General features: G+C 41.0%; 2 protein-coding genes across 3 annotated transcripts; both read left to right on the top strand.

Annotated features, from left to right (window-relative positions):
• The first annotated feature begins 316 nt into the window (after positions 1–316).
• ube2n (ubiquitin-conjugating enzyme E2N) lies at positions 317–9,459 on the top strand. Of its 2 annotated transcripts, none has more exon segments than NM_001141197.2 (4): positions 317–373; positions 5,045–5,291; positions 7,353–7,493; positions 8,085–8,500. In NM_001141197.2, coding segments are annotated over 4 exon segments (465 nt in total). In that variant the 5' UTR covers positions 317–343; the 3' UTR covers positions 8,132–8,500.
• Positions 9,460–10,109: 650 nt separating this feature from the next.
• Positions 10,110–47,746, top strand: LOC106561424 (diphosphoinositol polyphosphate phosphohydrolase 3-beta). The gene is made up of 5 exons (XM_014125387.2): positions 10,110–10,544; positions 25,366–25,476; positions 31,529–31,573; positions 32,113–32,200; positions 46,413–47,746. The coding sequence occupies exons 1-5, from the start codon at positions 10,446–10,448 to the stop codon at positions 46,625–46,627; spliced, it is 558 nt and encodes a 185-aa protein (XP_013980862.1). The 5' UTR covers positions 10,110–10,445; the 3' UTR covers positions 46,628–47,746.
• The last annotated feature ends 13,202 nt before the right edge of the window (positions 47,747–60,948 follow it).

The following is a 60,948-nucleotide window of genomic DNA, read 5'->3' as shown; positions in this document are numbered from 1 at the left end:
TAAACGTTAGCGTGTTTCTGTTAGGGAACGCCTACTATGTGAAGTGCGCGTGTGCAATACCTACATTTGCCTTTGCAGTCCTAAACAACTCGATTTAAAAAAAAACTTTGGCAAAGAGTGAAATCTACAAAATGTTGTTTTAAGAACAGAAAACTGTATTGAGATCAAATGTTTCATCGGCCAAAATCCATCGCGTTCATCTTCTCCCACTGGACTTCCTCTCACTACCAAATGTGGAAGTGAGAGGAAACGCCAAGCGGATGCTTCACATTTATACATCCGGTAATATATCTGTCTCATTGTTCTATCTGTGGTTACAGCTAAACCCCGCAATAAAGACAAGATGGCAGGACTGCCCCGCAGGATTATTAAGGTAATTATTCAGTGATTTTGACAGAATATTTTTTGTTGTGTGTGACAGATTCATAAAACGAGCTAATGCTGATAATGCTCTGTACTGTTAGCAAATTAGTTAGATTGCATTTGCACTAGCTGCAAAGTTAGCTACTTCCGTTTCGTTCCTGTTCCATAACCGAATAAGTATCTTAAGGTGGGTTAAATACGTCCATGCTTGTTAAAAATGGCGGATAAATGTGGTGTTTGTTTATTCGTTAATACATTATACACGGTGAATGTAGCATATAGACAAAACAACGTTAGCAATCACTATAACTAGCTAGCTAAACCGTTAGCCAGCCACCCATTCCAAATAGGCTAGCTAGCCGTAAATGTGTTGCAAGGAATAAACAATCAATTAAACAGCCTATTCTCTTAACTGTGCCACAATATAAATGGCTGAAATCTTTATTTTGGGCTAAATTGCCCATGAGTAAAAAAATATACTTTAACCTTTTATTAAAGGGTCAATTTAGCAGGCTATTTACTAATCAAAACATGACCATTGTGGCAGATATTTTCCGCAAGGCCTGTGTTAGCTAACTAGCATAAGAAGTTATAGGCAGTGGGCAGGAGACACGGATAACTGCGTACATACTTGGGGGCCAGGGCATAAGCAGGATTTCAGTTTAACTGAGCTTCATTGAAATGGATAGTTCGATTCCACTTACCAGTCAACAATTTCTCTGATTAGAAAGCTAGGTAGTCATGACACACCCATTTGATAGCTGTCAGGGCAATAGCCCAAGACACAAATGTTTTTGTTTAGCTAGCTACACAAGGATTATAATTATATTTCAGACATCGACTATGCTGACACAAGAAAAGTGGGAAATCAATATAACATTTATTTTGACATACACTAAAGAAAGTGATGAGCCTAGATATACTAGTACAGTGCCTAGAGAAAGTATTCATACCCCTTGACTTATTCCCCATTTTCTTGTTACAGCCTGAATTTAAAATGGATTAAATAGATTTTTGTTCCGTCACCCATCTACACTATTGTTGGGCGATATAGCCTAAAAATCATGTCGATAAAATATTTTAAATATATATACACACAGTGTTTCAAAATAAATAAAGGTGTATATATATATTTTTAACTAGGCAAGTCAGTTAAGAACAAGTTCTTATTTACAATGACGGCCTAGGAACAGTGGGTTAACTGCCTTATTCAGGGGCACACCGACAGATTTTTACCTTGTCAGCTCAGGGATTTGATATAGCAACCTTTCGGTTACTGACCCAACGCTCTAACCACTAGGCTACCTGCCGTACCAGTCAAAAGTTTGGACACACCTACTCATTCCAGGGTTTTTCTTTATTTTTACTATTTCCTACATTCTAGAATAATAGTGAAGACATCAAAACTATGAAGTAACACATATGTAATCATGTAGTAACCAAAAAAGTGTTAAACAAATCAAAATATATTTTATATTTGAGATTCTTCAAAGTAGCCATGAAACATAGACTTTCTTAGTCAAATTTGCAGGCTTCCAAGAAAAGTTTATACTAGTTGGCCTCTATCCTATGGTTCTTTTCAACATTTCAATCATGATCCCCTCCCACAAAAACAATGTCCCCCACACAGGGAATGTTGAGCTGTGGTTCCCATTCCCAAGTTCATGTCTGGTGTCATTGCGATTTGTCATTGAATCAGTGCTGTTATGCTAACAGAGAGAAGGACAATCGCGCGGGGGGTGTGTGAGTAAGGGAGGGAACACACATGATGGTTACATTGGTTGGATGTGGTGGGAAAATGCGAAGTTCTTGGAACTGTTCCCAGTGAGCTTGGCCCCTGAGCCCCAATGAGCGTGCGACCAGTCCTGGAGCCCCTCGCTTGTCTGTGTTTGGACTGTGTGTTTTTGTCTGTGGGTTATCTGAAACATTTCAGGAATCTTGCCCCGAGTTGCATTTGGGGAAATAAAAAACAGCAGCAGGAACAGTGGCTGCTGCTAGGCAACTATTTTTTCCCCCTCTATTAGTTGTCTGTCTGTCAAAGCTGCCTGTAGATAGATCTAGGCTAACACAGTTGATTTATTAAGCTACATTGCTCTGTTGACCTGGGATGTCCTTCAGCCTGACCTGTAGCATCATCATCGTAGAGAGAGGCTATTTATTGTCTGAAGAGTGCTCAAGATTTTGTTATAGGATTATGCACTTATATTAAGTATAAACTCATGAAATGAAAGTGTCTAAAGATGGTTATTGGTGTGTTAGGCTTCCATTTAGGCTGTTGGAAAAATAGAAATAGGCGAGTGAAGAGGAATAGGCCTAGACCTGTAAAAGTCCATTGTTATTTCTGCACCTGCAGTATTCCTTCAGTGGCCCCTTGTTGCACACCTCTCTGGCTCAGGTGTGTAACCCAGTCAGCCTCATGCATACCATAAGGATGTATCAGATTCCTTTTGCTCCATCACATTGAGATGGGTGTGAGTTTCTACAGGTCACAGCCCTGTGTCCGGGACACTTGGCTGCCACGATGAGCTAGTCAGCCTATAGTCTGATGACGTACTCTTGCTGCTCCAGTGGTTGATGGGAAAGTTAACCCTAGTTGTCACCTGGGTCGTATTCCTTAGGACACGCCACGGAACATTTTTTGGGGCCGGTTTTGTAATGGAAAACCCAAATAAGCATTTTTTGGGGGGGGGGGGGCAAATACAGGTAGTCTTTCCCTGTTTGTCTTCTGTATTGGTGCTTAATAATAATAAATATTACTCTGTCACCTCAAAGCACTTAGCACATTGCAGAGAATGAGAGAAATCTGACTCAGCTGCCTGATATTCTGCTTTAGGTGCTATTGCAGCCAGCTACGTGTGTGTGTGTGTGTGTGTGTGTGTGCAGGCAGGCTTGGGTGATATACTGTATTTCGTGGGTGTGTGCTATGCCACTGAATAAGTTAAGTAGAACTAAAAGAAATCTAAGATGTCAAATAAATGATCTCCAGCTACATGCACTTGGTTTGCTAAGTGGCTAGATTTCAAGATTTTGGTTACAGCAGAGACATACATTCAATCCCCTCCTGGATCAAGATCCCTGTTGCCTAAATTGTTTTGTGTGTAAAATAAATGTTTTTTTTTTTTAAATGATAGCGCCCCTTGTGTGCACTACCGGTAATACCGGTATGCTACAGAAACGGTATGACAATTTGGATACCGCCCAACCCATGTGTGTGTGAGAGAGAAAGGAGAAGACCACAATGCACCTCTTGGCAACAGGTCTCCTTTGTAAGCGACTAGGCTAAGCGTAGTGAGTCACTGGTTGCTGCCAAGTTGGAGGCGTGGCCCAGGACAGGGTGCTTGTGTGTTTCCCATCCATTTGATGGAGAATTGTTAGGCTAGATGTTTTTGGCTGTAGGCGATGTCTTTGAAAGATTGATCAGTACTAACGCTGATAAAGAGGGTAAATCTAAAATGTGCCATTTTTCTTCTATTGTTAGGTATGAGTTAGCAAGGGAACATAAACTGTCTACTGAACCATGGTTACCACCACTAGATTGATAGATTCCGAATGGGAAAGCACAGAATGAACATTGTGGCAGGTGGCCTACATGCTAAGACAACTACAGTACGCTTGCTGGAAAATGAAACCTTTGAAATATTGAAAGTAAGCCAAGGCTATGTGAAAGTGAGGTATTTGTCACAGTTAACAGCATGCTTTTCAAGAGCTACTAGAGGGGTCAGGGCAGGCTCTGGGCCATGTGTCAGGAATGACATGGGACAATCTGTCCTCTTGGAGGACATGTAAAGGACAGTGGATGTCCCGTTCGTCAACTGATCGCTTAGCGCACTGTTGACGTCTGGCTGCCGACATTCTCATACGGCCGGCACTCTGTTCAGTGGTGCTAATTACTCTCGGCAGGCAAACACTATTGGTGTGTCCGAGCCTTTAGGCTGCTTTTCACATAGGCTAGGCCTACCTTAAGTTCTCTGTTCTAGTCGAGACAAATACTCCAAAATCACACAATGGCAAAGGTGCATAAAGATGGAAGAATCAGATATGTCATTGTTTTTAGCACTGCCCACGGTGTTCTTAAACTACGGCGTGCGACATGGTTCAATGTGCCAGTAAATTAACTTTTTCATTTTTAAAATTGCTGCAGTCTTGGAGCTAGAATTTGGATCATGTATACTGTGCTAATGCCTATAAACAAAACAGTAATGGAGAGCAGTGTACAAAAGGTGAACTTAGCAAACAAGGCATTTGTTCTAAGTACACGGGGGCCGCCGTCTTTCTGCATCTTTACCATTGTCACTGGCTACGTCCCGATTCCCTACCCTTCTCCCTGTCATGGATTTCCAACCATTGGACTGGTATAAGTATTATATAAGAATAATAATATATGCCATTTCTCAGGTGCTTTTATCCTAAGCGATTAACAGTCGTGCATATATTTTACATACGTGTAGTCCTGGGTATCAAACTCACTATTCTGGCGTTGCAAGTGCCATGCTCTACCAACTGAGCTACAGAGGACATTGGCTGGAGAGAGTTTCCTCATTAGAAGGGAGTATGCAATTACAAACTTTGGGAGAAGGGTGGAGAATCAGAACGCAGCCACTGTACCTTTCCTCACTGTGATTGTGTGTCTGTATTTGCATAGAGGTATACCCTGTTTCTATGTCTGTCGTTTGTTTGTCAGGAAACTCAGCGCTTGATGGCTGAGCCTGTCCCAGGCATTAAGGCGGAGCCTGACGAAGGGAACGCCCGCTATTTCCATGTGGTCATCGCCGGGCCCCAGGACTCGCCCTTCGAAGGCGGCACGTTTAAACTTGAACTCTTTCTCCCCGAGGAATACCCCATGGCAGCTCCAAAAGTACGCTTTATGACCAAAATATACCACCCTAACGTAGACAAGCTGGGAAGAATATGTCTAGACATCTTGAAAGGTAAGAAACGCTTGACTCTTTGTTTTGCACCAACATGGTAGCCCGGCATCCAAAGTGATTTTTCTATGTTTCACCGTTGTTTCATGTTTAGTTAGTTAATGGGGAGCATTTCAACATGGTGAGTTTAAAAAAAAACTGGTTTATTTGTCAGTACAACATGGCTGCTTGAAAATGAAGATTTTGGCCTAGATTGTTAGCGATAATGGAGCAAATTATGTCAGTATTGAAAATATTGAGTAGGTAGATGTTGCAGGTGCAGCTGATACAGGGTCAGATATTCCTTTCATACCCCTAATAGTTTCGGTTAGGTTTGGGAAGGGATTAGGGATGCACATTTTTGTCAATTTTGCTGCAGACTAGTTGACACTCATTAACCAGTCAATAAACAGTAAAAAAATAAATAATCTAACAGTAAAATGAGGTGGCCAACAGGAAATACTATCAGAGATCTGTATATAATGACGAGATGCTTATGTTTCCACCCTAACAATGGGAGTCGTCCCAAGGCGGGAAAAGCAGACGACAAACTTAGGCCCAAAATAAGCCCATAGAATTGCATTGGACTTATTTTAGACAGATTTTGTGAGAGTGAAACCTCTCACTTTGACTCTTCCTCTCTGATACTAACGTTATTTATGCATACAAGGACCTGACATTTTTCATGAAGAGCTTAATGGAAACATGCAATGTTAGCAAGCCAATCGTCTTACAGTCAAAAGGCTATAGCCTATTATTGAACATGCAACTTCTGTAATGAAGCAGCTAATAAAATGTCATTCTCAAACATTTGGCTAAATGTAATTTGCAGAAAACACAGTTCTAAACAGCGCACCTAATGTGAGCAGTTCCATATGTGACAGAGATGAACAGCTCCGTTAGAAACTTAGAAAGAGGGGGACTCTAATAGCAACTACTATGATGGGTTGCAAATATGACTAGGATTGTGCCTTTGGCTTCTGGACAATGAAAGAAAGTTGATATGAAAACCAATAGAACTGGAGAGAAGGGCTGGTTAATGGCAGTCTTTATAAAATAATTAACTTCTATGGATGGATTTTGATAAGGCTACTTTGAAGCAAGATAAGACATTATTTGAATTGAAGTAAAACGTTCAGGTTTCAAACCATTTTAATGCCTCAAGCTCACATTGCAAAGTGGTGGGTGACCCGCTGATAGTCAATGGTAGGCAGGCTATAGCATATGCATCCGAATGGGAGGCGCGCTTTACGAGTTGAGATTGAGAAATAAAAATGGCTCCTTTTTTAAAATAGTGGCAACCAACATTATCTGATTCTAGGTCTGACATTTAGGTACGTCTACCTTTCTGGAAATATCACGATATATTTGCTATTGGGGGGAGGATCGATAGTTAAATATCAGGATATTATTTCCCTTCATAGCTTGTTCTCCTTCTTTTGAAATAGGGAGACAATTTGTTTTCAGCAGTTTTTTTATTTCTGTGACTGATAAAAATGTGTTCTCATGGCTCCCTCTGCAGCAGACATCTGAAACATGGAACGTCAGTTCCAAAGTATCATGATAATATCGTATCCTGAGGTCCCTGGCAATTCCCAGCCCTAATATTTGGCCTGTTTTATCATCAAAATGATTTATGTACAATCCAGGTGACTGAACAGATACTGGGGATATGAGACCGCATTAACTGTCTGTCACATTGCTGCACCTGCTCTGTTTCTCTGTCATACACATCAGTAAGTTCAGGCTTGTTAGTGGGACAGGCCTGGGCATTGTTTCCTGCCATATCCCCACTGCGTTAGAATCATGTTTGGCCTGCGAGCACTATGAGGGATTTGCCTTTTTAATCTCGCTCAAAATATCAAGGGCCTCTGATTACACTTTTGACCTCTCACTCAAGCCGCATCTCCCCATTGCTGCGACATGCCACTAACTGCCTATTCACTGCCACGTCACTCAAAATAGAAACATTGCTCAAACCTCTCTCCTTCTGCCTCCCTCGTTCCCCCTTTTTCCTCCTTCCTTCATCCCTCACTTTCTCCCCCTTGTTTTGTCCTTTTTTGTTTTCATCAAATCTCTTCACAGATAAATGGTCTCCAGCCTTGCAGATCCGTACAGTCCTGCTATCAATCCAGGCATTACTAAGTGCTCCCAACCCTGATGATCCTCTAGCGAATGATGTTGCGGAGCAGTGGAAGTCCAATGAAGCTCAAGCCATAGAGACGGGTAAGTCTAGATGAAACCCGGCTCAGAGGGGAGAGTCTATAAGGACACTCATGACCTGCAAAACAACTAACTAAATTCTAAAGCTGACCCTTACCATAACCTAATTTTAACCAGTTCTGAAATGAAATATAGTTTTACAGGCCAGTAGTATCCGTATAGCCTTTTCTGGCTCTGAGCAGTGCACTCCTTCCCGTTTCTGTCCCTTTTATTGTGTGGTGCCTAATGAACACAACCTTGTTACAATTGTACTTCAGTCTCTAAATGTAGGCTACCATTCAGCCAATCCAACACTGAATCATATTGTTGAAGATGCTTTATCTTGCTGGTAACTATAGATGCTACATCTAATAAAGTCATAACTTCCTTTGATAAACATTTAATTGTTATATTGTAGCTTTTTCACTCTGTAGCCTATCATGCAAAGCAAGTACAAATGTGACAAAGTTAACTTGAAGCCTCAAGGATTCTACCAGAAGACTAATAATGAACTAACTCTCACCAGTCACCAAAGCATGTCTTTTTTTAGAACAGACTATAATGGACCTAGTCTTGCTTTCTGACTTCATCTCTCTTCCTTATTTTGTGTTGCAGCCCGGACATGGACCAGGCTTTACGCTCAAAACAACATAGAAGTGTAGAAAACGTAAAACAAGCTGAAAGAAACCGAGCGGGAAGTCGGTGTGAGAACACACTCCTTATTTCTGCCAAGACCTCTTCTTCTTCCTACTTCATTTGCATTTAAAGGACACCGTCTTGGAGGGAAAAAAAGGTATTATTATAATAAAATAAACATTTAAGGAATATATTAAAAAAGAGGAAAAAGACAAGTAAATTGGTGATTTTAAATGCACATAAGAGAAAAACCGTAACTTGTCGTCTTTGTCCTAACTCACTACTGTTCAGATGCATGGGCAGCCAGGGTTGAGATCTAACTCACCACCTGGCTTTCTTTTTCCATTGATTTGGGAGGAAACCGCCAACTTCTGCTTTTAACTAGCTTCGTACAGAAAATTTAAAAAAAACGAAGTGTTTGTCCCATGTTTTTTTCGGAGGGGGTGGGTTGGAGGGAGACAGTGGGGGTTCTTGTCCAAGATGGCCAAACTTTAAAAAAACTTTTCTTTTAACTTTGTTTTCTCTTGTGATGCTGGTTGTTTATTGAAATCTGCTGATTAGCCCCATGTAGTAGACACACCCTTTGAGACAGGCTATTGTTGGACTCATTACCCTGTTGAAGGCCAAGCCACAAAACAAAATCAACATAGCGCCTGCTAAACCACTTTAACATGAAATACAAAGTAATGATATAACGACTAAACAATGAATCTGAGCCTGCCACCATCATCACGTTTAACTGTTGCAACCGCTGTCCGTGTAGAGACCCTAACGTAGGCTTGTGGCGGAGGGAGGGCAGTAGGGAGTGGGATAGGGGTGGCGGGACAGAAATTCCATAACTTTCTTCTGTTTTAGGAATACATTGTTTTTCTCGTCTCTCCTTTTATTTGATATGGATGTTTTCCTGACATCGCTTTACTACTCCAAATGACCCTCGGGCTACATGGCTCTTTTAGCTTCTTGTTCTTCCTGTTTGTCACAATCTAATGCTACAAGACACAACGGTTTACTTCCTTCCCATGGCATTAATTTCAGAAAAGTGTAATGAGTTGTAAGTTCTGCAGTGTGTGTTAGGGGGGATTTTGCTCGAGGAGGTTGGGGGGGAGGTAAGGGTAGGTAGTTAGGGGTAATGGGGGAATCGCAGGAACACACTCCAAGAGATCAATGAAGGCTTTTGTCTCAACTGTCAATATTGGTATTTGGTTTGAAAAGTCTGTATTCAATTCACTGTTTGTAAATTCATTATTTCTATTGAACTGGGGGGAGGCATGTTTTCCTGTTCTCCAAATGGTTTGAAAACAGTCCACCTGCATTTTTTTTTCTGTAAATAAAATCTGTTGATTTAATAAGAAAATGTGTGCCTTTGTTTTTTGAGGAAGTAAGGATGGCAGGCTAGGACTTACGGTATATCCTCAATTCTATTGTTGAATTGAATACATTGAACTCAACATAGGTCAGATTCAACAGTGAAGCATGACTGCTGAACATTGATGTTGAATGATGACTGCCCTCGGGTGAATTCAGAAAGAAGAGGAGCCCTTGCTTATTGCCAGTCTTAATCTTCACTCTGGTCCTAGATTTTTTGACAATTACTGAATGTATTAGTCTATTCTTCTATTGATAAGTCAGCCACCTCATGGTGATACAAATAACATTTTCTACAAAATATTTATATTTTTCTGTACATATTCCCTCATCCAAAACAGCAGGGACACTTAGAATTATTGTATAACAGGGAAGGTGGCTCGTTATTCGACTTACCACCAGAGGACAGCAATGTAACGTTAAGGTTGATACTAGTTATTGAAATGTACAATTCCATGGTAACAGTGATGCTGAGATGTGTCATTTTAAAATGTATTCAAGACAAAAACCAAAGATAAACAAACCATACAACTCTATGCACAATAACGGCTTTGCAACTTTTGGTTTTTCTTTGACATTTTAAAGGGACAAATATGAGTCATCACATTGTTATATGGAATTAACCACATCTAATCGTAGCATGACGCTGATAGGTGGACACGGCGCAGTACGGAGGTCAGCAGGTTGCGGTGCTCGCGGACCACAGTGGTTTGGCATAGGGAATATGTGTGTTGACAACGGCAACCAGCCAGCATGTTAGGCAGACAACACTCCGGGATATGCGATGCTTGTATGCGAATAGATGAATAACGTTTAAATTGGATTGCCTGAAGATTTCTTTGGAGATATTGTGTGCGTGGTTTCTTGTTGCTTTCTTGGCCTAGTAAAGGCACTTGACTTGATCTGGTTAGATCCCCATTCACACCACCTTTCGTATTTCCTTGGAGCACGAAGATTGCAGAATATTGGGAATATATGATGAAGTTTAAGCCCAACCAGACGAGGACTTATGATGGTGAAGGTTTTAAGAGACGAGCGGCATGTTTATGCTTCAAGAATGAAAAAGAGGACGAGGTATGGATGGGACTCACTAAAATCACGACACTTCCGAGACAGCTACGTCTTTTCGTATAACTTTAGAACCTACTCGGCAGGTTAGGATAATGAACGTAGCAGGTTAGGAACATTAAATTACGGTTAGCGAAAATGCTCTCCAAACCTGCTACGAAAAGTCACTTGTATCTAAGTGGCGTAGCTTTAGGGAGTCCCAGGCTGAGACTCGAGATGATTGGTTAGATATGGGATAGATATTCACATGACTTACTCATCACAAGAACACGGCCTATTTAACCAAGTTCCTTAAACACTCTCTTTATAATCAACCAGATATTGTATTGAAATCCCCAGAAAACCCTCAGTAGAAGACTTAACATTTAAATGGATTTTGTCTACCTCTGTGACAAATTCCTAAATCAAATCAAATATTTCTCACATGCGCCGAATACAACAGGTGTAGATTACGGTGAAATGCTTACTTACGAGCCCTTTCAAGGAGTACCTGTACCGAGTCAATCTGCAGTACGAGGTAGTTTAGTGTTGAGATAATTGGGGTAAAAGTGACTAGGCAATCAGGATAGATAATAAACAGAGTAGCAGCAGTATATATGGAGAGAGAGTGTGTGTGTGTGTGTGTAGTGTACCGTGAGTGTGCATAGTCAGTGCAACAAAACAAAAGGGGTTCATTGCAAATAGTCTGGGTAGCCATTTGATTAACTGTAATGCAGATTTATGGCTTGGGGGTAGAAGCTGTACAGGAGCCTTTTGTTCCCAGACTTGGCGCTCTGGTACCGTTTGCCATATGATAGCAGAGAGAACAGGCTATGACTTGGGTGGCTGGAGTCTTTGACAATTTTTATGGCCTTCTGACATCGCCTGGTATAGAGGTCCTGGATGGCAGGGAGCTCGGCCCCAGTGATGTACTAGGTTGAACGCTCTATGCTCTGTAGCACCTTACGGTCGGATGCTAAGCAGTTGCCTTACCAAGTGGTGATGCTGCCAGTCAAGATGCTCTCAATGGTGCAGCTGTATACCTTTTTGAGGATCTGTAGGCCCACGCCAAATTTTTTTCAGCCTCCTGAGGGGGAAGAGGTATTTTCGTGCCCTCTTTTCACGACTTTTGGAGTGTTTGGACCACGATAGGTCCTTAGTGATGTGGACACTGAGGAACTTGAAGCTCTCGACCTGCTCTGTCGATGTGAATGGGGGCGTGCTCGGCCCTGCGTTTCAAGTAGTCCATGTCCTGTCTTTCTGAGGTTGTCCTGGCACCACACTACCAAGTCTCTGACCACCTACCTATAGGCTGTCTCATCGTCGTAGGTATTACAGACTAGGTCAGGGAGAGGTTGAAAATGTCAGGTCAGCACATGCTCTGAGTAAGCATCCTGGAAATCCGTTTACAAACCTGTTTAAAAGCCTTACATCGGCTACAGAGAGAGTGATCACAGTCGTCAGGAACAGCTGGTGCTCTCATGCAGTGTTCAGTGTTGCTTGCCTCGAAGCAAGCATTGAAGGCATTTACAGTAGAGGTCGACCGATTATGCTTTTTCAGCGCCGATACCGATTTATTGGCGGGCCCAAAAAAACGATACCGATTAATCGGCCGATTTTTTTTATTTATTTATTTATTATTATTTTTTTTTTATAATGACAATTACAACAATACTGAATGAACACTTATTTTAACTTAATATAATACATAAATACTATCAATTTAGCCTCAAATAAATAATGAAACATGTTCAATTTGGTTTAAATAATGCAAAAACAAAGTGTTGGAGAAGAAAGTAAAAGTGCAATATGTGCCATGTAAAAAAGCTAACGTTTAAGTTCCTTGCTCAGAATATGAGAACATATGAAAGCTGGTGGTTCCTTTTAACATGAGTCTTCAATATTCCCAGGTAAGAAGTTTTAGGTTGTAGTTATTATAGGAATTATAGGACTATTTCTCCCTATACGATTTGTATTTCATATACCTTTGACTAATGCATGTTCTTATAGGCACTTTAGTATTGCTAGTGTAACAGTATAGCTTCCGTCCCTCTCCTCGCTCCTACCTGGGCTCGAACCAGGAACACATCGACAACAGCCACCCTCGAAGCAGCGTTACCCATGTAGAGCAAGGGGAACAACTACTCCCAAGTCACAGAGCGAGTGACATTTGAAACGCTATTAGCGCGCACCCGCTAACTAGCTAGCCATTTCACATCGGTTACACCAGCCTAATCTTGGGAGTTGATAGGCTTGAAGTCATAAACAGCGCAATGCTTGAAGAATTGCGAAGAGCTGCTGGCAAAACGCTCGAAAGTGCTGTTTGAATGAATGCTTACGAGCCTGCTGCTGCCTAGCATTGCTCAGTCAGACTGCTCTATCAAATATCAAATCATAGACTTAATTATAACATAATAACACACAGAAATACGAGCCTTTGGTCATTAATATGGTCGAATCCGGAAACTATCATTTCGAAAACAAAACGTTTATTTCAGTGAAATACGGAACCGTTCCGTATTTTATCTAATGGGTGGCATCCCTAAGTCTAAATATTCCTGTTACATTGCACAACCTTCAATGTTATATCATAATTATGTACAATTCTGGCAAATTAATTACGGCCTTTGTTAGGATTAATGGACTTCACACAGTCCGCAATGAGCCAGGCGGCCCAAACTGTTGTATATACCCTGACTGCTTGCACGGAATGCTAGAGAAGTGACACAAATTCATGTTAGCAGGCAATATTAACTAAATATGGAGGTTTAAAAATATATACTTGTGTATTGATTTTAAAGAAAGGCATTGATGTTTATGGTTAGGTACATTGGTGCAACGATAGTGCTTTTTTCGCAAATGCGCTTGTTAAATCATCACCCGTTTGTCGAAGTAGGCTGTGATTCGATGAGAAATGAACAGGCACCGCATCGATTATATGCAACGCAGGACACGTTAGATAAACTAGTAATATCATCAACCATGTGTAGTTAACTAGTGATTATGTTAAGATTGATCGTTTTTTATAACATAAGTTTAATGCTAGCTAGCAACTTACCTTGGCTTCTTGCTGCCCTCGCATAACAGGTAGTCAGCCTGCCATGCAGGCTCCTCATGGAGTGCAATGTAATGCAGGTGGTTAGAGCGTTGGACTAGTAACCGGAAGGTTGCAAAAACGAATCCCCGAATCCCCCCTGAACAAGGCAGTTAACCCCCGTTCCTAGGCCGTCATTGAAAATAAGAATGTGTTCTTAATCTGACTTGCCTAGTTAAATAAAGGTGTAAAAAAATAAATATATATATATTTTTTTATCTGCAAATCGGTGGCCAAAAATACCGATTGTTAGGAAAACTTGAAATCGGCCATTCCGATTAATCGGTCGACCTCTAATTTACAGTGCCTTCAGAAAGTATTCATACCCCTTGATTTATTCCACATTTTGTGTTACAGCCTGAATTCAAAATTGATTAGAAAATCTACACACAATACCACATAATGGCAAGGTGAAAACATGTTTTTAGAAATTCTTGCAAATTTATTGACAATGAAATTCAGAAATATCTCATTTATATAAGAATTCACACCCCTGGGAGTATTCAATGTCTGCTTTTTTTTATTTTACCCATCTACCAATAGGTGCCCTTCTTTATGAGGCATTGGAAAACCTCCTTGATCTTTGTGTTTGAATCTGTGTTTGAAATGCACTGCTTAACTGAGGGACCATACAGAGAATTGTGTTCGGTAGAGATGTGGTAGTCATTCAAAACTCATGCTAAACACTATTATTACACCCAGCGAGTCCATGCAACTTATTATGTGACTTGTAAAGCACATTTTTACTCCTGAACTTATCTAGGCTTGCCATAACAAAAGGGTTGAATACTTAATACTTTGTATTATTTCTTTGTACTCCCTGACGAAGGCCATGCAGCCGAAACGCGTCGGATTTTTAAAAACATTGTTTCTATTGAACATGCCATACTAATAAAGGCATTTTAATCTATTATAGGAAGAGTGCCTTGGTCCTCCTTTCTTTTTGAAGACCAACTCAACCCTTTTACCAAAGAGCACCTTCTGTCTACCAACATTTACTATTGTGTACCTTAGTAGCGCTTCCCTTCCTTCTCTTTCTACTAGGGTTGAATACTTATTGACTCAAGACATTTCAGCATTTAATTTTTTATTCATTTTTCAAACATTTCGAAAAACATAATTCCACTTTGACATTATTAGGTATTGTGTGTAGACAAGTGACAAAAAGTCTAAATGTAATCAATTTAAAATTTGGGCTGTAACACAACAAAAAGGGGTGTGAATACTTTCTGAAGGCACTGTAGCTCATCTGGTAGGCTCACGTCATTGGGCAGCTCGCAGCTGGGTTTCCCTTTGTAATCTGTGATAGTTTGCAAGTCCTGCCACATGCAACAAGCTTCAGAGCCAGTGTAGTAGTATTCCATCTCAGTCGTGTATTGACGCTTTGCCTGTTGGAGGGCGTAGCGGGATTTATAATAAGGGTCCGGATTAGTGTCCCGCTCCTTGAAAGCAGCAGCTCTAGCCTTTAGCTCAGTGCGGATGTTGCCTGTATGGCTTCTGGTTGGGACAAGTACGTATGGTCAATGTCGGGGTGACGTCATCGATGCACATATTAATGAAGCCAGTGACTGATGTGGTAAACTCCTCAATGCCATCGGATAAATCTCAGAGCAGATTCCAGTCTGTGCTAGCAAAACAGTCCTGTAGCTTAGCATCCCTTTCATCTGACCACTTCCGTATTGAGCGTGTCACTGGTACTTCCTGTTTTGAGTTTTTGCTTGTAAGCAGGAATCAGGAGGATAGAGTTATGGTCAGATTTGACTAATGGAAGGCGAGGGAGAGCTTTGTGTGCATCTCTGTATGTGGAGATAAACTCCAGATAAACTCTCCTGGTAAATAGTATGGTTTACAGCTTATCATGAGGTATTCTAACTTAGGCGATCAGAACCTCAAGACTTCCTTAATATTAGAGATTGTGCACCCGCTGTTGTTAACAAAGAGAAACACACCATCCCCCTTGAGTGTACCCACCACTACCGTTCTGTCCTGCTGATGGATAGAAAAAACAGCTAGATTTATATTTTCAAAGTCCTTGTTTAGCCATAACTCTGAGAAACATAGTATATTGCAGTTCTTCAAATCACTTTGATAGGTTAGTCTCGAACGGAGCTCGTCCAGTTTATTCCAGTGTTTCCTAAACTCGTTTCTGGGGACCCCAAGCGGTGCACGTTTTGTTTTTTGTCCTAGCACTACACAGCTTATTCAAATAATGAATTCATGATCATGCTTTGATTATTTGAATTAGCTGTTAGGCGCTAGGGCAAAAACCAAAACGTCTACCACTTGGGGTCCCCAGAACTGAGCTTGGGAAACGCTGGATTACACGTTTGCTATTAGAACGGAAGGTAGAGGCGGTTTATCCACTCTCCGATGTAGTCTTGTCAGGTATTTCCTCGAGTGTTGGGGATTTGGGCCTGGTCTGGGATGAGCAGTATGTCCTTTGCTGCCGACTCATTGAAGTAGAAATCACATCAAAATCCAGGTTAATGATTGCTGTTCTGATGTCCAGAAGGAAACATTATGTACAAAACAAGTTAAGATCAGCGCAAGAAAACACACAAAATAGCACAATTGGTCAGGACCCTGTAAAAATTGATTTCTTGGCTGAATGAAGGTTTTATTAAACCTTCAAAAGAAAAACATTTCTCCCTGAGCTTCAGACGCTGTATGGGCCGCTAATACCGGAGTAGTAAAGGCCCAATGCACTACTTTTGTGAATATTTTTTTTCTACTATTTTTTTAAAATATATATATATTTTTTATTCCGATTTGTCTGGGGTGCTGCACCCCTACTTCCCATGGCGTTGCGTGGGGAAAACATCCTGAATCTCCTCATTGCCCCCCAGCAAAATGTGCCTACATTTAGGCTATTGTATATATGTGTATTTCACTCTATGTTGTGGTAAAAAACTGAGTATAATGCTTGTATGGATGCCAACCCAAATACATGTTAATATCATCGTCACCAATCCACTGCATTGCAGTTAAAAACAACTTTGACTACCACCACCGATTTATGTTTTCTGGCTATGCTACCAGCTTATCCGAACGGGAGTTAGCATTTAGCAGTCGCTTCTTCTAAATCTGAAAAGGGATAACTTCTAAATGTTATGCAGTGAAAACAGCCAAATATATCCAAATCGGACTTTAGTAAGCACATTGTGGGCCTGTTACAATCATGACAGATTCGACAAATATCCACTTTGTTAAATCAGATTTGTTGACTGTGTTCCAATCCGGCGTCCTCCTTCTGTCGCCCATGGTCTGCGTTCCATTGGCCTCTTTACCACATCAGAGTCACGTTATTTCCATTGATACGGAGAGAGAGAGAGAGTAATGCATGCTTTGATGCCATCTAGACTTATACATTTCTTTGTCAACATAAGTTTCATTGACATGTGTAAGCCATGCTTACTCAGGGCAGGGTTTAATAAACAAAAACAGCTGTACCCATTTGGAAACAGGGTCAGACTTAGGCTATGTTATTTTGGCATATATTTGACCACCTTTTTAGACCGTTGAGGAACAAATAAGCCTACCTACTGTAATTGCATTCTGAAGCTGGTATGCGATTTGTCCTGTTTCATTGCATTGGTAACAAGCTATAATCACTTGCCTTCAAAATATGATATGATAGCCTACCTCTGTCTATAAACACTGGCCCATTATGAAATAATGTATTTGCAGTCAGTCAGGGTGGTGTTGGCTATTTAATACTGTTCCCTCTAGGCTTCAGCTGTTTTGGTTATATTGTGCAGGGTCGATACCATGTGAGTGACACCACACGTGTTAATGTGATGTCTATGCTGAGGCACCACAAAACACAAAGGCAGCCTGTACTGTACTGTATGTACGCAGTACACACACACACACACACACACACACACACACACACACACACACACACACTGTTTAGGACTTAACATGGGACTGAAGTGGTAAGAAAGGGAGCATCTTGGATCATGACTACTCTGCCTGGGGACAAGACTCTGTCTGTCAGGCCTACATTTGATTGGGAGAGCCAGGAGGGCCAAGGGATGAGTGTTACACTGTGCTAAATACCCAGTAACCTGTCAGCTGCAATTTATAGAAACGCTGTGGCAGAGGCACTAGCTGTCCCCTGTCAGATTCCCTTACCCACCTCCTCTCTTTCGCTCTTTCTCTCTGATACACACACACACACACACACACACACACACACACACACACACACACACACACACACACACACACACACACACACACACACACACACACACACACACACACACACACACACTTACTCACTCGCTCTCTCTCTCTGTTCCTCTCCTTACTTTTAAGGAGCAGATACCCATAGACTTCCAGCCATTGCGCTAACACTTGTATTGGCTCTTGAGACTACCTCTAACTACCTTCATACTGGATACAGAGACATACAAATGGTATCCACTAGTTCATCTGGGGAAGTAGATAAAGTGCCTCATTGCCAAAATCCCAAAGTATCACTTCAACTATAGCTGCGCTTCAAACCTTAGCTGCAACGTGTCTGTAAGTTGGCAGGGTGACAGTGTATACATGTATTACTCACATTAATACAATGAAGATGTGTGAACACAGGAAATTCCTCCTTAGTGGCATAGATCTCTATTCTCTGAGAGCATGCATCTGAGGAGCCATTTTCATTCAGATATGGGGGCATTAGATGTGTAGCCTTCCCCACAGAAAGGATTTTACACTTCTTTAAAAGACAGAGACAGTTTTGTTGTAATCAAAGATGCATACCATTTGACTATCAGGAGGAAAAGCAAATGAAATCACCGTGCTTAATTGAGCTCTTTTACCATAAGTAGGTAGCTTGGTTAAGCCAGGCTGAATGATGCACTTACCATTGTTTCAGTTCAAGTGAAACAACTGTGAAACGAAACCACTGAAACCTTGTGACAACAAGGCCTTCACACCGGTGTGGATTGGATCAGGACTGGTCATTCAGCTGCTCTGCTAAGCTGTTGTGGTTTTCATGCAGAAAGGCAACTGCTGATCCAGTACTTTTGCTGTGTGTGTGTGTGTGTGTGTGTGTGTGTGTGTGTGTGTGTGTGTGTGTGTGTGTGTGTGTGTGTGTGTGTGTGTGTGTGTGTGTGTGTGTGTGTGTGTGTGTGTGTGTGTGTGTGTGTGTGTGTGTGTGTGTGTGTGTGTGAGAGAGTGTGCTGCCGCCAATGTTCCAGCAAACACCTTGGGCTCTGGGTTTATACAGAGTTAGTGTGGGTGAAACCTCAGTTTCTGTGGCCAATTCTGAAAGGTAGTGTCCCACATCCTGTTGCACGATAAGTATTTATTTCAATAATCCCGGCCTATAAACAGCAACTCCTTATGATCCTTTAGGTTGTCATTTTATAGTTTGCTAATTCACAATTTCATCTGTCCAAGGTTCACTGGGTCTATTTTGGTCACATGATAGCTCCTTGTAATTCGAATGGAGGGTTATTCTATGGTTATCTAGGGATAGAAATGACGAGGTCATGTTAAACTGTGTAAAGTTATCAATAGCCAATCTACAGCATTTCAAACCATAATGGTGTTATTTTCCAAATGACTCATTCTCAATTTTGTGCAACTCTGGGGTGACTTTCAGCAACATTATCTTAGAGGTCAGGCATTATCATTAGCCAGTCCTCTTCAGAATCTCCCAAGCCCAGCCCCACTTTTTGCTAAATATTCGTGCAGGTAGTACAATACTTTTAGCAACTGCTCCTGTCCTGGGTCCTTGATTTTATTGTTTAGTTGGTAATTCATTAGTTCTGGACAATGGTCTACAACAGTCAGTAAAGTTGATGTTAAATCAGTTCTTGATGACAGAGGCTGACTAGGGGCTGGGGGGGATGCAGGAGCCAGAGGATCCATGTGCTCTGTGAGCTCACATATGGTGGAGTCATTCCATGTCATTTCAGCAAGCCATGACACCCACCATCTCAGATTGTTATAAAATAGTTAATGTAGCTAGAAACAGGTAAGAATGGCATTTCTGAAACATGAAGCTAATTTATTGCACCCAAATTGGACATTTTAATTTATAGGATTCAGATAATATTCAATAAATATAGTACCCAACGTCAGATTTGGACCAAACTTCTTCCTACTAATGAGTAAGACATGGTCAAAAGCCATCCACGGACCCCCCACACCCCATGCCGTCCCACATCCAACAACCAGTATACAGACTGAATTTTACAGTTTAGCAGACGCTCTGCTAAGGGCACAAAGACAGATTTTTCACCTGGTCAGCTTGGGGATTCAAACCAGCGATCTTTCGTTTACTGGCCCAATGCTCTTAACCGCTAGTATCAGTTTTTTATGTTTGACAAGTAGTATGAAGCTGCGACTTGGAGTTTTAATTCTCCATACTATGTAATGTATTCCCTGTGAATCTGGTTGACCACTAGATGCTGCTGGTCCTGCTATACCTGAAGCTAAGCAGGATTGGTCCTGGTCAGTCCCTGGATGGGAGACCAGATGCTGCTGGAAGTGGTGTTGGAGGGCCAGTAGGAGGCACTCTTTCCTCTGGTCTTAAAAATATCCCAATGCATCAGGGCAGAGACACTGCCCTGTGTAGGGTGCCGTCTTTCGGATGGGACGTTAAATGGGTGTCCTGACTCTCTGAGGTCATTAAAGATCCCATGTCACTTGTCGTAAGAGTAGGGGTAATAACCCCGGTGTCCTGGCTAAATTCCCAATCTGGCCCTCATACATCATGGTCACCTAATAATCCCCAGTTTACAATTGGTTCATTCATCCCCCTCCTCTCCTCTGTAACTATTCCCCAGGTCATTGCTGTAAATGAGAACGTGTTCTAAGTCAACTTACCTGGTAAAATAACGGATAAATAAAATAAATACCGTCACACTCATCATTTTTTCTGGGCTCTTGTGTTTATTAAATAGATCATAACATTTCCTTTGCAACTTTGGGTAGAAAACCAATAGATTTGGCTTGTGATGAAAATACATTGTGTGGTCATCCTCACAGTTCAAGCCAGCCCTCAGGGAAAGCAAATCAGGTTGTCCTTCTTTTACTCTTAATTTGTGCCCAGGACAAGGCACCTTTGTGTGTAGTTTATTCCCGTTAAAAAAGGTCTGGATTAGTAGTTACTGTTACACTCTTCCTGGTGAACAACCAAACTATTAGGCTACAGCAGTTCTCTAATGGTTTCAATGTTATTGTCTCTAATGGTCTTCGATGGTAAAAGTTCCAAACACACACTACAGTTTTGCAATTGTATTAGTATTGAGTTGTGTTGGGTAAGACTGCTGTGCAATTCATTATTTATTAGGATTGTCACAACATTTTAGTCCCTAGCCCATTTCTCTAACAAAGTTTTGAGCTTGTAGGAAAAGTATTGATATGAGAATTGCAGAGAGCAGCCACTTGTTGGACTATTCAAGGAGAGTTGGGCTGAAGCATAAGGTTGCAGAGAGAAGGACAAACTGAATTGCTTTCCTGGAGGGCTGGCTTGAATTGTGAGGATGACCACACAATGTATTTTCTTAATGAGCCAAATCTATCGGTTTTCTACCCGAAGATGCAAAGGAAATGTTGTGATCTATTTATAAACACAAGAGACAAGCAACATGGATAAAATAGTCTGGCTGTCTGTGGTTGGCTTTGATTCCCTATGTTTTTTGATTCTTCATGTCTTACTCATTGGTAGGAAGAAATCAGATGTTGAGTACTATATTTATTTAATATTATTTGAATCATATCAATTAAAATGGTCAATTTGGGTGCAATCAATTAACTTAATTTCTCAGAGATCAAATTATATTTCAACCAAATAATGTTTATGGAATGCTAATCGTATCTGTTACTAACTACAGAAACAATTTCAGAACAATCTGAGATGGTGGGTGTCAAAATCCTCTTTCTTGTGCTTTTTGAGCTGGAATGACCTGGTGGGATCTGGGAGGCATCCACACGTGGCCCTCTTATGTGAGTCAGTGTGATGCCAGATGGGGTTGAAGGTCATGGGACTGAGGCACCAGAGGGGTACCCTGTCTCTGTCCCTTTGCTTGTCTCTGGTCAGTTTTTAAACATAGACTTGTTGGTATGTTTCCCTTAAAGGAATAATCCACTCAAAAACTATATTTTGGTATTTCTTTCAAATGTTTTGCATGTCAAAGCAAATTGTAACTTTCCACATCATCATGAGGATGCAAAATGCAAGACATCATCATGAGGATGTGGCAAGTTACAATTTGCTTTTTGAAAGTCCTATATCTTGAAAAACGTAATTGCTGACATGCAAAATATTTTAGGACTGTATCAACAGTGAACTGATGAGTGGATTGTTCATTTAAGATTATAAATCTTTATCACAATGCAGACATTGATTGTAAAGGCAGCCCCTTTTTTTTACTTGATAACTGTTAACTCGTATTTTGTTGTAGACTAAATCTCGAATTCTGGCTTTCTCATGTTTGTTCTGAGAGCTGAACGAGACTTGGACGTATAGCAACACAAGACAAGTTGATACTTTACTAACTAACCTTGGGCATCACTGAAAAGGACAAACATGCACAGAACACTTCCCTGATTATGTCTATGGTTTTACCATCACTTCTCTGTCAAAATAGATACCTGTTGAACAGGGTCCTGTGAGGATGCTTCTGCCGCTGGTACCTCAGAGCCCAGGTACCCAAGTCATTTTGGTAATTAACTGAAAATCTATGTCAATATACCCTAACTTTTGGTTATTTATACTTGAATAACTGAAAAGAGAAACAAAAAATCATATATAGAATTCATTGTCTATGACTTTGTAGTAGATAGACCATATGGTTCAAGAGAAAATAGCTTAATGAATGAAAAAAAGCATCTAATCAACAATGGCATTATTTTCAATTAACTCTGCAACTCTTCCAACTGTTGACTTTTTTCACAACTTCCACCAGTTTGACGCCATGCTGAAACCCTCATATTAAACACCAATGGTATTCTCTAAATGGATTGTTTATGTTTAGGATAATGTTTTACAGCTTTGTCATTCAGTTTTTATTTTAAAATCATCTTATTCTATTATTTCATATAGTTTACATGTGCTAATCTGAAGTACCCCAAAGTTCCACTAGATGTGATAGATAACATAAAATCCTTGAAAGTTGCCAACATTCTGGTAGTTTACTGGTAAACTGAAAGTGTCCAGTAATATACCCTCCCTTTGCAAAAGACAGTGGGTAGATTCTCATCCCCTGTACCCTGCTGCCGTCTGACTCAGCCATCTGGTTAAATGCCATGGGCCATTTCCATGTAAAAGGACACATGAGCACCAACATGTGAAATTCATAGGAGCATATCAAATTTGGTGTCAAATTAAAGCTAAGAGTCTTTATTTTTGGGAAATGAAGGGCATAGATGCATTTTTAACAATTTTCCATCTTAAAAAGTCAGCATATGTAATGGATTTGATTTCTGGTCAAACAGATGGAAAAGAGATCTTGGAAAATATCTACCAGAAAAAAGTCTCAAAAGGTATTAGAAATAAATCAAAACACAATAATGTTGAAGTAAAGACCCCTGCCAACTAATATCAACATTATTATTTCGTTTTTGATTATTTTTTTTTGCCTTCTGTAAATGTAAGAAACATTGCCTTGTAATTCCATTACGAAAACCTCACATCTTTAAGATATTTTCTAAGGTAGACCTACCAATTAGTTTGTGTTTTTACTGATATACATTTTTGTTTATGAATTATTAAGTGATTCAAATTCGCAATTCTGTTACCAAATCGGTAACAATTTTATTTTATTTTAATAGTATCCCAATGCCCCAAGGCAGTGATTGGGGACATTTTCAGTTTTTCGGATGGAACGTTAAACGGGTGTCTTGACTCTCTGTGGTCACTAAAGATCCCATGGCACTTAACGTAAGAGTAGGGGTGTTAACCCCGGTGTCCTGGCTAAATTTCCAATCTGTCCCTTACGCTATCATGGCCATCTAATCATCCCCAGCTTCCAATTGGCTCATTCATCCCCCCTCCTCGCCCCTGTAACTATTCCCCAGTTTGTTGCTGTAATTGAGAATGTGTTCTAGTAAAAAAAAAAAAAAAATACCCAAAATGAAACAGAATTACTGCAATTGAATAGGCTACAATGGGAAATTATAGTGGTTACAAACCACAGCTGGGTCACCTGCTAATGTCCTCCCATCCACTGGCACACTGTTATGTTCAACTCATAACTGTTTTGTTTCTGTTGTCTCTGTCTCTCTCTCTCTCTAGTTAATGTTACCTATATCTTACTAACACCTACTCATGAGCCCCATCTTTTTCCATTTACTGTAAACAGCATCAGCACCGACCGACACCAGACATCCATGGACATTTGAAAAGTAGTTAAAATTTGGTCAGTCCACCCTGGCCTTGATTTTAACGTCCACAGAGGACATTTTTTGGGTCGGTCTGGACCGGCCTTGATTTCAACGTCCACAGACATTGAGTTTTGGTCCGGACTGGCCTTGATTTGGCCCAAACATAGACGTCCATGATTGGTGACCAGACCAAATCTGAACCAATCACAGACGTATAATGTTTCACAAATTTGGACAGTACAGTAGAGTACAGTGTAGCACAGTAGAGTACATTACAGTACAGAAAAGTAAAGAAGAGTAGAGTATTGTTCAGTACAGTAATAGTTACTATATTGTACTCTACTGTCCTGAACTCTACTGTGATGTACTCAACTGTGCTGTACTTTAATGTCCAAACTTGTGAAACATAGACGTCTATGATTGGTTCAGATTTTGTCAAGTTTGGGGGCGAGCTCATTAGAATAATAGCCATTGTGTAGAATAATACCCATATGCAAAGGATAATATTTCTTTTTTCTACCTCTGTGTACCTATTCACGATACATCTGAAGAGAAGGACATTCATATCCATAATTCGTAATTTCTGTGTAGTACAGATCAGGGACCTATGATGTAATTCTGTTACTGTAATTCTGTTATGGGGTGTAAATCCACTTAATTTACTGTTGTTCAATAACTAAAATAGATTTTTTTTCAAGCTCAAGTTGTCATATCATAGCTGACACCCTATTAATTCTGCAGACATTTTTTTATCCTAATTCGGAGCAGATATTTCAGAGTTTTTGAAAATGTGGTCGCATAAAAAACAGAAGTAGATTTTACATAAATCTCTTACCAAACTTTGCATCTGCACATATTCCAGTAAATTTATTCAAAGTAGACCTAGTAAATAGAGTTGATTTGTTAAACTTTGATATCAATGGTTTTTGTTTGGCATACATTTTAAAGTGAAAAATCTGAGTAAGAATTCCGTTACCGTGGAATTGCCCCTAAACCTGACCTGGGCGACCATGTGATTGGCACAGAGCTAAGCTGGGCAATGGCAGCTTTTCCTGTCACAGACCCACCTCACCCTGGCAGGTGCGGCTGCTGGTGTCAGACATACAATATACTTTATGTCAATGGGCAGATACCCAGATGAAGGCTGTACTGCTGATCAATGTGTTGGGTTAATATATGATAATAAAGAAGCATTTTCTATCCAAATTTCACTGTACTCCTCAATTGAATATCCTTCTGAATATGTTTAACCTCCCCCACATCAAATGTATGCCTCAATTCATGCATCTTTTGTTGGACTGAGAGGTTGTGTAGTTAAGTATCTGCCTGGACAAGAAACTAGAGGCTTGCGGGCCGGATTCGTCCCACAAACCACTATTTGAGTATCATTGGTTTATTTTATACCCATTCCAGGTGTTGCTGGTGAGCAGCAGTCGGCACCCGGACCAGTGGATTGTACCAGGAGGAGGGATGGAGCCTGAGGAGGAGCCGTGTGGAGCTGCAGTCAGAGAGGTGTACGAAGAGGTGAGAACCCCCCCCCCATAGAAATGTTATTATCCTAGTCATCTATCTGTAATGCACCAAGTTAGAGAGACAGTTTCCTTGATAAATTAGTAGCACTTATAGACTTGAAGTGGAGACATAGTTTCAAAATGTTCTAGATTGAGCATGATGTACACTGCACAGACATCCAGTTTAGCTAATGGTTTTAGTGCAGGGTTCCCCAACTGGCAGCTGTTTTTATTTACCCCTCCAGGTTTTCTCAGCATTTCAAAAAAATGAAATATACAGTACCAGTCAAAGGTTTGCACACGCCTACTCATTCAAGGGTTTTTCTTTATTTTTACAAGAAAAGTAGTGAAGACATCAAAACTATGAAATAACACTTATGGAATCATGTAGTAACCAAAAAAAACATTAAACAAATCAAAATATATTTGAGATTCTTCAAAGTAGCCGCCCTTTGCCTTAATTACAGCTTTGCACACTCTTGGCATTCTGTGGACATAAGACTGTAAAAAAGTTTTGCAACATTTTGGAAATCTGTTCCCAAGTATTTTCATGCATAATCGGGACACATGATTGTATACAAATGTAAGCAAGGTTTGAAATGATTATGTTTTTCGTCAAAAATTATATCTGTTTGGGGTTGCAATCAATTTGCGGTCTACAAATATTTGTTTATTATGTTCCGACTCCCCGACCATCCACTCAAGAAAAAATTGTCCCGTGGCTCAATCTAGTTGATGATCCCTGGTTTAATGAAAGAAGTGACTACTTGTTCACTGTTAGTTTGGACTGGAGTGGATGTTCTGCCGTGTTCTACCACAGGGAGTCGTGTTGACAGCTGTGAGGAATTGAGCGGTGACATTTAGAGGCAGTGTCCAGTTACCCACATCTTCCTCCTCCTGAGATAGACATGTCCCTGAATAGGGTTGAATGAGTCGCTCCCCAACACAGGCTGTTGGGGGCTAATAACTCAAATGGTCCTCCCACTGTAATACCCCTCTGTCAAGTTCAACACATCCACTCCAAAGAACCACGTAATGGAAGTTTAATTGAGGTTTAATTTGTGCATGAGTGTCAGATTATTTCGATTTTATCACATAAATCAGTTTTATGATTTATATCCACGTGGTGGCTAAATATATAAGATACATTCAAATATAAGACTTTTCACCCTATTGAGCCCCCCCCCAAAAAAAAAAAACATATTGGGATTATCCCATCATAGAGCTGAAGTGTGTTAGTAGGGGCTTGTGTTTGTCATATGACCCTGTGGTCCTGGTAACCTGGCCCCAGCCAGGCAGACCTGGGAAAGATGCAGGAACTTAAACCTGAATCATGTCTCTCTCCCAGGATCATGTGAACAGAGCCATGGGCTCCAGTCCTGGAATGTTGCAAGGTGTTATCAGGCTCTCCCAAAACAGTCAGCGGCCGGGTCACAAGAATCTTTTAATATTTGTTCTCATGCATATATCACAAACCTTTATATCCTAATGCAGTGGTTCCCAAACTGTGGGGTGTGCGGGAGGGGAGGGGGAACTCATTCAGGCTTTCAACCTACTCTTGGAAGTTGTAATAGGTGAATGCACAAATTGGGTAGTGCATCATCAGTTTTCCTCTTGTCATGTCAGTCATTGCAGACCTCAGAGAATTATTTATAACTTGTCAGAAATATCTAGATCATCTAACCCATGTCAACTAATGTTTTTTAGCTCTTTTTTTTTGCCATTGATTTTGTTTCCCAATAACGGAAGGGAGGCCCCGAGTGAAAGAGTTTGGGAACCACTGTCCTAGTGGCCAGTATGATATCCACATGGACAGTATGATGAGTTGTGAAATGGCTCCACGGCTTCCCATCAGCCGTTTCATGTTATCTGCTTTTTACCACAAATGGTTTGACAAGCAACATTAGGCTTATATATTAGCCTGGTCACCAATCTGTTTGTGTTGTCTTGCCAATTCCATTCCTGGTGTGTCATTGTTTGGCGTGACAAATGACAATGACAGAAATGTATTTGGTAAGAGAGCACAAACTGATCTGGAACCAGGCTAACATTATACAGTGAGGGGAAAAAAGTATTTGATCCCCTGCTGATTTTGTACGTTTGCCCACTGACAAAGAAATGATCAGTCTATAATTTTAATGGTAGGTTTATTTGAACAGTGAGAGACAGCATAACAACAACAAAAATCCAGAAAAACGCATGTCAAAAATGTTATAAATTGATTTGCATTTTAATGAGGGAAATAAGTATTTGATCCCTCTGCAAAACATGACTTAGTACTTGGTGGCAAAACCCTTGTTGGCAATCAGAGGTCAGACGTTTCTTGTAGTTGGCCACCAGGTTTGCACACATCTCAGGAGGGATTTTGTCCCACTCCTCTTTGCAGATCTTCTCCAAGTCATTAAGGTTTCGAGGCTGACGTTTGGCAACTCGAACGTTCAGCTCCCTCCACAGATTTTCTATGGGATTAAGGTCTGGAGACTGGCTAGGCCACTCCAGGACCTTAATGTGCTTCTTCTTGAGCCACTCCTTTGTTGCCTTGGCCGTGTGTTTTGGGTCATTGTCATGCTGGAATACCCATCCACAACCCATTTTCAATGCCCTGGCTGAGGGAAGGAGGTTCTCACCCAAGATTTGATGGTACATGGCCCCGTCCATCGTCCCTTTGATGCGGTGAAGTTGTCCTGTCCCCTTAGCAGAAAAACACCCCCAAAGCATAATGTTTCCACCTCCATGTTTGACGTGGGGATGGTGTTCTTGGGGTCATAGGCAGCATTCCTCCTCCAAACACGGCGAGTTGAGTTGATGCCGAAGAGCTCTATTTTGGTCTCATCTGACCACAACACCTTCACCCAGTTGTCCTCTGAATCATTCAGATGTTCATTGGCAAACTTCAGACGGGCATGTATATGTGCTTTCTTGAGCAGGGGGACCTTGCTGGCGCTGCAGGATTTCAGTCCTTCACGGCGTAGGTTGTTACCAATTGTTTTCTTGGTGACTATGGTACCAGCTGCCTTGAGATCATTGACAAGATCCTCCCGTGTAGTTCTGGGCTGATTCCTCACTGTTCTCATGATCATTGCAACTCCACAAGGTGAGATCTTGCATGGAGCCCCAGGCCGAGGGAGATTGACAGTTCTTTTGTGTTTCTTCCATTTGCGAATAATCGCACCAACTGTTGTCACCTTCTCACCAAGCTGCTTGGCGATGGTCTTGTAGCCCATTCCAGCCTTGTGTAGGTCTACAATCTTGTCCCTGACATCCTTGGAGAGCTCTTTGGTCTTGGCCATGGTGGAGAGTTTGGAATCTGATTGATTGATTGCTTCTGTGGACAGGTGTCTTTTATACAGGTAACAAACTGAGATTAGGAGCACTCCCTTTAAGAGTGTGCTCCTAATCTCAGCTCGTTACCTGTATAAAAGACACCTGGGAGCCAGAAATCTTTCTGATTGAGAGGGGGTCAAATACTTATTTCCCTCATTAAAATGCAAATCAATTTATAACATTTTTGACATGCGTTTTTCTGGATTCTTTTGTTGTTATTCTGTCTCTCGCTGTTCAAATAAACCTACCATTAAAATTATAGACTGATCATTTCTTTGTCAGTGGGCAAATGTACAAAATCAGCAGGGGATCAAATACCTTTTTCCCTCACTGTAGCTATGATCATTAGCAGGAGTTCTTGGCCTTGTTTTTATATTGCTGACTAAACTGCTGAGCACTTCAGTCGATGAGGCATGCTAGGATGGCATAGGTCCTCCTGTGGATCTTGTCTTGAGATGGGCAAACCCCAATCAACGGGTATACAGTGCATTCAGAAAGTATTCAGACCTTTGACTTTTTCCACATTTTGTTACTTTACAGCCTTATTCTAAAATGCAGAAAATAAAACATTTTCCTCATCAATCTACACACAATACCCCATAATGACAAAGAGAGAACAGGTTTTCAGAAATGTTTTCAAATTTATATAAAAAAATATGAAATACCTTATTTACTAAAGTATTCAGACCCTTTGCTATGAGACTCAAAATTGAGCTCAGGTGCATCCTGTTTCCATTGATCATCGTTGAGGTGTTTCTACAACTTGATTGCAGTCCATCTGTGGTAAATTCAATTGATTGTACATGATTTGGAAAGGCACACACCTGTCTACATATGGTCCCACAGTTGACCGTGCATGTCAGAGCAAAAACCAAGCCATGAGGTCGAAGGAATAGTCCGTAGAGCTCCGAGACAGGATTGTGTTGAGGCAAGGATCTGGGGAAGGGTACCAAAACATTTCTGCAGCATTGAAGGTCCCAAGAACACAGTGGCCTCCATCATTCTTAAATGGAAGAAGTTTGGCACCACCAAGACTTTTTCTAGAGCTGGCCGCACGGCCAAACTGAGCAATCGGGGGAGAAGGGCCCTGGTCAGGGAGGTGACCAAGAACCCGATGGTCACTCTGACAGAGCTCCAGAGTTCCTCTGTGGAGATGGAAGAACCTTCCAGAAGGACAACCTTCTCTGCAGCACTCCGCCAATCAGGCCTTTATGGTTGAGTGGCCAGACAGAAGCCACTCATCAGTAAAAGGCACATGACGGCCCACTTGGAGTTTGCCAAAAGGCACCTGAAAGGACTCTCAGACCATGAGAAACAAGATTCTCTGGTCTGATGAAACCAAGATTGAACTCTTTGGCCTGAATGCCAAGCGTCACGTCTGGAGGAAACCTGGCACCATCCCATTGTGGAGGCAGCATCATGCTGTGGGGATGTTTTTCAGTGGCAGGGACTGGGAGACTAGTCAGGAGCGAGGGAAAGATACATTAAGCAAAGTACAGAGCGCGCTCAGGACCTCAGACTGGGGCGAAGGTTCACCTTCCAACAGGACAATGACCCCAAGCACACAGCCAAGACAACGCAGCCAGAGCCCAGACTTGAACCTGATAGAACATCTCTGGAGAGACCTGAAAATAGCTGTGCAGCGACGCTCCCCATCCAACCTGACAGAGCTTGAGAGGATCTGCGGAGAAGAATGGGAGAAATTCCCCAAATACAGGTCTGCCAAGCTTTTAGCATCACACCCAAGAAGACTCGAGGCTGTAATCGCTGTCAAAGGTGCTTTAACAAAGTACTGAGTAAAGGGTCTGAATACTTATGTAAATGTAATATTTCAGTTTTTATTTTTAATACATTTGCAAACATTTCTAAAAACCTGTTTTTGCTTTGTCATTATGGCGTATTGTGTTTAGATTGATGAGGAGAAAAAACGATTTAATTAATTTTAGAATAAGGCTGTAACATAACAAAATGTGGAAAAAGTCAAGGGGTCTGAATGCACTGTACATGCAGTCCTCAAGTTTTATGGAAGCAGAGACATGGTATTCCCCTTTGGCTAGTCTGCTGGTATTCTGTCTCGGCATGAAAATATCCCATAGTCAGTCAATGTTCCTATCTGGCTTTTGCAGGGGGTGAGGGTAGGGTACTGTCAAACCTGTTGCATTGTTTGAGGTAAAACATATCTGCCTTACCAAACAAGCACGTTCTTTAAGAGCACATTCCTTGCTTGTGAATACCACAATACATGGATTCATTTTTAGTTGTTATAATCTGTGATGTGTTAGTTATCCTATCATCAATTAAATAAATGTAGGCTATTTGTTTATGTAAAACATGTCACACCCCTTGCTTGGCGAGTCCCACTTCCCTCTGATTCAGCCAAGGTTCGAACTCAGGACCTCTGCCTCGCAAACACACGTGACTTCCCTCCTGAAGCGTCATACCAAGTCGTACTAGCTAGCTATTCAGCAGAGCATGTGGGACACTTCAGGCTGAGGAATCAGTTTCACAGATCTCCATCTGCTATATTTACATTTAGTAGAATTCGATTCAGTTTTCTGAAAATAATTGTCTTGCTGATGTTGATTTAACAGAAGAGTAGAACTCTACATGATATTGGCTGTAACAACTTTTAAAAGTGATTCTGTCTTGTAATGTAGGATGTGGGAATGTATTGGTTTTATACTGGTGTTTATACAGTAGCTGACTGTCCTTTGTTCTAATCTGTCTGTGTCACTGTCCAGGCTGGTGTAAAGGGGAAACTTGGCAGGCTACTGGGGGTTTTTGAGGTAAGCCTCACAAACTGTCAATCATCATGTCATAGCACACTGTAGCATAGCACTGTATATTACATATCATGCAACACATCATATCAAAACATTTCTCTCATTACAACATTATTATTAAGCCCTACTTCCTCATACCTTAGACCAGTGATATTCAATGTCATGGTCGCGACCCCACGTGGGAACTGCAGTGGGGTTGCCACATAAAAAATTATATTTAGGGAACAAAAAATTAAGATTACAGATTTAGTAAATGTATTTTGAGTAAATGTATTTATTGGTTACTTTTGATAAGAAAGACAAATGTAATGAATGCAAGGTTATTTGTTGATGTAAATAGACATTTACTGATTTCAAGGTTGTATCATTAGATTTGGGCTGGGGTGGGGTCGGTTTCAGCTGGGACCCCAAACAATGGGCTCCCAGCTGAAAATACCACACACCACACCACAAAGTTTTTAAACCCTGCATGCAATACAGAAACACTGTATAAAGGGTTTATTATGATATGAAGCAGTCTGTCTGTTTGTCTGTCCCTGTAGCACAACCAGGACAGGAAACACAGGACATACGTCTATGTCCTGACTGTGACAGAGACCTTGGAGGACTGGGAGGATTCTGTCAACATCGGTAGGCTTCTACTGTACATGAAGACATCTGGTTAGGGAACTTCTACTGTACATGAAGACATCTGGTTAGGGAACTTCTACTGTACATGAAGACATCTGGTTAGGGAACTTCTACTGTACATGAAGACATCTGGTTAGGGAACTTCTACTGTACATGAAGACATCTGGTTAGGGAACTTCTACTGTACATGAAGACATCTGGTTAGGGAACTTCTACTGTACATGAAGACATCTGGTTAGGGAACTTCTACTGTACATGAAGACATCTGGTTAGGGAACTTCTACTGTACATGAAGACATCTGGTTAGGGAACTTCTACTGTACATGAAGACATCTGGTTAGGGAACTTCTACTGTTTTTTATTTTTTATTTCACCTTTATTTAACCAGGTAGGCTAGTTGAGAACAAGTTCTCATTTACAACTGCGACCTGGCCAAGATAAAGCAAAGCAGTGCAACAGAAACAACAACACAGAGTTAAACATGGAATAAATAAGCGTACAGTCAATAACACAGTACAAAAAAAGAAAGTGTATATACAGTGAGTGCAAATGGTATGAGGAGGTATGGCAATAAATAGGCCATAGTAGCAAAGTAATTACAATTTAGCAGATTAACACTGGAGTGATAGATGAGCAGATGATGATGAGCAGATGATGGTGTGTAAGTAGTGCTACTGGTGTGCAAAAGAGCCGCAAAGTAAATAAAAACCAATATGGGGATGAGGTAGGTAGATTGGGTGGGCTATTTACAGATGGACTATGTACAACTGCAGCGATCGGTTAGCTGCTCAGATAGCTGATGTTTAAAGTTAGTGAGGGAAATGTAAGTCTTCGGCTTCAGCAATTTTTGCAATTCGTTCCAGTCACTGGCATCAGAGAACTGGAAGGAAAGGCGGCCAAAGGAAGTGTTGGCTTTGGGGTGACCAGTGAGATATACCTTCTGGAGCGCGTGCTACGGGTGGGTGTTGTTATCGTGAACTGAGATAAGGCGGAGCTTTACCTAGCATAGACTTATAGATGACCTGGAGCCAGTGGGTCTGGCGACGAATATGTAGTGAGGGCCAGCCGACTAGAGCATATAGGTCGCAGTGGTGGGTGGTATAAGGTGCTTTGGTAACAAAACGGATGGCACTGTGATAGACTACATCCAATTTGCTGAGTAGAGTATTGGAAGCTATTTTGTAAATGACATCGCCAAAGTCGAGGATCGGTAGGATGGTCAGTTTTACGAGGGTATGTTTGGCGGCGAGTGAAGGAGGCTTTGTTGCAAAATAGAAAGCCGATTCTAGATTTGATTTTGGATTGGAGATGTTTGATATGAGTCTGGAAGGAGAGTTTACAGTCTAGCCAGACACCTAGGTATTTGTAGTTGTCCACGTATTCTAGGTCAGAACCGTCCAGAGTAGTGATGCTAGTCGGGCGGGCGGGTGTGGGCAGCGAACGGTTGAAAAGCATGCATTTGGTTTTGCTAGCATTTAAGAGCAGTTGGAGGCCACAGAAGGAGTGTTGTATGGCACTGTACATGAAGATATCTGGTTAGGGAACACTATTTTCCCACATCTCTTTAGACCTTTATGCACGTCTTTTGTCTAAGCATCTCCTCACTGACACAATTGGTGGGAAGCTGGGAACTTCTGAGAAATTTAGACAATCAACCTTTTCTTACTACACCTACGCAGCTACGTCTCTCTCACACCCCGGGCCCCTTTCACTCTCCCAGTCTGTGATGTTGACATCAAAACATTGGAACACACAAACACGTTTGTGCCTCATTAAACAAAAAGGTTTTGATCTCCTAAGCAGTCAGGGCCGTGAAATGAGGTTTGAGGACTGTTGGTTTGACTCCTGGGTACTTAACGAAAATCATCAGATGATATTTGCTAATTCCATTCATAGAGAGTGTATCAAAGTCAGGTTCATGTAAGAATCCCTTTGAAGAGAATTTGTATCATGAAAATACAAAAGCATGAATACTGCTTGGAGTTTGTAAGTTGAAGTGGCTCTTTGGGGGGTTCATGCATAGTACTCATGTTGTATCAAAAAATGTATTCTTTAGATAATTAAAATTATAATCCATTTATGTAATTTGTCCAATGTTATTAATAGGGGAAAGAAATGTAACACTTTCATATTACGACTGTACAGTGCCTTCAGACGGTGAATCTGGCTGTTGTTCTAAGTCAATATACAGGTCAGGATATCTGTTGGTCAAAAATCAGTGTTTCAATGGCTCAAGGACAGTTGACCCTCGCAAGGCCGACAGTCCATCATGGACCGGAATTCTTGGGAGCAAGAATTTCACAGTGTCATCACTATTCTTTGCATTTCAAGCTACTGAACCATGAATTTGATATTTATTTTACGAGCTTTTTGCATAGGTCACATGCACATCACTGTTCTCTCCTGGGTGGATCTGTGGAGCAGATGAGCCATGTTCCTAAAAATGCTACTCTACATACCAAATGATGTATGTGTCTTGGTTATCTTTTAATGTATTAAAAACAATTATCAGTGCCAAATAATTAATGATTTTGTATCTACTGACTGTACTATTGACTGATGTTCCAATCAATCAAAAGTCTAAATTGTAAATCTCAGCATTGAAAGGAGTTAAAATGAACCTCTTAAATGTAAAGTCCCCATATTTAGGGACCCTATTTGATGTTTTTATTCAATTCAATCTGGTATGAGAACAGTAGCCCTATCTGCAAAAGCAAAATCTGAGTATCTTGGCTATTTATCTGTGCCTTAAAATCTTTGGTGTGATTCACTACCATATATGGGCATATGAAAGTATAAGGGCAGGCCGAGCAGATGACCTAATTTCAAGATTTCGAGGTGTTTGTGCTGATTGTATGGAGTGCTGATTGTATGGAGTCCCTTGAGAAGGCAAGAACAAGATGTATGTCAGGAGAAGTGCAGTATTATCATAAGGAGAAGTATACTTGGAATACGGAGGAGGAATGGAGGGAAAAAGAGAGACAGAGGAGGTCTAAGAGAGACGGAGGAAGAGGTTGCGATTGAGTCGGTTAAAAATTGTGGAAAAAAGCTGAGATGGTTTCTTAGAGAAGAATCCTAGAAAGTGTAAGCAGAGTGAGCTGAAGACAGGAGGAGAAATGGAAGTGAATGAGGTCGAAGTATCGGAGGTGGTAGGTGTAGTGAAGTTCTCTGAGCCTTATGCTTGCACCGAGAGTCAGGATAAAGATGAGTCTGTGACAGTAGGAGTGAAGTTTTTGGAAAAAGTGGACCCTTGCCTTTTGGCTGATCCATTTGTGGTTTCAGGGTGGGTGAAAACAGAGTTGGGTGCTGTGGAATCGGTGAGGGTAACCAGACGTGGTCTTGTGATTATTGTTTGTGTTTCTGCTGGTCAGAGGGAGAAGGCGCTCTGCGTTAAATGAATGGGGGCAAGACATTAATTGTTTTGCTCTCAAGAAAAGGGTGCCATTGAAAGAAGTGATTTCTGGGGTAGCAGTAAAAGTTGACCAACTGAAGGGGAAGAATCCCGGTGTTTGGGATGCTCGTCGTTTGGGGCGATGCAGACAGGGTGGCGTGTGTGGTGAAACAGAAAAGTCATTGTCTGTTTTTTTTTTAATGTTGAGTCTTTGTGTACAAGCTTTTGTGCTGAATACATTACGTTGTTACAGGTGTCAAGCTTATGGGCATGTGGCAGCAGTGTGTAGAAGGGAGGTTCCTAGGTGTGAGAAGTGTGCAGAAGGGCATGAGACAAAGGAATGTGTAGCATTGGGGAAAGTAGTGGTATGTGTTAATTGTAGGGGTGCCCATGGAGCTGGGGATCAGAAATGTCCTGTGCGAGAGAGGCAGGTTGAGGTTTCCAGGGTTAGAGTAGTGCAGAAGTTGTCATATGCTGAGGCAGTGAAGAAAGTAGAGGAAGATGGTTCAAGGGGGACAGATCCTGAGAGGAGTGGTGTGTGTAGTAGATCTGTACCAGTACAGAGGGATCGGCCAACAAGTAATATATGTTTCAGTAAGATTTGATTTTTAGCATTTATAGCAATGGTCATCAACTGTACTGCAGGGATGGAATGTAAGTCACAGAAAATTGAGGTTGTGGTGGCAGCTGCAGAGAGGTATTTGGGTGTGTGAGACTTGACATCAGAAGGGTTGCAGGCTATGTTAAGTGTTGGTGTCACATCCTTTCAGGTTGTTGGCCTGAGGTATGACTAAGTAGATTTAAATAGTGGAGTAGGATGTTATTTAAAAAATATATATTTTATTATATTTTGTTAGAATAGATGATAGGGTATTTGTTTATTTATAAAAAAAATTCATGCAAAGTATAAGGAACGTGCATCAATGAGGATTTCGACTCGGCCGACAAATATTGCTTTCTAGAAGGATTGGATACACTTTTGGATCTATAAGTAAATTATTTTCATGACTCTATATAGCAAATTTACTATATGTAAGTTGTCTGCTTTTTATGCTTTGGATTTAGTTTACATAGGCTTATGTAACAAGTAATTTATATGTTATATAATTCCAAAGTAGTTATTGTCTATGTTTCATATTAGTTCACTGTTTGCTGTTCTAAGTTTCATCCTTGTAACTTTGGAGAGGCTACTACACTCTCATGGCCATTGTTTATTTGTGGTTCTCACCTCTGCCTCCTCTGTCACCTCTGTCTCCAAAGTGTTACTGTTTGCATTGTGTGTGTACTTCACACCTTCTATGTGAGTCACTGTACAGATAAAGTTTAGGCTTGGTGTTTTTACTTTACAGTAATGTTGTTTTGTAAATTTTGTCAACTGTAATTATGTGTGTCATACAAGAATATATATATCCCTTTATTTTATTCACCGCAGAGGATTTTGATGACGTTTGAGAGCCACCCCTCCCTAGCAAGCGCCCCTGCCAGTCAAGGTCTTCACTGCGATGCCAATCACCCCGTCTGATGGTTCTACATCCACTTTTCATAGACCTCTTCAAAATGAAAATGGGGGCTTGTGGCACCATTCGTCCTAACAGAATCGGTTTCCCCAAGACCAAGGTAAACAACATGACAAAGACAGCGGAGAGGGGGACCATAAGTTGGATCAGGACAAACAAGCAGTTTTTTGTGAAATGGAAAGACACTAAGGAAGCAACCATGCTCACCACACAGCAAGGAGAGTGAAAAAGGAAGAATGTATCCATTCCTGTTTCTGTGAAGGACTACAATGCCAGCATGGGGGGTGTCAACCTATCTGATGCTCTGATAAACTACTACCAGGTCCTCCACAAGACCAGGAAGTGGTATAAGACTTATATTTACCACTTTGTGGACATTGCTACAGTAAATGCTTTCATTCTCCACAAGCAGATGGCCAAAGCAAAAGGTCAGACCCCTGTCTCCCAGTTGGCCTTCCGAGAGCAGCTGGTGTTGGAAATGGTTGAATTGGGGGCCCAAAGCAACCTCACAATCATCACAAGACCCCCCCCCCACTCAAGGTGAGCACCACTATCCAACACACATGCCAAAAAACAAAAAGGAAGAACTGCAAGCATTGCACAAAACACAGGGGGAAAAGGGGGAAATGCCAGATCTTCTGTCCGAAATGCCAGTTGGCTTTTTGTTTCCAGGCAGAGAGGGACCGCTTCAAAGACTATCACTACATGCACAAGCTACGGTGAAAGCGAAATCTAATTATCTACACCTGGGATGTAAAACGAACACGAATGCCATTTGGAAATATTTCAGCTTATTTCTATTTCTGCACCTTTTTTTAGTGAAGGACACGTGTAACCAAGTTTGTGTTTGATAAGAAATGTTATTTTTTTTATGTATATCTGCTTCTATATTTTTTTGTAAACAGTTCATTTGTATATGGGATTAATACAATGGATATGCCTAGGGTAAACATTCTGGCACTTTGGAGAAGTTGAAAAAACACTTGGATATCCCCTGTATGTCCCCCGACACCACCACAATGTTTGAGAGAGGTTGGTGTTGTAGAAACTTCGTTTTTATAGTGAACAATAACATTTAGGCACATCCAGTGTGCAAAAACTGTGCAATTACCGCTTTGGAGAGGTTGAAAGGACGCTTGAATGTACCCTGGATACCACACAACACCACCACAATGTTTGAGTGAGGTTAATATGGTAGAAATTGTCTTTTTATACTGAACAAATTGCATTTAGGGATTGCAAATGTCTAATAGCACTAGAATATAATTTACAGACATATGCCACTTTGGAGAGGTTTAGAGACACTTGGAAACATCCTAAAACATCTGCCTATTTCTAGTTGTTAGGTCTATCAATCCCTTTTTTTCTGATCTTGTTCACATGTTGTGGAAGCCATCTCAGAGTGTTTCCAGCTCTTGGCATCAATAATTCACTTATAGCTTGTCAATGAAAGATTACATTCAAAATAAAATGTTGTTTGTGCTTGATCTTGTGTATTCTGAACTATGTAACTCCTATCTTCTGATAATTTCCTCATAATCTTCCGGACGTCGTCTTTCCAAATATACCAAGTTTTGGCATGTCAGAATCATGTAATTACACATGAATAGCAGTTACTTTTGGGTATGTCTATTTAGGCGGAAATCTACATTTTGCCATTACGTTTAAGGAGTTAAAATGACTCGTATAGAGGCTGATCCCACTTTAGTTGGCAGGAGACAGCTTGTAAAAACAGAGAGGAGCAAGCAGACAGACTGACAGATGGTCTCTGTTGTCACTTGAGATACTGACCGAGGGACACGTCCATGTCTACAGTAATACGTCCCTAGCCACCTGAACTCTGACCTACTGGATATATTGACTGAAAAAATGCTGTCAGTTGTTTTCACACCATCATCACCTCTATGTCAAACACCTGTTGATCTTCAGTAATGTCAGCATATTGCTGGATGTCTAAATAAAATGGTTGCATTTAAAGAATGGTTTGAAAAAACAGTATTTCATGTCCACTTGTGTTTTCATACTAGTTTGCATAAAGAAAAGTGTGTGTCTTTGGCATCATTAACTTGAAGACATATTTATCAAATAACTCTCTCTAATTATTATTACGCGATTAAACTGATTAATCGTGTAACTGTAATTTAACTAAAAGGTCGGGGCACCAAGGAAAATATTCAGATTACAAAGTTATAATTTTCCTAATATAACTTTCAGATATTATAATATCTGATCCATGAGTCCTCTGATTAATGATATGTTAGTTTACCTCGGTCAGTCTCATTCCAAACGTCGTAAATTGTTGGTTATCTGCACGAACCCAGTCTTCACTATGAGTCATCCATGCATCAATTGTCTTAAAATAATTTATTTACTAAGCAAAATAATTCACAGAAAGGCATACAAAACAGTAGGTATCCTTACAAAGAAATGGTAGAGGAATGTGCCCTAGTGGGTTAAACCGGCATAGCGGCTTGTTAAACAAAAGGAGGGTGGGGTCAGCTGAGAAGGCACTACAAAGTTGATAAATATTAACAATTGTAATGCTAATCCTTTGCACATGAACGCTCACTCATTCGGGAACAATTGCAATCAATATATATATTTACGCTCAGTGTGTCGTCAGGATCTTTGTTGAAAAGTTCTGTTCTGTTGGAGAGTTTTGTCCTCGCGTTCTCTCTCTCTGTCTCGGTTAGAATGGATATTTCAAAGTGACATTCTTTAATGTCATTATAGGACAGATGTTTCCGGCGGTTGTCGCGTTCAATGATACCGAATTCCTAGCTGCAGACTAGTAATTAATATCAAAGACTTGTTCTTATTCTGTATTGATAGTCTAATAGTTTAACCACGTGGTATGGTTTAACCTCTATGGGCTAGGTGGGACGCTTGCGTCCCACCTACGTAACAGCCACTGGCAGCCTGTGGCGCGATTTTCAAAACCTTAAAAATCCTATTACTTCAATTTCTCAAACATATGACTATTTTACAGTTATTTAAAGACAAGACTCTCGTTAATCTAACCACACTGTCCGATTTCAAAAAGGCTTTACAACGAAAGCAAAACATTAGATTGTCAGCAGAGTACCAAGCCAGAAATAATCAGACACCCATTTTTCAAGCCAGCATATAATGTCACCAAAACCCAGAAGACAGCTAAATGCAGCACTCACCTTTGATGATCTTCATCAGATGACAACCCTAGGACATTATGTTATACAATACATGCATGTTTTGTTCAATCAAGTTCATATTTATATCAAAAACCAGCTTTTTACATTAGCATGTGACGTTCAGAACTAGCATACCCCCCGCAAACTTCCGGGGAATTCGCTAACATTTTACTAAATTACTCACGATAAACGTTCACAAAAAGCATAACAATTATTTTAACCTCTCTAGGCTAGGCGGGACGAATTCGTCCCACCTACGTAACAGCCACTGCTATCCTGTGGCGCGATTTTCAAAACCTTAAAAATCCTATTACTTCAATTTCTCAAACATATGACTATTTTACAGCCATTTAAAGACAAGACTCTCGTTAATCTAACCACACTGTCCGATTTCAAAAAGGCTTTACAACGAAAGCAAAACATTAGATTATGTCAGCAGAGTACCAAGCCAGAAATAATCAGACACCCATTTTTCAAGCCAGCATATAATGTCACCAAAACCCAGAAGACAGCTAAATGCAGCACTCACCTTTGATGATCTTCATCAGATGACAACCCTAGGACATTATGTTATACAATACATGCATGTTTTGTTCAATCAAGTTCATATTTATATCAAAAACCAGCTTTTTACATTAGCATGTGACGTTCAGAACTAGCATACCCCCCCCGCAAACTTCCGGGGAATTCGCTAACATTTTACTAAATTACTCACGATAAACGTTCACAAAAAGCATAACAATTATTTTAAGAATTATAGATACAGACCTCCTCTATGCACTCGATTTGCAATATTCTAAGTACATAGCCCAGGCATCACGGGCTCGTTATTTAGACACCCGGCAAGTTTAGCACTCACCATAATCATATTTACTATTATAAAAGTTTCATTACCTTTTGTTGTCTACGTCAGAATACACACCCAGGACTGCTACTTCAATAACAAATGTTGGTTTGGTCCAAAATAATCCATCGTTATATCCGAATAGCGGCGTTTTGTTCGTGCGTTCCAGACATTATCCGAAATAGTAAAGAAGTGTCACGCGCTTGGCGCAATTCGTGACAATAAAATTCTAAGTATTCCATTACCGTACTTCGAAGCATGTCAACCGCTGTTTAAAATCAATTTTTACGACACTTTTCTCGTAGAAAAGCGATAATATTCCGACAGGGAATCTCCTTTTCGGCAAACAGAGGAAAAAATCCCAAAGGCGGGGGCGGTCGGGGTCACGCGCATAAGCCAGTGTCTCTTGATCGGCCACTTGAGAAAGGCGATAATGTGTTTCAGCCTGGGGCTGGAATGACGACATTCTGTTTTTTCCCGGGCTCTGAGAGCCTATGGACGACGTGGGAAGTGTCACGTTAGAGCAGAGATCCTTAGTAAATGATAGAGATGGAAAAGAAGTTCAAGAAATGGTCAGACAGGCCACTTCCTGTAAAGGAATCTCTCAGGTTTTGACCTGCCATTTGAGTTCTGTTATACTCACAGACACCATTCAAACAGTTTTAGAAAATTTAGGGTGTTTTCTATCCATATGTAATAAGTATATGCATATTCTAGTTACTGGGTAGGAGTGGTAACCAGATTAAATCGGGTATGTTTTTTATCCAGCCGTGTCAATGCTGCCCCCTAGCCCTAACAGGTTAAGAATTATAGATACAGACCTCCTCTATGCACTCGATATGTCCGATTTTAAAATAGCTTTTTGGTGAAAGCACATTTTGCAATATTCTAAGTACATAGCCCAGGCATCACGGGCTCGCTATTTAGACACCCGGCAAGTTTAGCACTCACCATAATCATATTTACTATTATAAAAGTTTGATTACCTTTTGTTGTCTTCGTCAGAATGCACACCCAGGACTGCTACTTCAATAACAAATGTTGGTTTGGTCCAAAATAATCCATCGTTATATCCGAATAGCGGCGTTTTGTTCTTGCGTTCCAGACACTATCCGAAATAGTAAAGAAGTGTCGTGCGCATGGCGCAATTCGTGACAATAAAATTGTAAATATTCCATTACCGTACTTCGAAGCATGTCAACCGCTGTTTAAAATCAATTTTTACGACATTTTTCTCGTAGAAAAGCGATAATATTCCGACAGGGAATCTCCTTTTCGGCAAACAGAGGAAAAAATCCCAAAGGCGGGGGCGGTCGGGTCACGCGCATAAGCCCAGTGTCCCTTGATCGGCCACTTGAGAAAGGCGATAATGTGTTTCAGCCTGGGGCTGGAATGACGACATTCTGTTTTTTCCCGGGCTCTGAGCGCCTATGGACGACGTGGGAAGTGTCACGTTAGAGCAGAGATCCTTAGTAAATGATAGAGATGGAAAAGAAGTTCAAGAAATGGTCAGACAGGCCACTTCCTGTAAAGGAATCTCTCAGGTTTTGACCTGCCATTTGAGTTCTGTTATACTCACAGACACCATTCAAACAGTTTTAGAAAATTTAGGGTGTTTTCTATCCATATGTAATAAGTATATGCATATTCTAGTTACTGGGTAGGAGTGGTAACCAGATTAAATCGGGTATGTTTTTTATCCAGCCGTGTCAATACTGCCCCCTAGCCCTAACAGGTTAAGTTCAGTAGAGAAATGCATGGTCAAACCTATTAGCCAACTCGTAATGGAGTGGAGGCTTGGTCTAGTGATAGAAACCCTGGGGGGGGGTTTTATTCGGAATGACAGAAAAAGGCTGTCTCATGACGCCAGGTCTCGTCTGTTCATGGGGGCGTGCCGATGACTTGGTAAAACTTTAAACAGAAAATACAATTCTCTCACATTAACATCTTACAAGCATCCCAACATATTCCAAATAGCTTTATCCTTATTCATTAATATTATACAACCATTTAGATGTAAGTCTCATAGCTGAGGCTGGTATTTAAACATTATTATGGTAATATGGCCGTATTGTCTCTCATGAGTTTCACAAAATTGTACCAAACGGACCAGTTCGTAGCTGGATTCTTCACCGATCTTTTATACCTTCTCCAGAACATAAATGTCGTTCGATTCTCCCGTCCTGTGAGGTGGAAGAATTATTTTGTCTCTCCATGAAAACACTCTGTCTCTTTATACTGTGGCCATGAGGTGGGACATTTTCTTAGGAATTTACGACCCCTTCTGATCACAGCAGCCTGGGTGTTGGAGACAGAGGGAGATGGTGAAGAAGTGCAGGGGGAGGGGGTCAACTGTGCTCGCTATACCCAAAGAGGGCAACGTCATGACAAAATTATGAGATGAAACTGGACAAATTTTGTTTTGAATAAGTTACTTGTACATTTCTTTGTCTAATATTTACATGAAGACATTTTCCATGTTCTGTAACTAAAATATGTGGTATCTGTGCTAATTAGTGTCAAGTAAATATTGTATGGTAGAAAACACCGAACTGTCTTAGCTAACTAGACACTTTCTACATGTTAAGACGTGGACTAGATCCCAGAAATTATCACCATAATTGGTTTAGGATGTGGTAGCAGGTGTTTAAAATATAACGTTTGACAAGGGACCCTGTAACTCAAAACGTGAACTATTTGTAGCCGGTTCTGAAAAAAGTGCTGATCTTTCATTCCCTTCACCCATATAAATAGAATTCAGGCCTGTTCACAAGGGGCATGCATGTTTGCTGTGCACAGTTGTTTTCCAGTCTTCGTCACTACCCGCACTGTCGCCCCCTCCCTCCCTCTGTCCTCTCTTGCCTTTTACAAGGCCCATGACTATGCCTGGTCAGGCTCTACATTTGTGGGCTTGTCTTACAAGTGGAGTACATCAGTGGTTAGTGAACCCCCCCCCCCCCACCACACACACACACCGCTACGCCCCCCTCATTAACCCCTTTTAATGTCAGAGGGCACTTTTTAATAGCTTTTACAAAATACTTGAATGATAAAATATGGCTAGCATTTGGAAGCCAGGAGAAAGTGGTTTTGAAGAGATGTATAAATAATGTTAACTGACAGTTAACCAGACAATGTTTTTTTATGGGAAATCTTTATACTGAGGCTTAGGTGGGAAGCTTCATAAACACCACAGGATAAATTACAGAAATGTCCAGTTATACTATGGGTAAAGTTCTCAACATTCAGTGGTGTTACATTTTTCAGTATTTCAGAGCTGGTTGGTGTGAAGGGGTGGGGGAAATGTGTAGCTGCGTACAGAGGTTTAGCCAGTGTTCATGTTGATATGCTAATTGGGAAGTCCAACAAAAGCAGATAAGTAAAAACACTTTCTGAATGTCACATGCATCCGTTACAGTAACAAAGACCTACTTTAAGGAAAGTTTTGATTAGTTCCTAATACAATGTAATGTACATTCAGGCAGTCAGGGAAAAACAAACAGTAATCATTGTTGGCTTATTACAAAAACTGAGAATCGTTGTATGCATCTGATGAGAATCAGTTTTTAGATCCTATTACTCTGTTAACATGCTAAACTCTGAGTGGTTGTTTTGGACCCAGTACAGGGTCCGGCGATGACATTTGAAAGCTGCAGTCCTTTTTGGAAATCTAACTCAAATCTTACTGCTGTCAATGTCATAAGAATATCCTTGTATACATCCTCCACATGCGCCATTGATCTAGCGCATTGTTTACAATAGGAAAAGTGAATGGAAAAAGAAGTTTGAAGTTTCCTCACCAGTCTGTGTCTTATTTAAAAAAAGCAAACGCCATAACTTGAAAGCCCTGATTGCTAAGGTCGTTTTAAGATGTCAGGCTTGAAAATCCGTTCAGCCATTTTGGAACAGTGACTCACGATCCAAACCAGACGCAAATGGTGGCCAAGAGATGTCATGTGATCTCCTATTGCTATCTAGTGGATGAACTGGGAATCAGACAGGGGATATATTTACATCAATGGACAGAGACTTCAGCTTTCTCCTCATATGCCTTCAGAAAGTATTCACAACCCTTGACTATCCACATTTTGTTGTGCTAAAGCCTGACTTTAAAAGTGATTAAATTGAGATGTTGCATCACTGATCTAAACATAATGTGGAATTGTGTTTTTAGAAATGTTTACAAATGAATAAATTATAAGCTGAAATGTCTTGAGTCAATAAGTATTCAACCCTTTTGTTATGGCAAGTCTAAGCTCAGGAGTAAAAATGTGCTTAACAAATCACTAAACATTTGCTCACTCTGCAAATCCAACACATCACTGAGTACCACTCTTCATATTTTCAAGCATGGTGGTGGCTACATCATGTTATGGGTAGGCTTGTCATCTGCAAGGACTAGGGAGTTTTTTAGGAAGAAAATAAATGGAACAGAGCTAAGTACAGGCAAAATTCTAGAGGAAAACTTGGTTCAATCTGCTTCCCAACAGACACTGGGAGACAAATTCACCTTTCAGCAGAACAATAACCTAAAACTCTAGGCCAAATATACACTGGAATTTCTTACCAAGACTACATTGAGTGTTCCTGAGTGGCCAAGTTACAGTTTTGGCTTAAATGGGCTGGATAAACTATGGCAAGACTTGAAAATGACTGTCTAGCAATGATCAACAACCAACTTGACAGAACTTGAATTTCTTTAAAAGAATATTTAGCAAATATTGTAAAATCCAGATGTGCAATGCTCTTAGACTTACCAAGGAATACTCTCAGCTATAATCACTGCCCAATGTGATTCGAACATGTATTGACTCAGGGGGTTGAATACTTATCTAATCAAGATATATTAGTATTTTATTTTCCATAAATAAAATGTCACATTTTGTGGAGATTGTTGACAATAAATGACAAATACATTTTAATCCCACTTTGTAACACACAACAAAATGTGTTAAAAGTTTAGGGGTGTCAATACTTTCTGAAAGCACTGTATATCATCCACGGAAAATTAAAGCATGGCACTTTGCTCAAGCCCGGCGCTTTTAAAATATCTGTGTCTTTATGGGGAAAATACAATTTTTGTTTGTTTACCCCCCCCCCCCCCCACACACACACACACACACACACACAGAGCACAACGCATGTATTTGTAGGTTGTTTTTTATACTGACATGTACTTTGAGAGTACTATACAATAATGTGTCGTTTAGAAAGTGCCACTAGAGGGCGGCAGCTTAAGAGGTTATTAATACAGCCCTCTGACCTTTTCTCTCTGCTGTACGTCTTTCAGGTAGGAAACGGAAGTGGTTCAATATCGACGAGGCTATCCGAGTGCTGCAAAGCCACAAGCCTGTCCACGCAGAGTACCTGCACCGACTCACAGCCACTTGTAATCCCACATGCAGCTCCACCTGTTGCGGCCCCACCAATGGCAACACCTGGGTGTTCCCCATGACGGACGACAACGCCCCTGACTACGTCAACTCCACCACAGGGGACAGATAGAGGACCTCCCTCGGTCAACAGATAGGACAGATAGGATAGCCACCATCAGAAGAACCAGCATCGTAAGAGGACCTAGCCTAGGTGCCAGTCTGTTTCTGCTGTCCTGCCAACTCCTTGTGGACTTGTCATGTTTGGCTTGACAATGACAGTAATGGAGTATGGCAAGAGCACAAACTGATCTGGGACCAAGCCAAGGAGGACCCAGGAGGACTCTAGAGTGGAAGTACCCAGAATAGACATTTTACATGGATTCCTTTCTGTGTTGATTCTTAATTTGTACAGTATGAACTTTCTAAGTTAAAAGGAATTCATTATTTTATTAGGGGGCATGAAGAGTGTGAAAATGTGTCAAATGGATATTCAATATTTTTCTTTGTATATTGTTTTTATCAACTGTCATCAGCCAAATAAGGATATATATTATTAATAAAAACTGGATCTTAAAGCTAATCTCTGTTAACGGGATCCATTAGTCATCAGCTTTCTATCATTAGAATGTCGTCAACCTCTGTGAAAAGATCCTTTGTTTCAAGTTATTCTTACAAGTTCATCTAACATTTTGATTATATAAGGTCAAAGACTACGGTCTATGGTCAGAGTGCAGCATTTTGGTGAACTGCTTTCTGCTTGAAGTAGCTCTGATTGACCAATAGAGGGTAGTGTTACCTCTGGAAAGGCTTATTTTATGTCAAAACCCCAAATGCTGCTTAGTTTAGGGCAAATATAGGACACTTTTGTCAGGGTGCCAGAACTAGGGCAAAGGTAGGAAACTTTTGTCAGGGTGCGGGAGCTAGGGCAAAGGTAGGAAACTTTTGTCAGGGTGCGGGAACTAGGACAAAGGTAGGAAACTTTTGTCAGGGTGCGGGAACTAGGGCAAAGGTAGGAAACTTTTGTCAGGGTGCGGGAACTAGGGCAAAGGTAGGAAACTTTTGTCAGGGTGCCGGAACATAATTATTTAGTATTTATTAGGACCCCAACTTAGCTGCTGTTGAGGCAGTGGCAACTCTTCCTGGGGTCCAAACAGGAAACAACTCAAATAAAATGCATAATATACATACAATACCTTCAGAAAGTATTCACACCCCCTCACTTTTTACACTTTTTTGTTATACCCTGAATTTAAAATTAATAAAATAAAAGGTTTTTGTCACTGGCCTACACACAATACCACATAATGTCAAAGTGGAATTATTTTTACAAATTAATAAAAAATGTAAAGCTGAATTGTCTTTAGTCAATAACTATTCAACCCCTTTGTTATGGCAAGCCAAATAATTTCAGGAGTAAAAATGAGCTTAAGTTACATAGGTTGCATGGACTCTAAGTGCAATAATAGTGTTAAACATGATTTTTGAATGACTACCTCATCTCTACCCCACGCATACAATTATCTGTAAGATACCTAGGCTACCTGGGGCGACAGGTATCCTAGTGGTTAGAGCGTTGGACTAATAATCGAAAGGTTGCTAGATCAAATCCCCGAGCTGACAAGGTAAAAAGCTGTTGTTCTGCCCCTGAACAAGGCAGTTAACCCACTGTTCCTAGACTGTCATTGAAAATAAGAATTTGTTCTTATCTGACTTGCCTAGTTAAATAAAGGTAAAATAAAAAAAATATAAAGCAGTGAATTTCAACCACAAAGACCAGAGAGGTTTTCCAATGCCTCATAAATAAGGACACCTATTGGTAGAAAAAAAACAGACATTGAATAGCCCTTTGAGCATGGTGAAGTTATCAATTACACTTTGGATGGTGTATCAATGCACTCAGTCCCTACAAAGTTACAGCCACCCTTCCTAACTCAGTTGCCTCAGAGGAAGGAAACCGCTCATGGATTTCATCATGAGGCCAATGATGACTTTAAGCCTCTACAGAATAAAAATATTCCAAAACATGCAACAAGGCACTAAAGTAGTACTGCAAAGAAATGTGGCAAAGCGATCAAATTTGTCCTGATTACAAAGTGTTATGTTTGGGGCAAATCCAGTAAAATACATCACTCCATATTTTCAAGCAAAGTGGGGGCTGCATCATATTATGGTATGCTTGTAATCATTTCAGGATAAAAAATAAATGTAATGGAGCTAAGCACAGGCAAAATCCTACAGGAAAACCTGGTTCAGTCTGCTTTCCACCAGACACTGGGAGATTAATTCACCTTTCAGTGGGACAATGACCTAAAAGGCCAAATCTACACTAGTTGCTTATACCAAGAAGACAGTGGCCTAGTTACAGTTTTGACTTGAGTCTACTTGAAAATCGATGGCAAGACATGAAAATGATTGTTTAGCAATGATCAACAACCAATTTGACAGAGTTAGAAGAATTTTGAAAATAATTATGGGCAAATGTTGTACAATCCAGAGATTTACCCAGAAAGACTAACAGCGGTACTTCAAAAGCCAAAGGTACTTCAACAAAGTATTGACTCAGGAATGTGAGTATTTGTCAATGAGGTACAGTGGGGCAAACAAGTATTTAGTCAGCCACCAATTGTGCAAGTTCTCCCACTTAAAAAGATGAGAGAGGCCTGTAATTTTCATCATAGGTACACTTCAACTATGACAGACAAAATCTGAAAAAAAAATCAGAAAATCACATTGTAGGATTTGTTATGAATTTATTTGCAGATTATGGTGGAAAATAAGTATTTGGTCAATAACAAAAGTTTTTCTCAATACTTTGTTATATACCCTTTGTTGGCAATGACACAGGTTTTCTGTAAGTCTTCACAAGGTTTTCACACACTGTTGCTGGTATTTTGGCCCATTCCTCCATGCAGATCTCCTCTAGAGCAGTGATGTTTTTGGGCTGTCGCTGGGCAACACGGACTTTCAACTCCCTCCAAAGATTTTCTATGGGGTTGAGATCTGGAGACTGGCTAGGCCACTCCAGGACCTTGAAATGCTTCTTACGAAGCCACTCCTTCGTTGCCCGGGCGGTGTGTTTGGGATCATTGTCATGCTGAAAGACCCAGCCACATTTCATCTTCAATGCCCTTGCTGATGGAAGGAGGTTTTCACTCAAAATCTCACGATACATGGCCCCATTCATTCTTTCCTTTACACGGATCAGTCGTCCTGGTCCCTTTGCAGAAAAACAGCCCCAAAGCATGATGTTTCCACCCCCATGCTTCACAGTAGGTATGGTGTTCTTTGGATGCAACTCAGCATTCTTTGTCCTCCAAACACGACGAGTTGAGTTTTTACCAAAAAGTTATATTTTGGTTTCATCTGACCATATGACATTCTCCCAATCCTCTTCTGGATCATCCAAATGCTCTCTAGCAAACTTCAGACGGGCCTGGACATGTACTGGCTTAAGCAGGGGGACACGTCTGGCACTGCAGGATTTGAGTCCCTGGCGGCGTAGTGTGTTACTGATGGTAGGCTTTGTTACTTTGGTCCCAGCTCTCTGCAGGTCATTCACTAGGTACCCCCATGTGGTTCTGGGATTTTTGCTCACCGTTCTTGTGATCATTTTGACCCCACGGGGTGAGATCTTGCGTGGAGCCCCAGATCGAGGGAGATTATCAGTGGTCTTGTATGTCTTCTATTTCCTAATAATTGCTCCCACAGTTGATTTCTTCAAACCAAGCTGCTTACCTATTGCAGATTCAGTCTTCCCAGCCTGGTGCAGGTCTACAATTTTGTTTCTGGTGTCCTTTGACAGCTCTTTGGTCTTGGCCATAGTGGAGTTTGGAGTGTGACTGTTTGAGGTTGTGGACAGGTGTCTTTTATACTGATAACAAGTTCAAACAGGTGCCATTAATACAGGTGACGAGTGGAGGACAGAGGAGCCTCTTAAAGAAGAAGTTACAGGTCTGTGAGAGCCAGAAATCTTGCTTGTTTGTAGGTGACCAAATACTTATTTTCCACCATAATTTGCAAATAAATTCCTTAGAAATCCTACAATGTGATTTTCTGGATTTTTTTTTCTCGTTTTGTCTGTCATAGTTGACGTGTACCTATGACGAAAATTACAGGCCTCTCTCATATTTTTAAGTGGGAGAACTTGCACAATTGGTGGCTGACTAAATACTTTTTTGCCCCACTGTATTTCTGTATTTAATTTTCAATATATTTGCAAATATTTCTGGAAACATGTTTTCACTTTGTCATTATGGGGTATTGTGTGTAGATGGGTGAGAAAAGTATCAATTTAATCCATTTAGAATTCAGGCTGTAACACGTTTTTGGGGGGAAATAAGTCAAGGGGTTTGATTACTTTTTGAAGACAATGTAAATATACATAGCACTATATTTACATTACAATTTAGTCATTTAGCAGACGCTCCCATCCAGAGCGACCCATAGCTAGTGCATTCATCTCAAGATAGCCAGGCGAGACAACCCCATAATTGCGTGGATGCTACCATCGATCCACGGTTTCTGGTTAGGAAAGGTTTTAGTCACAGTGGGTACGACATCTCCGATGTACTTGCTAATAAACTCACTCACCGAGTCAGCATATACATCAAAGTTATTGTCTGAGGCTATCCGGAACATATCCCAGTCCACGTGATCAAAGCAATCTTGAAGCATGGAATCCGATTGGTCAGACCAGCGTTGGATGGACCTGAGCATGGGCATTTTCCTGTTTTAGTTTCTGTCTATAGGCTGGGAGCAACAAAATGGAGTCATGGTCAGATTTGCCGAAGGCAGGACGGGGGAGGGCTTTGTATGCATCACGGAAGTTAGAGGAGCAATGATCCAGAATGCTACCAGCTCGTGTCGCGCATTCGATATGCTGATAGAATTTAGGAAGTCTTGTTCTCAGGTTAGCTTTGTTAAAATCCCCAGCTACAATAAATGCAGCCTCAGGATGTATGGTTTCCAGTTTACACAGTGAAGTTCTTTCAGGGCCGATGAGGTATCTGCTTGGGGGGAGGGGGGGATATACACGGCTGTGACTATAATCAAAGAGAATTCTCTTGGAAGATAATGCGGTCGGCATTTGATTGTAAGGAATTCTAGGTCAGGTGAACAAAAGGATTTGAGTTTCTGTATGTTGTTGTGATTACACCATGAACCGTTAATCATAAGGCATACACCCCCTTCTTCTTCTTACCAGAGAGATGTTTGTTTCTGTCGGCGCGATGCATGAAGAAACCGGGTGGTTGTACAGCCTCTGACAACATATCCCGAGTGAGCCATGTTTCCATGAAACAGAGAATGTTACAATCTCTGATGTCTCTCTGGAAGGCAACTCGTGCCCTAATTTTGTCCACCTTGTGGTCTAGAGATTGGACATTGGCGAGTAATATGCTCGGAAGCGGTGGATGGTGTGCTCACCTTCTGAGTCTGACCAGTAGGCCGCTCCATCTGCCTCTCTTGCAGTGACCGCGTTGTTTTGGGTCGGCCTCTGGGATAAGATCCCATGTCCAGGGTGGAGGTCTGAACAAAGGATCAGCTTTGGGAAAGACTTATTCCTGGTCGTAATGTTGGTAAGTTGACATCGCTTTTTATCCAATAGTTCTTCCTGGCTCTATGTAATAACACTTGAGATTTTCTGGGCTAACAATGTAAGAAATAATACATAAAAACAAATAACTGCATAGTTTCCTAAGGACCTGAAGAGAGGTGACCATCTCTGTTGACGCCATCTTGCACTGAAAGCGCGAACCACCACTTTTAATCATGGCAAGGCGACTGGAAACATGACCGAATACAAACAGTGCAGCTATTCCCTCCGTAAGGCAATCAAACAAGCAAAGCATCAGTATAGAGACAAAGTAAAGTCGCAATTCAATGGCTCAAACACGAGACGTGTGTGGCAGGGTCTTCAGTCAATCACAGATTACAAAAAGAAAACCCGTCTTGCTCCCAGACAAATTAAACAACTTCTTTGCTTGCTTTGAGGACAATACAGTACCACTGACACGGCCCGCTACCAAAGCCTGTGGGCTCTCCTTCTCCGTGGCCAACGTGAGTAAACATTTAAACATGTTAACCCTTGCAAGGCTGTCCGGCCCAGATGGCATCCCTAGCCGCGTCCTCAGAGCATCACACATGACTTCGTGGCCATGCACTCCTCCAACTCAATCATCAAGTTTGCAGACGACACTACAGTGGTAGGCTTGATTACCAACAACAATGAGACGGCTTACAGGGAGGAGGTGAGGGCCCTCGGAGTGTGGTGTCAGGAAAATAACCTCTTACTCAACGTCAACAAAACAAAGGAGATGATCGTGGACTTCAGGAAACAGCAGAGGAAGCACACCCCATCCACATCGACAGGACAGTAGTGGAGAAGGTGGAACGTTTTAAGTTCCTCGGCATACACATCACGGACAAACTGAAATGGTCCACCGACACAGACAGCGTGGTGAAAAGGCGCAATCACAATAGCGCCTCTTCAACCTCAGGAAGGTGAAGAAATTTGGCTCGTCACCTAAAACACTCGCAAACTGTTACAAATGCACAATCGAGAGCATCCTGTCAGGCTGTATCACCGCTTGGTACGGCAACTGCACCGCCCTCAACTGCAAGGCTCTCCAGAGGGTAGTGCGGTCTGCACAACGCATCACCGGGGGCAAAATACCTTCCCTCCAGAACACTTACAGCACCCGATGTCACAGGAAGACCAAAAAGATCATCAAGGACAACAACCACCCGAGCCACTGCCTGTTCACCCTGCTATCATCCAGAAGGCGAGGTCAGTACAGTTGCATCAAAGCTGGGACCGAGAGACTGAAAAACAGCTTCTATCTCAAGGCCATCAGACTGTTAAACAGCCATCACTAACATAGAGAGGCTGCTGCCAACATACAGACTCAAATCTCTGGCCACTTTAATAAATGGATTTAATAATGGTATCACTTGTCACTTTAAATAATGCCACTTTAATGATGTTTACATATCCTACATTACTCATCTCATATGTATGTAGTGTATTCTCTACCATCCACTGCATCTTGCCTATGCCGCACGGCCATCGCTCATCCATTTATTTATATGTACATATTCTTATTCATCCCTTCACATTTGTGTGTATGAGGTAGTTGTGAAATTGTTAGATTACTTGTTAGATATTACTGCATTGTCGGAACTAGAAGCACAAGCATTTCGCTACACTCGCATTAACATCTGCTAACCATGTGTATGTGACCAATATAATTTGATTTTATTCACAGTCGTATACCAACCACATATCACATACATAATACAATACAAAATGCATAAAAATGTCTGTGTGTCTCTTCCGTTGTGCCGTAAGACTGGTTATCTGTTTTTTGAGTTACCTGGGGTGGCAGAGAGTTCCATTTAATCATGGCTCTATTTAATACTGTGTTACCAATCCTCTGTTCTGGACCTGCGGACTGTGAAGAGACCTCTGGTTACATGTCTTGTGTGATACCAATAAGTGTCCGAACTGTGTGCCAACTGCTTGAACAGACAGCTCGGTACCTTCAACACATCCACACCTCACACAAAGACCAATAGTGATGTAGTCAATCTCTTCTCAACTTTGAGCCAGGAGAGACTGACATGCGATTGACATTCATCCTCCATGCACGTCTGTTCTGCTCTGTTCTGGACCAACTGCAATTTGCCCGTGTCCTTCTCTGACGCACCCGATCACACAACTGGACAGTAGTCCAGGTGCGACAAAACTAGGGCCTCTAGGACCTGTCTGGTTGACTGAGATATCAAGAAAAGAGAGCAATGCCTTATCATGGACAGACCTCTTACCATTTTAGTAACCATTGAGTCTATATGTTTTGACCATGTTAGCTTGCTATCTAGGGTAACACGAAGCGGTTTAGTCTCCTCAACTTGCTCAATCGCCACATTATTCAGTAATTGTTCCAGATGAGGTTTAGGGAATGAGTGAGTGATTTGTTCCAACAATTATGCTTTTCGTTTCTTGAGATATTTAGCACCAGCCTATTGCTACCTATTCTAAAACTGTCTGGACTTCTATGTTAAGGGTGTCAGTTATTTATTTTACTGTTGCAGCCGACATGTATACGTCAGCATACATGGACACACAGGCTTTATTCAAGGTCAGTGTAAGGTCATTAGTAAAAACAGAAAACCCTCTGTGTTCTATTGGATAGGTAACTCTCAATCCATGATAAGGCAGAGTTTTTCAGAAATATGTTATGATCAATGAAATGAAAGCTGCACTGAAGTTTAACAAAAAGCTCCCACTATCTTCTTATTATCAATTTCTTTCAGACAATCATTAGTCATTTGTGTCAGTGCCGAGCATGTTGAGTGCCCTTTCCTATAAGCGTGCTGAAAGTCTGTTGTTATTTTGTTTTCTGTAAAATGGCATGGTATTTGGTCGAAAAAGATTTTTTTCCTAAAGTTTGCTAAGCACCAGTAACAGGCTGATTGGTCAGCTGTTTGAACCATTAAAGGGTTCTTTGCTATTTTGAGGTAGCAGAATGACCTTTGCCTCCCTCCAGGCCTGAGGGCACACTCCGTCTTCTAGGCTTAGATTGAAGATGTGGAAAATAGGAGTCACAATGTATTCAGAGAACGCACACAACAGGCAGTGTGGTGGCCTGGACTAAGGCAGCAACTGAACAAACTTGTGCTTAACTGCAGGACATGCATCAAAGAGTGCACAAACCACACAGAACCACTCATACCTTCCTGAAAGACCCTGGCAAAGACTGGGAGAGTACTTGTTCACTCTAAAAAGCACCACCTACCTGCTAGTGGTGGAATACTTCTCAAGGTATGTGGAAATCGCAAACCTGTCACTTACAAAGTCTGTATTTTATGATGTTTCCACTGGATATATGGGATCATCAGATCATGATATTTTGCTCTTTCACGCTGAGACTTTGTGATTATTGATGGGGAGATTGTTGAAAATATTTTTCAAATAGCCTACTGTGAGGAACTATAGTTTCACAATGGATGTAAAAACAAAACTGGCTTTGTTGACTTCCCGACATTTCCTTGCAGCAAGCCAGGTCCTTCTATGCGTGCCCAGGCACGCGCAATCACTTAACATTAACAGGACAGAGAAACCAGGCACATCCTCATTGCTCACATGGAGCACGCTAAACAAAAGACAATAAAAAAAACTTGTAAATGATGGTTATGAAATAAAACAAAATGTGTTTCTCACAAGTGTAGCAGGTTGTTGTGAATGAGAATAACTGTAGGCCTAATTAACCTATAAGATTCTAAGCCCCGTCTAAGCCCGCGGAGGGGGCTTCTACTAAGCTATATGGAATTGATTGAAGAAGGCCATACCAAGGATCATTTTGCTATTTGATTTTGAATATTAAGTCCCCTTGAAGTATTAAAATATAAAAATATTTAAAACAATTAACAAAAACGTTTTTGGGGTGCCCTTACTGCTATTAGCCAATACAAATGCATTGAATAACAGATTCACAACATGGAACAACAGGAAGTCCCCCCCCAAAAATCGAAAGAAAGTTGGTTCTGAAGTGTCTGTCCTATACCTATATCTTTTTTTAAAATCTTTTTTTTACATGTATATAACCCCTTATTGGCACTCAGTCTCCATATATACTTCCATTCATTTTTTAAACTGGTAAGGGAGACCTTCATACGAGTCTTGTGAGGCCTGTGGGCGTCACGTGTTCGTGAGATTCTCACCTTTCCACAGAGGGAAAGAACAGGCCCAAACTGTTTGGACGCTACAGACAGAAGTTGGCAGATCAGCTGTACCGAGTTCAGACAAGTCCCAATATGCTTGTGGGGGTCGTAGAGCAAAACGGAGAACACCATCGTGTTCGTGAGAGTCGTATCTTTCCATAGAGCAGTATAATAATAGTTTGTAGGCCAAACCATTCGGACGCTATAGACGATTTTGTGAGACGACTGACATTTTGGGATGTCTCATGGTCTGACAAACACCGCTCTAGCTCTGTCACCTTTCACTGCAGATGCGGATGTGGGGGATTGAGACATATCCAATGCTAAAAAACAGATCTCTATCTTAAACTGACTGATTTTTAAAGGGATTTTTTATTATGCTAATTCGACTTCTGTGGGGTCACAGACATCGACCTTAGGGGGTTTAATACATGCAGTAACAGTAATTACACTAACTAAATGATGGAGATTAAAGGTACATTTACTACTGGTGACATATGTAATGGGGAATTGATCAAAATAAATAATAAAAGGGGAAACAATTCACACAATGAAACAATGAATGTGCAAGAACTGACTGAAGACTGCTGCATTCTGGAAAGAGACTAGCCTATATCTTTGACACACTTTGACCCCTTCTTATCTCAACATTTTAAATTATACTCAAGACACATTATCTTCACACATATTTTTATGCTTTTCACTGACATCCGCAAGTCAATATCAGCTAGGCCTATTGCCACATGCGCTGCCCCAAATTGCGTACTTCCCAAAATAGGCATAGGCCTACAAGTTTGTGATTTGAAACAATCCACAGCTTTTTTTTTTTGGAAGCTAATGATGCTCGATTCCTATGTGACTAAGTCATGCTTCATGGTGTATTTTGTATAGACAAGAATAATTATATAATTTTGGAAAATGTATTTCAATTTACTTCCCTAGCCTATTGGACCCACCACGATGCAATTTCTGTTCTATTGGTTCATACTATCTTTCATTGTCCAGAAGCCAAAGGCACAATCCTAGTCATATTAGCATCCCATCTTAGCTGTTGTATCTTTAGATTCCCCCTCTTTCTACGTTTCTAATGGAGATTTTCATCTCTGTCACATATGGAACCACTCTCATCAGGTGCACTGTTTAGAATGGTGTTTTCCCTTGAATTGCATTTTGGCAAATGTTTGAGAGTGATGTTTTATTAGCTGCTTCAGTAATAGGAGTTGCATGTTCTGTTAAGATTAATTACCATAATCTAAATGTGATTTCTGTCATTCTGAGCACTGTGGATGGACGCCCTAATGCATATGGGTCCGGTAAATTTCTGAAATGGCCGGGTAGGCCTAAATTAAAATCTTCCGGGTCACGTTGTTTGGCGTCACATTTTCCTAAATCAAACCCTGGTTGACTGATAACCTGAACCAGGTTGCAAGTTGAAGATTTTTCTTCAGTGGCTTGATGAAAGCCAGTCAATCAGAAAATATACCTCTCTGTTGATATCACATACATTATAAAGCATTTCACACATATTATCCTGATACTGACTATAGCAACTTCCCACAATAATAAGCTTTAGGTGAGGTAGGGGAAACTGTAGCCATAGTACTTCAACAGCATTTGACATTAGCTTCTCTCTAAGCCTGACAGGAATATGACTCTGATTATAAACAGCAATACCTCCTCCATTGGCATTCCTGTCTTTTCTGTAGATGTTATAACCATATATTGCTAGCACTATATCATCAAAGGAATTATTTAAGTGAGTTTCAGAGATAGCCAGTAAATGAATGCTTTCTGTTGCTAGCAAGTTATCGATTTTAGGCTACATACAGTTGAAGTCGGAAGTTTACATACACCTTAGCCAAATACATTTAAACTCAGTTTTTCACAATTCCTGACATTTAATCCTAGTAAAAATTCCCTGTTTTAGGTCAGTTAGGATCACCACTTTATTTTAAGAACGTGAAATGTCAGAATAATAGTAGAGAATGATTTATTTCAGCTTTTATTTCTTTCATCACATTTCCAGTGGGTCAGAAGTTTACATACACTCAATTAGTATTTGGTAGCGTTGCCTTTAAATTGTTTAACTTGGGTCGAACGTTTCAGGTAGCCTTCCACAAGCTTCCCACAATAAGTTGGGTGAATTTTGGTGCATTCCTCCTGGACAGAGCTGGTGTAACTGAGTCAGGTTTCTAGGCCACCTTGCTTGCACACGCTTTTTCAGTTCTGCCCACAAATTTTCTATAGGATTGAGGTCAGGGCTTTGTGATGGCCACTCCAATACCTTGACTTTGTTGTCCTTAAGCCATTTTTCCACAACTTTGGAAGTATGCTTGGGGTCATTGTCCATTTGGAAGACTAATTTGCGACCAAGCTTTAACTTCCTGTCTGATGTCTTGAGAAATTGCTTCTATATATCCACATAATTTTCCATCCTCATGAAGCCATCTATTTTGTGAAGTGCACCAGTCCCTCCTACAGCAAAGCACCCCCACAGCATGATGCTGCCACCCCCGTGCTTCACGGTTGGGATAGTGTTCTTCGGCTTGCAAGCCTCAGCCTTTTACTTCCAAACAAAATGATGATCATTATGGCCAAACTGTCACAGTATCTAACGAAGGTGGCGCCCCTCCTCGGTCGGGCGGCGCTCGGCGGTCGTCGTCGCCGGCCTATTAGCTGCCACCGATCGTTGTTTCTGTGTCTTTTGGTTTTGTCTGTCTATCCCGCACCTGTTTTGTGTTTGTCATTAGTGGGGGGTTATTTAGTGTGTATTTTCAGTTGGGGTTCCCGTGCGGGATTGTTTATTGTCCACTCAGGACAGTTGCGATTGTAAACTGTTATTGTCCATTATATTGCCGGGCTGCGCCCCGTGCGCTTTTTTTTTTCTCAGTGCGCTTATTTTGGGAAGGTGTTTTCCCCTGGCGGACTTCGCCACGCGCCCTGTGCCCTACGGCTATTGCGTTTTTCTATTATTATTAAAACACAGTTGCTCCGGCCCTCTGTCTCCTGCTCCTGATTCCACATCTCCACTGGTCCTAGACAGCCGTGACACAAACAGTCATGCTTTATGGTGTATTTTGTATAGACAAGAATAATTATATAATTTTGGAAAATGTATTTCAATTTTTGTTTCATCAGACCAGAGGGCATTTCTCCAAAAAGTACATTTTTTGTCCCCAATGTGCAGTTGCAAACTGTAGTCTGGCTTTTTTATGGTGTTTTTGGAGCAGTGGCTTCTTCCTTGCTGAGCGGCATTTCAGGTTATGTCGATATAGGACTCGTTTTAATGTGGATATAGATACTTTTGTACCTGTTTCCTCCAGCATCTTCACAAGGTCCTTTGCTGTTGTTCTGGGATTTATTTTCACTTTTCGCACCAAAGCACATTCATCTCTAGGAGACAGAATGCGTCTCCTTCCTGAGCGGTATGACGGCTGCGGGGTCCCATGGTGTTTATACTTGCTTACTATTGTTTGTACAGATGAACATGGTACCTTCAGGCATTTGGAAATTGCTCCCAAGGTTGAACCAGACTTGTGGAGGTCTACAATTGTTTTTCTGAGGTCTTGGCTGATTTCTTTTGATTTTCTCATGATGTCAAGCAAAGAGGCCCTGAGTTTGAAGGTAGGCCTTGAAGTACATCCACAGGTACACCTCCAATTGACTCAAATGATGTCAATTAGCCTATCAGAAGCTTCTAAAGCCATGACATCATTTTCTGGAATTTTCCAAGTTGTTTCAATGCACAGTCAACTTAGTGTATGTAAACTTCTGACCCACTGAAATTGTGATACAGTGAATTATAAGTGAAATAATCTGTCTGTAAACAATTGTTGGAAAAATTACTTGTGTCATGCACAAAGTAGATGTCCTAACCGACTTGCCAAAACTATAGCTTGTTAACAAGAAATTTGTGGAGTGGTTGAAAAATTAGTTTTAATGACTCCAACCTAAGTGTATGTAAACTTCTGACTTCAACTGTATGTTAATGTGGGTTATTATTGTGCTTTTCTGTGTTGCTTGATTGTTTTTATCGATTTACTTGGAGGCTTATCAGAGGTAGACATGACAGTGATGTTTATATTTGAGCTGATAGTGCAGGGTGAACTGCTCACAGTGGGCTTCCTACTACGGTAAAACTTCTCTGTGCTAACAGTATAAAGTTGGGTTATGGATGTAACCTTGGTTCTCTGAGTGGAGTATCGGTCACCAAACGGCCTATGGGAATTCTTTCCCCTTCACTCGATGTGATTTAGATGCTTAATATCAAAGATGTTTACAGTCACTCCACACCCTTACTGTACCCACGTGACCTGTCATTATAAAAGGCGGTGTGGCGTGACATACTGTCTTTTACTTCACTCGAACACCATGGAGGTGGAGGAACTATATGAAATCTTGGCGATCTGTTACTCTACTCAGAGAACCAAGGTTACATCCGTAACCCAATGTTCTCTTTCGTTTTCGTAATGGGTTGCCTACAACCTATGAGAGAGGCTGTACCAAAGAGTTAGTTCGGACAACAGAGTGGGATTACTCACCATTTAACTTAGTCCAGATCAGTCCATGGGATGTCCTTGTATCTATCACAAGATGCAGCAGAATATAATTACCCAACAGGGTAACACAGAATTTTAACTGTGGTATACAACCTTATACACAAGCAAGCTGAAAGCTAGAACTTACAACATTTGGCTTCAATTGGTTGCAACAGCACCTAGTGGAAGACCT

The sequence above is a fragment of the Salmo salar genome, chromosome ssa10, assembly GCF_905237065.1.
Source record: "Salmo salar chromosome ssa10, Ssal_v3.1, whole genome shotgun sequence".
Classification (NCBI taxonomy): domain Eukaryota; kingdom Metazoa; phylum Chordata; class Actinopteri; order Salmoniformes; family Salmonidae; genus Salmo; species Salmo salar.
Note: the sequence above shows the minus strand (reverse complement) of the source record. Positions and strands in the feature narration are given on the sequence as shown.

Excerpts from the sequence above, each read along its gene's own strand:
- ube2n (XM_045687168.1), top strand. The coding sequence starts at position 5,060 with ATGGCTGAGCCTGTCCCAGGCATTAAGGCGGAGCCTGACGAAGGGAAC. Across the intron at positions 5,292-7,352 it reads ATGTCTAGACATCTTGAAAG|ATAAATGGTCTCCAGCCTTG; the intron begins GTAAGAAACGCT and ends ATCTCTTCACAG. Across the intron at positions 7,494-8,084 it reads AGCTCAAGCCATAGAGACGG|CCCGGACATGGACCAGGCTT; the intron begins GTAAGTCTAGAT and ends TTTGTGTTGCAG.
- LOC106561424 (XM_014125387.2), top strand. The coding sequence starts at position 10,446 with ATGATGAAGTTTAAGCCCAACCAGACGAGGACTTATGATGGTGAAGGT. Across the intron at positions 25,477-31,528 it reads TCAGAGAGGTGTACGAAGAG|GCTGGTGTAAAGGGGAAACT; the intron begins GTGAGAACCCCC and ends GTCACTGTCCAG. Across the intron at positions 32,201-46,412 it reads GGAGGATTCTGTCAACATCG|GTAGGAAACGGAAGTGGTTC; the intron begins GTAGGCTTCTAC and ends TACGTCTTTCAG.